The sequence below is a fragment of the Carassius auratus genome, chromosome 44 (genome assembly GCF_003368295.1).
Source record: "Carassius auratus strain Wakin chromosome 44, ASM336829v1, whole genome shotgun sequence".
NCBI classification, from domain to species: domain Eukaryota; kingdom Metazoa; phylum Chordata; class Actinopteri; order Cypriniformes; family Cyprinidae; genus Carassius; species Carassius auratus.
In genome coordinates, this window is record NC_039286.1 from 11551194 (window position 1) to 11620725 (window position 69532).

Here is a 69532-nt window from a genome sequence, read left to right on the forward strand (position 1 = left end):
CATATTCTGTAAAAAACAAAGTTTAAAAAACATAGAATTGCTAATTAAGTTATGCATAGATAAAAGATAAAAAAAATACATGTAGTTAAAACTGCTGTTGACACACAAAGTGATCATAAATCAATACTTGAACCTGCTGGGTACCATCGTACAAGACTCCCAGCATGCATCACAGCTTGAATAAATTCTGCAGTTGAATTGTCCTAATATTGTTCTTTAATTTTAACTTTGGTTTGTGTATTTATTTATTTTTTGTGTGTAGCTTTTGTGATGTCCAGAATTGATCAGATTAGATGAATATTGTGTCACCATTGTTGAGAATCATAATCTGATTGTTTATATCCCGACCCTTAGATTGCTCAGTGTAGGTAGGTTTAACCGTGTGGTTTTGGTAAAAACTGTAAAAAGGGTTTAATAATCACACTGCTGGTGTAAGATGTGTTTAATCTAGGACAAGTGTGTCATGAATAAGTGGTAGTGAACTGAGATGTAGTTAACCCACAAGAGAAACACACATTGCAAAAAACACATGCATTTAGTTGTGGGTTTTCTTTTGCACAACATTACCACATGACTACGCTTTTAAAACGTTAAAGACAGCACATGGGGTGATGAACACACTGCCTTTCTTTTTTGTGCGGTTGACTCAAATCATTATTCTTAACAGGAAATCTGAGAAAACACACAAACTTTAACCACTAAGAGCCATTTACATAAAATGACTTCACACATTAAGAGATACTCCGCCCAGAAAAGACTCTATGTCTGAATAAAGATACACAAATCATCAAGTCCAGCAAGAGAGCTCGAGTCAAGAGCAGATTCTCTGTACATCCAGACAGTCTGTAACAACAGAGAAACCAGCTCTAACTTCACAGTTTTCTCTTCAGTGGAGCTTCTGTGTGAAGAGCAGCTCAGTGAAGGTAAGACGAGGAGGAACATCAATTAACATGAAATACAAGACAATTATTATTATTTATTTATATATATATATATATATATATATATATATATATATATATATATATATATATATATATATAAACTAATGTAAAACATAAAAAACAAGGGACAGTCTAGTTGTTTAACAGCTGTTTTAACAAAAACTTGTTTGTGTATTCTTTAATCTAGTATTGTGTATTGTACTACAAATATATTCTTCTTCTTTTCAGACCGTCCTGTGCTGATCAGAAAGTGTCTGAATTGATCATGAGAAGCCAGCAGTGTCCCAAAGAAGCCCTTCTGTGAGTGAAACAACAATATATCTGTGTTTCTGTGAATGTGAGAGAAATATTACAGTATTATCTTTAGCATTTTAAACGGCATATATTTTATTTAGTTTAAACATTTTTATATGCATTGTTTTTATATATTTTTAACTTTTTAATAATATTTATTTGTAATAATAATGATAACTATTATTATAGTGACGTGAAGTGTGGCCAAGTATGGTGCATTTAACACAGTAGTGAACACACACACACACACACACACACACACACATATATAAAATATAATGTCCTCATATGAGAATGCAGGGTCTCAGGAGGTGAAGTGTGTGCATGCAAATATGTTTTATATTTGTCTTGTTCTTTTTTAATTGTATTTGACTCTGATTGGAGTAAAAGCATGTCATTGTGTTTCTATGATGGGAGAAACAAAGATAAAAAGATGATAGTTTTCTGTTTCTCATTGGATATTTGTTAAGATGAAGTGAAAGTGAATGTTTAGAGTTTGCTGTAACTCTTTCTAGAGTCTGTTTGTCTCGTTCCATCATCTCTTGTGTTTCTGATCAGGGTGAATCTGCTGCTGATGCTGGGTTTGATCACTTACAGCGCTCAGTTTAGTGAGTATTTGTGACTGATGATGGACATCTACAATCATATTACAGAAATAACACACACTGCATCACTGCTGTATCTGTGCAGTTCATTCATCATTAATTCACTACAACTGCACTGATATATCTGCTTCAGATTTATACTGTTCTCATCATACTATTGATATTTACTGTCTTTATTTACAGAAACCTCCTCTATATCTGTGTCAGGAGAAAAGAGAGGAAACATCACAGTCAGATGTGAACATGAGGACGATAATATTGATCTGATTGATTTATTCACTCGGTCAAGAGTCATATCTGTGTGTGAGACTGAAGAATGTAGTGGACGAGTGTTTAAAGAAGGAAACTGTGACGTCGTCATCAAGAATCTGATCTTCAGTGACGCTGGGAAATACACTTTGAGAATCTATTACAATAATGATCAGACAGAGCTGAAGTACCATCTTCATATTCATGGTGAAGACTAAACTGATCAAACATCAGCATCTGCTTCTTTAAATGATTACATCTGGTCACCAATCATAAATCTGTGTTTATGGTCTTGATTGATTGACAGCATTATAATAATGATTAATATCTTTCTGTTTCTTCTCAGATGAGATTTCTGTGAAAACAGGCGAGGAGCTAAAGATGTCTGTTCTGGTGTCTGATGCTGATAAAGTGAAGACAAACTCTAGTGGAGAGTGGAAGGAGGTTTGGACGAGAGATCACGGGGTTCAGAGCGACCGAATGAATAATGATGATAATGATGGAAACCTGATCATTAAATCATTTCTGGACAGTGATGCAGGAACATACAGAGTTCTGGACACTGAAGGAGAAATCTTGATCACAGTCACAGTCACAGGTGAGAGAAGCTCAGTGATGTGTAGAAATATTATCTTTAAACAGCAAATTCAGACTAAACTGTGAGACTTACCTTTCAATATTCTGTACAGAATCAAAGGAAACACTGGAGCACACTGATGACAGTAAATCTGACGGTGAGTGAAACAGGAGGCATCGAGAGCTTCACAAATCTGTTAAAGAGTGAATGTCAAACTAAAAGAAGTGCTCTGTCTCTACTTCTCTCTTCAGCTGTCGTCTCTTGGATTGCACTGACTGTGGTTGTGCTTCTGCTGGCTCTGATTCTGACTGCTGTCACGTTACACAAGCGTCTGCTCAGAGGTTATACCTGCGCTGTCTCTCCAGAAGCACTGAGGGCCCATAATGATGTCTGCTGAGGGCCCCACAGACTCTGATTAAACTGGAGAGATGTGCAGGACATTAGTGACCTCACTGCTGGACACTGAACTCACCAACACTTCAACAGAAACAGCACACACTTCACAACTGCAGAAACGGTTAGAAACAATATGTGTTCAAGAACTGGCTCCAAATATCAGACGTGTGTGAAACTCTCGGACTGGATGAAATCAAAGTCTGTATCTGTATATCTGACTTCATTTTTTAATAGGGATGCCACAAATAGATGGTAAATCACACTTAAGAGACATTAATTCATGCTTATTAATATTCATATGAAGGCCTTAAGCTTTAGAGAAGATATGGATAATATTAATAGCTTTGGGTATTTCCCATGAAACTTTAAAAAAATTTGTGGCATGCTATTGGTCAAACAAGCTTTCAATCATTATTAAAATAACAGGTAAACAACACAAAACCCAGATATTTTAGGCTATTTAGAAATACTGGCTGAAAAAAACATGAAATGTACTCATTATTAAGGCAAGGCAAGTTTATTTATATAGCACATTTCGTACACAATGGTAATTCAAAGTGCTTTACATAAAATAAAGTAAAATAATCATTAAGAAAAATAATAAATTAAAACAAGCAATTTTAAAACTTTTAAAATGATTAAAACATTTACTTTAAAATTAATTTAAAAACAGTTAGAAAATGATTTTAAAATAAAAGAAAAAAATAAACAGTGGAAATATAGTGCAATCAGTTCAGACATTGCACAGTGCTCATTCAATAAATGCAGAGCTAAACAGATGAGTTTTAAGTCTAGATTTAAATGTGACTAGTGTTTTAGCACATCTGATCTCTTCTGGAAGCTGATTCCAACTGCGAGCGGCATAGAAACTAAAAGCAGATTTCCCTTGTTTTGTGTGAACCCTTGGTATTTCTAACTGACTCGATCCTAGTGATCTGAGTGCTCTGTTAGGTTTATATTCAGTGAGCATATCTGAAATATATTTAGGACATTTAGTGACTTATATACGCTTCCAGTACAAAGAGACAACAACACACAGACAAAAAAAAAATAATAAAAAAATAATAAAAAAATAAATAAAAAAAGATAAAAAATAAAAATAAAAAATAATAAAAAAGGGGATTTACAAATTGGCAAATAAATAAGTGTCTAAACAATTGTGCTATAAATGATAATGGAATAGGATTGAGTGAGATGCAGGAATGTTCTAGGATGGAGGGTTAACAAATAAATATAAGGATATTGCACGTTTATAAGCATAAGTAGCGGACATTTTACTGTTCATGAGGTAGATTGCCTGTTTGCGGCTCTGAGGCGCCGGCCAGATGGCAAAAGTTCAAAGATGGGGTGACTTGGATGTGAGGGATCTAGAGTGATTTTCTGAGCCCTTTTCCTCACTCTGGATGTATACAGTTCTTGAAGGGTGGGCCCCAATAATCCTTTCAGCAGTCCGAACAGTTCTCTGTAGTATTCTGATGTCTGATTTTGTTGCTGAACCAAACCAGACAGTTATTGAAGAACAGAGGACAGACTCAATGACGGCTGAGTAGAACTGTTTCAGCAGCTCCTGTGGCAGGTTAAACTTCCTCAGCTGGCGAAGGAAATACAACCTTTGTTGGGCCTTTTTAACAATGGAGTCAATGTGATTGTCCCACTTCAGGTCCTGAGAGATGGTGGTTCCCAGGAACCTGAATGACTCCACTGCAGTCACAGTGCTGTTCATGATGGTGAGTGGGGAAAGTGCAGGGGGGTTTCTCCTAAAGTCCACGATCATCTCCACTGTTTTGAGCGTGTTCAGCTCCAGGTTGTTAAGACTGCACCAGACAGCCAGCTGCTCAACCTCTTGTCTGTAAGCAGACTCATCACCGTCCTGGATGAGGCCGATGACTGTAGTGTCGTCTGCAAACTTTAGGAGCTTGACAGAGGGGTCTTTAGAGGTGCAGTTGTTGGTGTACAGGGAGAAGAGCAGAGGGGAGAGAACAGAGCCCTGAGGGGCACCAGTGTTGGTGGAGCAGCTGTTTGATGTGAATTTCCCCAGTCTCACTAATTGTTGCCTAGCTTTTCCAGGCTAAATATAATAGGAAAATGTGTTGAAATGTCATTTTGTACACAAATACATATGCATTCCTGATATTTTGATATTTGAAAGTCTATAGGTTGACATAAATTCAGATATAAATGTAATAAAAAAAAATAATATTAATAATTATTGATTTTCAAATATTGCACCTGTCAAACATAATCTATTTCGCCGTCAATACTTTTGACGGTGTCCTTTATCAGTAGGTGTAGGTGTGTAGAAAAAAGTATATATTGTTGTAATGAAGACATGAGCCTGGTCTGTCAACGGTCTCCCTCTACAGCAGCAGCGCGCCAGCGCCGCGACAGACACGCTTCTGGTGTGTAAAGACACAGAATCCGCCACGCTTCTGGGACGCTTCAGACACGCGGCGCTCACGCCACGCAGCCAGTGTGTCACCGGCCTAAGTCCCTGTTTTGTCCAGATGTTGCAGGATGAAGTGCAATCCCATGTTGATTGCATCATCCACAGACCTGTTTGCTCGGTAAATACTAACTGCATACTAGATTTCTCCTGTATTCTCTCATACTGGAACCTGTGTGTGATCTCTGTGCTGCCGTCTCCATTTGATGACAGAAATCACGATCACAAACACAGCCGAAATCACCAAACACACGACAACTGACACAATCCAGTTCTCTACAGATGGAAGAGGGGAAGATGGTAAAAGTACAGTTGTTTAAAATATTTTTTTCATTAAACTCATTGCTTGAAGATGCAGTAAAGCTCTTAATGTCTGTGTGACTTACTGTGATGTTCAGTGTCTTCAGTTTTGTCTTCATCAGTGTCATCCAGTTTTTCCGTTGATTTTCTACCTGATTCAGTAGAAGATATTGAGAGATCGGTCTCACACAGTTCAGCATCAATGTGATGTTCAGATCATGATGAATAAACCTCAGCTGTCCAAATGCTTTATAAATAATATTTCCTCATACCTGAGTTTCTCTCACCTCTGACTGTGACTGTGATCAAGATTTCTCCTTCAGTGTCCAGAACTCTGTATGTTCCTGCATCACTGTCCAGAAATGATTTAATGATCAGGTTTCCATCATTATCATCATTCATCCGGTCGCTCTGAACCCCGTGATCTCTCGTCCAAACCTCCTTCCACTCTCCACTAGAGTTTGTCTTCACTTTATCAGCATCAGACACCAGAACAGACATCTTTAGCTCCTCGCCTGCTTTCACAGAAATCTCATCTGAGGAGAAACAGAAAGATATTAATCATTATTATAATGCTGTCAATCAATCAAGACCATAAACACAGATTTATGATTGGTGACCAGATGTAATCATTTAAAGAAGCAGATGCTGATGTTTGATCAGTTTAGTCTTCACCATGAATATGAAGTTGGTACTTCAGCTCTGTCTGATCATTATTGTAATAGATTCTCAAAGTGTATTTCCCAGCGTCACTGAAGATCAGATTCTTGATGACGACGTCACAGTTTCCTTCTTTAAACACTCGTCCACTACATTCTTCAGTCTCACACACTTCTATTTCTTTTGACGGAGTGAATAAATCAATCAGATCAATATTATTGTCCTCATGTTCACATCTGACTGTGATGTTTCCTCTCTTTTCTCCTGACACAGATATAGAGGAGGTTTCTGCAAATAAAGACAGTAAATATCAATAGTATGATGAGAACAGTATAAATCTGAAGCAGATATATCAGTGCAGTTGTAGTGAATTAATGATGAATGAACTGCACAGATACAGCAGTGATGCAGTGCGTGTTATTTCTGTAATATGATTGTAGATGTCCATCATCAGTCACAAATACTCACTAAACTGAGCGCTGTAAGTGATCAAACCCAGCATCAGCAGCAGATTCACCCTGATCAGAAACACAAGAGATGATGGAACGAGACAAACAGACTCTAGAAAGAGTTACAGCAAACTCTAAACATTCACTTTCACTTCATCTTAACAAATATCCAATGAGAAACAGAAAACTATCATCTTTTTATCTAGGTTTCTCCCATCATAGAAACACAATGACATGCTTTTCCTCCAATCAGTCAAATACAATGAAAAAGAACAAGACAAATATAAAACATATTTGAGTCAAAATATCTGGAAATGACTAATAAGAACAACAACAAAACTATAAAGTGCCCATATTTGAAAAATAATTACAAATAAAAAAAAACTACAGAAAATAAAAAGTACTAAAGAATAATTTGGCAGTTACATAGATGTTAATTTATTAATTGATAACATTATAAATGTATATTTTAGGAATTTCTATTGTTTTTTTAAAGTTTATTGTTTTGTGTTTTCAAGTTGAAAATAGTTTTTAAGTACACTGTGCAATCAAAAGGACAAATTGTAAAGATGTGCTACTTTTATTTTATAGATGATAACAGTGTATTCAACTATTAATAATTACATTCATAATATTATATTTCGTCTTACGTCCAGACGCTAACCGTGCGTCGCCGTTTACATCGGGATATTGGCGACTGATTACACATTCCATGTATACAGGAGTAACTCTCTCTGCTCACGCATGTAAACGGGTTATCCCGAATGTTTCAGAGACCCGAATAGTGACCTTAACCCGACCATAACCCGAATTTGAACAGCTTGTGAACGTAGTCATGATACATCAAGAGCTCAAACGAGAAGCACCCGGCTGCAGTCTGCAGATCCGACGCGGGGCTGCACCTGGGGCGGGGTTGCACTTGCAGCCCCGCCCCACACCTACTCTGATTGGTTCAATCGTCTTTCATAGACTTACATGATAGGAAATGTGTGCGTAGTTGGTGTAGGACGCAGAATACTGTTTAAAAAGCTCAGTAAACAAGCAGCATATTTTCCTGAAATAAATGGGAGAAAAAGTCTATGTTTTGCAATGTAGTGAAGAAAATTTAAAGTTTCATTAAAATTTAATTGGCAGACACATTAGAATATTGCAGTCATTTAACAACTGCATGACGGATAATTATATGTAACAATAATTGTCTTGTCATGCTATATAAATTAAAACAGTAATGATACACCCCTTTCATTTTCTTTTCTCATTCTCTGATATGAAATAATCACATTTTCTAAAATTATTTAATTCATTCTTATATCTGAAGACGTGATCGTCTTACTGTGGATAATCAACCCAATTAATTTACTATATTCGTATGTTAGCCTAAAGATCAGCTTAATTAACAAAACAATCATTTCAGGGACATGGCGAGTTACAGGCTTATGTTTTTTTTTTCTTTTGTGAATTATGAAGGCTTTATAAAACTGTACAGAGTTTTTAACTTTTTTAAACAGCATTCTCCGTCCTACCTCAACTACGCACACATTTCCTATCATGTAAGTCTATGAAAGACGATTGAACCAATCAGAGTAGGTGTGGGGCGGGGCTACATGTGCAACAAAAAACCAGGTGCAGCCCCGCCTCGATCTGCACACTGCAGCCGTGTGTACTTGTTCCTGTTTGGAGATCTCCAGGCTGCAGTTATACTCTTCTCTCACAAGGGGCATTCCGCTGAAATCTAACTGAAAACTACTAGCCTACTGAACAAGCATGAATGAGTTCTTCATGTCCCTCTCATCATTCAGTCTATGCAGTTTTACTGATGTTAATATTACATATTCTCTGACATATAATAGAGAACATTTATAGCTTAGAGGCGATTCTGTTGTATCTCATCTCGTCGAGTGAAGACACGGTGTCAACATTCATCTTTATCATGAAAACTTTTAAAATAATTTTTAAATATTAGATTTTTCTACATTACTAAAGTGTATTCCTCAGATTGAGGATGGTCCAGATTTAGTCAAATACACAAGCAAGAGCTTTTAGAAGTTATTTTTCCTTCACCGATCCGAGTAATCATGGTAGAACAATTTAACATTTATATTAATAATCCCACTGTAATCTGTATAATCATAATCATCATCGTATCCACAGTAATGTTCATACAGCAGAGACACACAATCCTTCACTAGGTTTAATTTTACACAAACGAACAGAAACATTGGTATAACTACACAACACACAAACGTTATCTCTGTATTTAAAAATGAAAACTTACATGATAAATGTTCTGCATGTATCTTAGGTTCAGACATCAAAAATCTAAATCACAACGACACCACCGACGAGATTGATGTAGAAACCAAGAAATACAAATGATTTGAAAGTACATCGTGTAGTTAAATAAGTTATGCGGGAAAAACTCCAAAGCACTGCAACTTTAGGGTTAGATCCAACTCCGTCCCCAGAGACGACTTCTCACACGCCCCGGCCCCAGTTGCGTTCTCCGTCCCCAGTGACGATTTCTCACACGCCCCGCCCCCAGTTGCGTTCTCCGTCCCCAGAGACGACTTCTCACACGCCCCGGCCCCCAGTTGCGTTCTCCGTCCCCAGTGACGATTTCTCACACGCCCCGCCCCCAGTTGCGTTCTCCGTCCCCAGAGACGACTTCTCACACGCCCCGGCCCCAGGGGCGTGTGCGTTCTCCGTCCCCAGTGACGATTTCTCACACGCCCCGCCCCCCAGTTGCGTTCTCCGTCCCCAGTGACGACTTCTCACACGCCCCGGCCCCCAGTTGCGTTCTCCGTCCCCAGTGACGATTTCTCACACGCCCCGCCCCCAGTTGCGTTCTCAGTCCCCAGTGACGATTTCTCACACGCCCCGGCCCCAGGGGCGTGTGCGTTCTCCGTCCCCAGTGACGATTTCTCACGCGCCCCGCCCCCCAGTTGCGTTCTCCGTCCCCAGAGACGACTTCTCACACGCCCCGGCCCCAGGGGCGTGTGCGTTCTCCGTCCCCAGTGACGATTTCTCACGCGCCCCGCCCCCCAGTTGCGTTCTCCGTCCCCAGAGACGACTTCTCACACGCCCCGGCCCCCAGTTGCGTTCTCCGTCCCCAGAGACGACTTCTCACACGCCCCGGCCCCCAGTTGCGTTCTCCGTCCCCAGTGACGATTTCTCACACGCCCCGCCCCCAGTTGCGTTCTCAGTCCCCAGTGACGATTTCTCACACGCCCCGCCCCCCAGTTGCGTTCTCAGTCCCCAGTGACGATTTCTCTCTCTCTCTCGCCATACACACACATGCTGTAAGCGTTATTACTCTCATCTGTGGTTTATTTGTGATTTCGATTTTTTTGATGCCTGAACCTAGGATACATGCAGAACATTTATCATGTAAGTTTTCCTTTTTAAATATAGAGCTAATTTTTGTGTTTGGTGTTGTTATAACAGTGTTATAGTTTGTTTGTGTAAAACTTAACCTAGTGAAGGATTGTCTGTCTCTGCTGTATGAACATTACTGTAAATACGATGAAGGAAAATAACTTCTAAAAGCTCTTGCTCGTGTATTGGGACTTTTTATAAAAATGTATTATAAAGACATTATCTAAAATGTTTTTAATGATAAAGATGAATGTTGACACCTTTGCTTCTCGACGAGACAGAATACAACAGAATCACCTCTGATCTATAAACGTTCTCCATTATATGTCAGTGAATAGAGCACATTAACATCAGTAAAGCTGTCTGCACTTGAGACATGGTATTCCTCCTCCCATTTCGTGACGTCACTGGCTCTGGTACTGCACGATGGCGGCGCTCTTGCTGCAAAAGTTATAACAAAACAACTTTCTTTCTTTAAAATGGTTACATTAATCATGTTTGTTATATATATTTTAATCAAAGTGGAAATCACTTTACTAAATAGTGTTAACTTGACTGATTAATTTCCACTTCCACAAAAACACTTATTTTATGAATGTGTACTTAGTTGTTTTGGATCAATATTAATATTTAAATGTACAAAATTAAAGATTGATTTAAATCCCTGGTAAAGATATATTTTTGGAGCAATATTTTGTGATCAGTGTGATAATTATCAAGGTGAAACCATATAGACGAACAAAAATGAACTAATAATAAATCTAACATTACATTAGGCTTTAAAAGATGTAAGAAATAAACAAGTAATCAAGTCTGACTCCTTTTCTTTTGTAAATCTCTTGTAATGTATCTCCTGTATAGTGTTTCTCTGTCGGTTTCTTTGATGCTATTATGAATGTAATTTACATATTTACAATTTACTGATCACACAGTGTACTTTAAAACCCTTTTACACTTGAGGACACAAAAAAGACACTTTTAAAAACATTAGAAATATCTAAAATATAAATTAACATTTATGTATCTGCCCAATTATTATTTAGCACTTTTTATTTTCTTTAGGCTTTTATTTTATATTTATTTTTCAAATATGTGGACTTTATAGTTTTGTTGTTGTTCTTATTCTTCATTTCCAGATATTTTGACTCAAATATGTTTTATATTTGTCTTGTTCTTTATCATTGTATTTGACTCTGATTGGAGGAAAAGCGTGTCATTGTGTTTCTATGATGGGAGAAACAAAGATAGAAAGATGATAGTTTTCTGTTTCTTATTGGATGTTTGTTAAGATGAAGTGAAAGTGAATGTTTAGAGTTTGCTGTAACTCTTTCTAGAGTCTGTTTGTCTCGTTCCATCATCTCTTGTGTTTCTGATCAGGGTGAATCTGCTGCTGATGCTGGGTTTGATCACTTACAGCGCTCAGTTTAGTGAGTATTTGTGACTGATGATGGACATCTACAATCATATTACAGAAATAACACACACTGCATCACTGCTGTATCTGTGCAGTTCATTCATCATTAATTCACTACAACTGCATGATATATCTGCTTCAGATTTATACTGTTCTCATCATACTGATATTTACTGTCTTTATTTACAGAAACCTCCTCTATATCTGTGTCAGGAGAAAAGAGAGGAAACATCACACTCAGATGTGAACATGAGGACAATAATATTGATCAGATTGATTTATTCAGTCGGTCAGAATACATATCTGTGTGTGAGACTGAAGAATGTAGAGGACCAGTGTTTAAAGAAGGAAACTGTGACGTCGTCATCAAGAATCTGATCTTCAGTGACGCTGGGAAATACACTTTGAGAATCTATTACAATAATGATCAGACAGAGCTGAAGTACCATCTTCATATTCATGGTGAAGACTAAACTGATCAAACATCAGCATCTGCTTCTTTAAATGATTACATCTGGTCACCAATCATAAATCTGTGTTTATGGTCTTGATTGATTGACAGCATTATAATAATGATTAATGTCTTTCTGTTTCTCCTCAGATGAGATTTCTGTGAAAACAGGCGAGGAGCTAAAGATGTCTGTTCTGGTGTCTGATGCTGATAAAGTGAAGACAAACTCTAGTGGAGAGTGGAAGGAGGTTTGGACGAGAGATCACGGGGTTCAGAGCGACCGAATGAATGATGATAATGATGGAAACCTGATCATTAAATCATTTCTGGACAGTGATGCAGGAACATACAGAGTTCTGGACACTGAAGGAGAAACCTTGATCACAGTCACAGTCAGAGGTGAGAGAAGCTCAGTGATGTGTAGAAATATTATCTTTAAACAGCAAATTCAGACTAAACTGTGAGACTAAGCTTTCAATATTCTGTACAGAATCAAAGGAAACACTGGAGCACACTGATGACACTAAATGTGACGGTGAGTGAAACAGGAGGCATCGAGAGCTTCACAAATCTGTTAAAGAGTGAATGTCAAACTAAAAGAAGTGCTCTGTCTCTACTTCTCTCTTCAGCTGTCGTCTCTTGGATTGCACTGACTGTGGTTGTGCTTCTGCTGGCTCTGATTCTGACTGCTGTCACGTTACACAAGCGTCTGCTCAGAGGTTATACCTGCGCTGTCTCTCCAGAAGCACTGAGGGCCAATAATGATGTCTGCTGAGGGCCCCACAGACTCTGATTAAACTGGAGAGGTGTGCAGGACATTAGTGACCTCACTGCTGGACACTGAACTCACCAACACTTCAACAGAAACAGCACACACTTCACATCTGCAGAAACGGTTAGAAACAATATGTGTTCAAGAACTGACTCCAAATATCAGACGTGTGTGAAACTCTCAGACTGGATGAAATCAAAGTCTGAAACTAAAGAAATCATGTGTTCATCACACAGTTCAGGATTTTCTGGTGAATCTGTCAGATCTGAGCAAAGTCTAGCAGCTCACACTGTTTTCAGTGTTTATGAACATTTGAGCTGGAGCCTGTCTCTGTTTGTTAACTGTATCTGCATTCAGCATTAGACTGTGTGCGTGTAAATATGTATATTTGTACAGTTTTCTATTTACATGTTGTTTTAAAAATGTTTATATGTTGCATTTGTTTATTTAATAGTGCATTATGCATTGTTCTTGGTAAATCTGCTTTGAAACAGTATTTATTGTGAAATTAAGATGACATGTCAAGTTAAATAAATTGTAAAATGTATATTGAGACTCCTGCGGTGTGTTTTGTGGCACTTTGTCTTTTTTAGGAACATGTTTTATTTACCCACGTTAGATCACAAGTATCCTTGTAAGATCCACTCTCATTGGATCCATGCAAATCTCATAGGTGACGCATTTCAACCTCAAAAAAGTGAGTTGTCACTGAAAGGTGAGGAGTTTGCATCTATTGCACTACATGCACACAACACTCAAAGAAGGTCAGCACAGATTTGGCAGAACTCGCTGCAGAAGCCTGGGTGGGTGTCGAGTCCCCCTCTTCTTCATCGACCTACATATCCTACAGATTTAGCAAAGAAAGAAAAAAATTATATTCCAATGTTCATTATTTTTGTAATCTTTTAATTCATCATTGAAAGGAAAACACCACATGGCAACAACTACCACTGCATACCTGGAATACAGTTTTTTAATATGTCTCCACACTGCACATAAGTTTCCAGTCTGTACATTTTGTAGAACTCTTCCTTTTAGTATGAAAACAAAGCACTCCAATTTGTGACATATGTAGACATGTAAAAGTACACACATTCAAAAACCCACAAGGCTGGAATTCATTAACCAGCTGTTCAAGCAAATAACATTAGAATTTTTTTTTAAATACGTAAAAAGTTATTTTTGGCAACATTTTTTAGCATTTTTATTTTATATTATTTCTTAACATATCAGACAATATCTGTTGCTCTTTTTGTTGTGTTGTTTTTTATCCTCATCTGTAAGTCGCTTTGGATAAAAGCATCTGCTAAATGAATACATGTAAATGTAAACTTATCAAATTATGGCTTCGTTTCCTTACATGAATATAGAAATATTCAACTCAAATAAACACTTGTATGATGCAGAATTATAATTTAAATTGGGGTCCTGAAATACCCTGAACACTGCACAGAGGTTAAGATGACCATTGCTACAAAAATAAAATAAAAATTGAAACTCATCCTATTTTGTTTTAATTTTCCCTTACTTAATTATACAGTTACTGATGCTATGGACTGTGGGATTACTAACTGACTATTAACAAAAATCTGTCTCTAAACCTCTTTTCTCTTTATTAAAAGTTAATCTAGAAAAGTACATGATAGAATCAAATGTTTTGCAAATCCGCTCCGAAGCCCCGATCAAATGATTCGCGAAACGCGATTCGGAGTCTCGATCTGAACCAAATGATTCTCGAAACGCGATTCGGAGTCCCGATCTGAACCAAATGATTCGCGAAACGCGCTTCGGAGTCCCGATCTGAACCAAATGATTCGCGAAACGCGATTCGGAGTCCCGATCTGAACCAAATGATTCGCGAAACGCGATTCGGAGTCCCGATCTGAACCAAATGATTCGCGAAACGCGCTTCGGAGTCCCGATCTGAACCAAATGATTCGCGAAACGCGCTTCGGAGTCCCGATCTGAACCAAATGATTCGCGAAACGCGATTCGGAGTCCCGATCTGAACCAAATGATTCTCGAAACGCGCTTCGGAGTCCCGATCTGAACCAAATGATTCGCGAAACGCGCTTCGGAGTCCCGATCTGAACCAAATGATTCGCGAAACGCGCTTCGGAGTCCCGATCTGAACCAAATGATTCGCGAAACGCGATTCGGAGTCCCGATCTGAACCAAATGATTCTCGAAACGCGATTCGGAGTCCCGATCTGAACCAAATGATTCGCGAAACGCGCTTCATGAACAAACATGAAACAAATGAACAAAAACATTTGTGTTGTTGTTTTATTGGTATGTATTTTTGTATGAATTTTGGCCAGGACTCCTTGATAGAAAAGATTTATATATCATTGGGATAATTCCTGATAAAATAAATACTAATCAAAGCTGATAGAGCACACATCTTCAGCTCAATCTGCTTTGACAGAATAACCAGCAGAGGACAATAAACACCTCGAGACTCAACCATTTTCTCTCTGAAAGACTAGAATATAAATATAATATAGAATATAAAACTCATGCAGAACTTTTACAATGTAAGTTTTTATCCTTTTGCATATAAATCTTGTGTGTTTGAAATTAAGCTCACATCTTCTCTCTTCATTCTTTACAATCCTTATACGTAAATACATTACTTCGTTTTTTTATAGGGATGCCACAAATAGATGGTAAATCACACAGCTTGAGACATTAATTCTTCATATTCAAATGAAGGCCTGAAGCTTTAGAGAAGATATGGATAATATTAATATCTTTGGGTATTTCCCATGAATCTTTAAAAAAAATATTTGCATGCTATTGGTCAAACAAGTTTTCAATCATTATGAAAACAACAGGTAAACAACACAAAACCCGCACATTTCAGGATATTTAAAAATCCTGGCTGAAAAAAAAACAAACATTAAATGTACTAATTATTAAATGAATATCTAGTTTTTTTAATTATAGCCTGCTTGTTTTGTTAATAAACATGAGACTGATGAAGCTGAGCGGAGTTTGCTGCCTCCTTCTGGAGCTCGAAGATGAAGCACTCTTTCAGATTTAGTTCATAATTAAGGAATACATCAAACCTTCATCAAATCAAATCGAGTCAAATTTCGCACTTTTTTGTGTTGGGCAAAATTTGTGTTGGAAATGTTTAAAAAGTAGTCATCCACACACAATAATAATGACATCATGAGTTCTGTGTCGAAAACCAACAGACGACAAACAGAATTAATAGCACTATGCACTTTTTGTTTGCATAAACATTACAGAATATTAACTTACAACATCTACTATCATGTATGAAATGATAAACCTCACATTTAAGTGTTTAACTCATTTTAAGAAAGCTTGAGTCCACATCAGAGTTCATTGAGATCAGAGTTTGCGCGTCCTCCAGTCCGGTGCGCGTCACTGTCGAGCCGCTCGCGCTCGTGCTCGCTGACACCGGAAGTGAGGTTCCTCCGCGTTCATTGTGTTGTGGTATTCAGTGTTTTCGTTTATAAACTCGATTTCGTTGATAATTCGATGTTATTTCTCCGAATCTAAGAGCGCAGGTGTTTAGCTCGCACTTTTATTCCCGCGGAGGAGAAACATAATCACGTGTCTCCCCTCAGCCGCGGCGCGAGACCAACACAGGAGACAAATAGAGTTATATTATCGAATTAACGGACTAATTATTGTCGAAATGAGTTTAGCCAACAGCAGAGAGCAGCGCAGCACCGCGGGAAACCGCATGTCCAAACTACTGGACGCAGAAGAAGAAGACGAGTTTTACAAGACCACTTACGGAGGATTCAACGACGTGAGGATTCTATCTATCTATCTATCTATCTATCTATCTATCTATCTATCTGTCTATCTATCTATCTATCTATCTATCTATCTATCTATCTATCTATCTATCTATCTATCTATCTATCTATCTATCTGTCTATCTATCTATCTATCTATCTATCTAGAATTAATATTTATTTAAAATGAATGTTAGTCTTCATATTTAAGTATTTTTTTAAATATACATTTTAGAAATACATTTCATTTAAATATTCATATATATATATATATATATATATATATATATATATATATATATATATTCAAATATATACATTTAATTTAAATGTATATATTTAAATTAATTTAATTTAAATTAAACATTTAATTTAAATATTTAAAGTATGTAAACATGCAGGATTATCATATATATACATTACTTACATGAAACGTGTAGTATATTTGTAATCTCTGTCCATCTACACCTGTCTCTGTGTTCACATGTATGTGTCTCTCTCTCTCTCTCTCTCTCTGTGTGTGTGTGTGTGTGTGTGTGTGTGTGTGTGTGTCTCTCTGTTTGTGTGTGTGTTGAGCAGGAGTCTGGAGATGACGAGTACAGAGGTGATCACTCAGACACTGAAGACGAGGTGGACAGTGATTTTGACATCGATGAAGGAGACGAACCCGACAGTGATCAGGAGGACGATGCTCCGCGCAGAAAGAGCCGAGTGGTCACTAAAGCATACAAGGTCAGGCATCTCACACACACACACACACACACACTCAACACATCTGTTCCTGCGTGACTCTGTGTGTGTGTGTGTGTGTGTGTGTTTCAGGAGCCGCTGAAGGTCTCCAAGCCCAAAGTCAAGCGAGTTCCTGAAGAATTAAAGACTGAACGGCCCAAAGTGGACAGACGCACCTTTCTAGAGCTGCAGGAGTTTGGAGAAAGTGAGACACACTCACACACACTTTATCCATATTTTGAATTAGTTTTTATTTTTATACTTTCTGTTTTCATATTAATTTGAGTTAAAGTTTTTATAACTTGTGTGTTTTGTCCAATAAAAATTGTATTTATTTTAATTTCAGTTATTTTATTACATCAAGTTTAATTAAATGAAAATGAGAAATGTTGGCTTGGGAACTAGCTGCAATAAAACTTTATTATTTTAGTTCAGGACAGGTAACAGAAATTATTTGTTTTTTTCTTTTCAGCTTTTTTATTGTTTATTTATATTTTTTAAATGATCTATTTTTTGGATCAAGTTAAAATTATTGTATTCTCTTTTTCATGAAGTTCAACTTGATCTGCTAAAATAGCTAAAACCAGAAAAAAAAATATATAGATGGTTTTATAGTTTAATACTAAAGCAAAAAATTATAATTTGCATCAGATGCTGATATTTCTGTGATGATATTCTGCTGCTTGTGCTGTAAATCAGTAGATCTTCCTGACAGACACTGACATAAACTGATCTAAATATCTGTATCTCCAGTAATGTGCAGATACAGAAATGTGTTTTGTGTGTTGAAGTAGCTGTATAAGGTTCTGGTTGTGTTTCAGTGCGTAAGTCTGTGCGTAAGTCCACGAGTGAACACACACGACAGACGAACGAGCGTCTGCAGGAGCGTCAGCTGGAGGCACCTCGCAAGAGGAGAGGAGCTCTGAGCGAACGAGTGCTGACACAAGAAGAGCTGCTCGCAGAGGCCAAACTCACCGCAGAGAGCAACCTGAGATCACTGGGTAACACAATCACACTCTCTCTCTCTCTCTCTCTCTCTCTCTCACTCACTCTCTCGCTCACTCTCTTTCACACTTTCTCTCTCGCGCACTCACACTCGCTATCTCACGCTCACACTCTCTAGCAGTCACGCTCTCTCTCGCACTCACGCTCTTTCGTACACTCAATCTCTCGCACACACACTCTTGCGCACACACTCACTCACTCTTGCAACCACACTCACTCAATCTCACGCACACTCACTCACTTTTGCACACACACTCACTCAATCTCTCGCACACTCACTCACTCACTCTCTTGCACACACACTCACTTAATCTCTCGCACACTCACTCACACTCTCTCGCACACTCACAATGGGTCTCATTCACTAAATATGCGTAGGCACAGATTTTTGCGTGAAATGTGCGTACGGACGTTTTCACGAATAAATCATGATTCATCAAAAACTTTCGTACTAAAATTTATCCTAAATATACGAAAAGATTCAAGAACAACTTATGCCACACGTACGCAATAATCATGTACAACCGGGGCCTTATAAGCATGTGTTAAGAACCCTATATAATTAGATTTTATTGATAAATTATAATTACAGTTCCAATTTTTATATATATATATATATATATATATATATATATATATATATTAGAGGTCCAAACAATAATCACCTGATCTATCCTTATAAACGGTGATTAATGTGTCTCATCTTGTGTTTAAAGGCATGGCACACTTGGTACTGCTTGAAGACATCGCGGCGCGTGCTCTAAGGAGAGAGCGCGTCTTTAGAGAGCGCACAGATATGTTCGCGGAGAGTGACGAATGGCTGTTCAGTCGCTTTAGGTTGCCCAGAGAAGTCCTCATTGATTTATTCAACTCACTGGAACCACACCTAAGCCACGTTATTCCAGTGGATACACTTATAAATAACAATTTTTTCCTGGCTTCCACCTCCGACAGCAAAACCTCACGTTCATTATCGTTAAAGTTATTTTTCTTTGTCTTTTGTTTCGGTGCCATAATTGTCTTTCTCTGTACAAGTGCCTCGTTGTGGAAAGCCCTTATATGGAGCTGGTTTGGGCGTGAATTATGCTAATTACTGACCTCGTGCACGCGGGCGCTCATTTAGAAGACTCCAAATTCGCTAACAGAAGAACGAGTTTAAGAACAAGCTCATGTGCGTACGCACGTGTTGTGAATTAGGCGGAAAGTTATCGTGAGAAGTTCAAATGTGCGTATAAATAAGAAAATTGTACGCAAAAATTAAGAGACCCAATCTCTCTCTCTCGCACTGGCACTCTCTCGCACTCTCTAGCACACACTCAGACTCTCTCGCACTCTCCCTTACTATCTCTTTCGCACTCACACTGGCACTCTAACTCTCACTCTCTCGCACACTCACTCTCTTTCGCACTCACTCTCTAACTTTCACTCTGTCGCACTCTCACTCAATCTCTCTCGCACACTCACTCAATCTCTCTTGCAATCTCACTCAATCACACTCTCACTCAATCTCTCTCGCACACTCACTCAATCTCTCTTGCAATCTCACTCTGTCGCACTCTCACTCAATCTCTCTCGCACACTCACTCAATCTCTCTTGCAATCTCACTCAATCGCACTCTCACTCAATCTCTCTCGCACACTCACTCAGTCTCTCTTGCAATCTCACTCAATCGCACTCTCACTCAATCTCTCTCGCGCACACACTCAATCTCTCTCGCACTCTCACTCAATCTCTCTCGCACTCTCACTCAATCTCTCTCGCACACTCACTCAATCTCTCTCGCACACTCACTCAATCTCTCTCGCACACTCACTCAATCTCTCTCGCACACTCACTCAATCTCTCTCGCACTCTCACTCAATCTCTCTCGCACTCTCACTCAATCTCTCTCGCACACTCACTCAATCTCTCTCGCACTCTCACTCAATCTCTCTCGCACACTCACTCAATCTCTCTCGCACACTCACTCAATCTCTCTCGCACACTCACTCAATCTCTCTCGTACACTGACTCACTCTCTCGCACTCTCTCTCTCTCTCTCGCACTCTCTCTCTCTCTCGCACTCTCTCTCTCTCTCGCACACTCACTCACTCTCTCTCTCTCGCACACTCACTCACTCTCTCTCTCTCGCACACTCACTCACTCAATCTCTCTCACACACTCACTCAATCTCTCTATCCATCACTCACACACACACACACACACACACACACACACACACACACACTCACACACAGACTCTCACACTGCGACGAGTGTGTGCTCCGATGACACTGTGTGTGTGTGTGTTTCAGAAAACTATGAGCGTTTAGAGGCTGATAAGAAGAAGCATGTTCATAAGAAGAGACGGTTTGAAGGGCCGAGCATCCGCTATCACTCAGTGCTGATGCCGCTCATCCCAGACGCTCACATGAAGGAGGAGAACGTGGATGTGGAGGGGTACACAGAATTATTATTATTATCCTGAATTACTGTAAAACAGGAGCTTGTTCTGCTGATAGGAGAATAGTTACGGTCCATTATTATCATCATGCTGTTGTGTCACTGAAAGATGCAAATGTGCTCCTAGATATAGTTTGGTATATTATCACATTCACAGTTCTCTGATGTCAGTTAATGACATGCAGCTAAACAGACAAAATATTTAATCTTTTAATAGTATTTAATTTTAACTTACAAAAACTTACATTTTTAATTGCTTCATTGCTATTATATATTTGTTATTTTAAATTAGCTTAGGTCTGTTTTTATAACCCAAAAATGACCAATTACTCAATTAATTGTCAAAATAATTGACCAATTTCTTGGTGACCAGAGTAATCGTTAATGACAGACACTGCTTCATATGAGCAAGATGCATGATGGACTTTCTCATTTCTTCTGTTAAAGGCTGGATCAAGACACGCCCCAAGCCACACCCACTTCTTCATCCTCCTCTCAGGGGGCGGGGTCTCTTTGCTCCCGCACATACATCACCTTCAGCGACGATGAGGCGTTTAGCTCCGCCTTCCCACCGTCGGCTCGCTCTAGCCCCGCCCAGCCTGTTCAGGAGGTGTGTCCTGTTACCCATAAACCCGCTCTGTATCGTGACCCTGTGACGGACATCCCCTACGCTAACGCTCGAGCCTTCCGCATCATCCGCGAGGCTTACCAGAAATACATCGCGGCGCACGGTTTCCCCAACGCTTCTGGAAGCTTCACCGGAAACACTGACGTCAGCGATTCACCGGCAGCGACCGCCAAGAGCACGCGACCCAAAGCCGTCGTCAAACAGACCGTAGTCGCCACCTAGATGCATCTTAACGACTGCTTTACTGTGTTTAACTCCACACGACTCGGGAGTGACTGTGTTTGTGGATATTTTTTGATAAATTCAGTCAAAACTGTCAGAATGAACACTTGTAAGATTTAATTTGTCAATGTGACGTAGCGATAAACAATACTGCTTTTGGATTTCTGTATCTTAATGTTAATTTCAATATTTAGTTACGTTAAATAATACATAGATTAATAAATGCTGAAAATGTCTCATTCTTGGTTTAGGTCAAGTAATGTCGACAATTACAGACTGTTTTGTAAAGTGTTACCATACAGGTGTCAACTGAATCAGATTCAGTGATTCAAAGCTTTGTGACTCTGAGTCACTCTGAACGACTCAGATCCGTTGATTTAGGATCACATCACCAGCACTGGCTCTCAACTGTTCATTTTCTGAGCTCTCCTTTTGTATAAAATTACAATAAAAATGCAATAAAGAACTCAAGAGTGATAACATTTTTTTTTCTATTTTGATCCTCTGGATCCTCTAATGGATGCTTTGCAGTGAATGGGTGCCGTCAGAATGAGATAAAACAGCTGATAAAAACATCACAATAATCCACAGCACTCCAGTCCATCAGTTAACATCTGGAGAAGACAAAAACTGAAACAAATCCAGCATTAAGATGATTTTAACTCAAATAATCCATAATAACACTTCCTCCAGTGAAAAAGTGTTCTGGTCTGAATCAGGAGAGAAATCTGCACATATCAAGCAGCGTTTAAACAGCTCTAAACAAATATGTGTCTTCTCCAGATGTTCACTGATGGACTGGAGTGCTGTGGATTATTGTGATGTTTTTATCAGACTCTCATTCTGACGGCACCCATTCACTGCAGAGCATCCATTGATGAGACACTGATGCAGTGCTGCATGAGGTGCAAAAAAAGATAAACCAGATCATATCAAAAGATCGCAGTGATGAAGAAGAGGCTTCTAAAGCTGTAAGAAACAACAAAAGTGCACTTATTATTAAAACTTTATTCAGGTCACGAATAAACATGAAAACAGCAATTAATTAATTTACTGTTAAACACGGTGGAACCGTACATTAAATCCAGTGTTGTATAAGTTCTGTGTGTTAATATTTATGGGTGAAATGAATGTTAAAATGCAAAAACAAATCTAAATCTTTTTATGCAAAACATGATTTTTTTAAAAGTGATAGTACGCCCAAAAATTAAAATTCTGTCATTTATATGTTCCAAAACTGAATGACTGTGGAACATCAAATGAATTTTATCAGACCACATTTACTTCCTTGAGTTGCACAGAAGAACGTTTTGCAAATATTTCCATTAAGTTAATGTTTTCTGAACAATCAAAACATCCACTGTTATTACAGACCATAACTTTGAATTAAGTCTACTGAAAGAATGTGAGCTCATAACTCTCTAGAACGTTCTGAGAATGAGGAGAGTAAACAATGACAGAATTCAGATTTTTGAGTGGACTGTCCCTTTAAATCTTTCTTTTTATGTTGTGTGCAGTTTTAGCTGCATGTGTTCTGGTCGTGTTTAGTGCTAATCTCTCAGTCAGACATGAGAGATGTGTCCAGGCCAGTGTCTCACTGCTTCCCTGAGCTCAGTGTCTCTGTCTTCAGAAGCTCTGAAGGCCAGTCTTTCAGTCCAGCGCGTCTCTCTGTGTGTTCAGAGCTTGCCCTCTTCGATCATGCGGTTCAGACCGATGCAGATCTTGCTGAGATTCGGCCACAGTGTGCCATGAGGGTCGTACAGGTGTGTGAGGAGCTCGGGGTCCGAGTAATGGTTGAACACGTGTCTGATGCGGTCCAGAGATTTGGGTGTCAGGTGCTTCTCCACCAGCTTCAGCAGTAGATCACGACAATCGGACAGCAGCTCCATCATCACGTTCTTATCAAAGGTGAACTCCACCTGACGCAGAGACACGCACGCTCGTTATTATATGTTTACATTCATGCATTCAACACACTTTTATACAGAGAGAATCGAAAAGGAGGAACACATTTTTTTTTTTTACATTTGTTCATTTCTGCACATATTCCTACCCTGGTAACACGTGACATCACAGATACGTCTATTAGACGTCTGCTAGTCGTATTTTTAGAGTGTTGGCTCATCTACAACACGTCTATAGGATGTTTCCTATCAGATTTCAAATTGAAGTTTAGAAGATGAATTTAAGATGTATTTTAAATTTACATCTGAAAGGCGTTTTTCTGACACAGATGCTTTCCAGATGAAGCGATCTTTAACAGACATCCTGCAGAAATGTGTGTGCTATCTGGCCTTATTCTTAAGTCTTGAGATTAGAGCATCAGCAGAAAAGCAGAGCTGAAGTTGCAAAAATTAATAAATAAGTACAAGATGAGGGACATGAGAGAGATAGACATTTATCAGAGTTGCATGCATGCGGTTATTTATTTTGAAATCAAGATGTTGTCTTCTGAGTGGTTTTAGCATGCTCTGAATGTTCTAAAACTTTTTAAGAACATTGTTATTTGGTATTGCTAACATTTTTCGGAAGTAAATTAGTGTTTCTGTCCGAGCCTAAAGTCACTAGTGTATTTTGGTTGGTTGCTAGGGCTAAATAGTTGCAGTGCAGTTGCTAAGGTATCCTTAGTAGTTTCTAAGTGATTGCTAGGGTCTTCTAAGAGGTTGCTCTATGGTTGCTAGGGTGTTCGGAGTAGTTGATATGAGGTTGCTGAGGTGTTCTAAGCAGTTGCTATGCGGTTGCTAGGTGTTCTAAGTAGTTGCTATGAGGTTGCTAGGGTGTACTAAGTAGTTGCTATCTAGTTGCTATGTGTTGTAAGTAGTTGCTATGAGCTTCCTAGGGTGTACTTAGTAGTTGCTATGAAGTTGCTAGGTGTTCGAAGTAGTTGCTATGCAGTTTCCGTGGTATTCTGAATATTAGATAATTTGGTTGCTAACATGTCCTAAGTAGTTGCTTTGCGGTTGCTAGGGTGGTCTAAGATGTTGCTATGTACTTGCTAGGGTGTTCTGTGGAGTTGCTATACCATCTCTAGGGTGCCCTACGTAGTTGCTATGCAGTTGCTAGGGTGTCCTGCGTGGTTTCTATGTAATTGCTAGAGTTTTCCAGGCAGCTGCTATATGGTTTCTAGGGTGGTTTAAATTGTTGCAGTGTGGTTGCTAGGGTGTTCTAAGTAGTTGCTATGCCATTTTTGTGGTGTTCTGAGTAATTGCTAGTAGTTGCTAAGTTTCCTAAGTAGTTGCTATGCAGTTGCTAGGGTACTCTGAGTGGTTGTTGGGGTGTTCTTTGTAGTTTCTATGCAGTTTCTGGGGTGTTCTGAGTAATTGTTATACGATTGCTACTAAGAACACACAGTTGCTAGGGTGTTCCGGGTGGTAACTATGTGGTTGTTAGGTAGTTGCTAAGTAGTTGCTATATGTTTGCTAGTGTGCTCTGAGTGGTTGCTATGGTGTTCTAAGTAGTTGCTATGGTGTTTAGGGTGTTCTGAGTAGCTGCTATCTAGCCACTAGGTTACTCTGGATGGTTTCTAAGTGGTTTCTTCCTGGCTGGTGTGAAATGGCACACAAACGCTGCAGGAAGACGCACACACGTACGTAAAGACTTTCAGCTGTAGTACTGCTGATGATTAATCATAACACAACATTAGCATGTAAATATGACTGATGAATGTGAGTGTTTGTACCTCCTGGAAGCTGATGGCCGTCATGGCTCCATTATGGAGTTTTTTCCTGAAGTCTTGTGCCACACTCAGCTCCTCCGCGCTGAACTTGTCATGCTTGAACAGAACCCCCACCTTCACGGCGATCTTGATCATGTTCTTCACCACCTTCTGGGCCTCGGCGCGGTTCCCCGAGTGCTCTTTGGAGACGCGGTACAGCTCGTCCAGAACCTCGCCGCTGTTGTCATCGATGAACATATGAGCCACGGACTTACTGGCCATGTGACTGAGGATCTTCTTCTGGGCCTTCATGGCCATGTCCTTCGAGCTGAACGCCTCCATCCTGATGACAGGAGAGCACGGACGGACACCGATGTACAGCCGTGTGCGAGTGTGTTTACCTGCGTCGTGCAGTTGGAGGTGTTTGCGACTAGTCTGTTATGTCTTTTTGAGGAAGTGGCTTCTTCCGCTGTGTAACTGTGAGAGGAAACTGTGTGATCGGAGGAGATATGTCACTTCTGCTTTCTGTGTCTCTCACACACTTCAACTTTGAGTTTCAGACTCGAACCTCCCTCTCAAGAGATGTTTCATGTCATTCAGGGTGTTGAACGTGTGAGAACAGAAGCACAAAGTAACCTGAAAATAGTACGTCTAAAGCTTCACGTCATCTTCAAACATAAGGTGTGAAAAATCAACAATGAGATTAAATGGAAAGCTCCCAAAGTTTGCAATCGAAAGTAAGAACTCAAACCTCGTTTCTCGAAATCGGTTTCTCTCTGGATCACATGACCTGATCAGTCTGTACCTCTATCATTGTTCCTGATTCACATTTAAGAAATAAACGGAACTGAATTCAGTTTGAAATGATCTGGAATGTGGTTTGTTCAGTTCAATGAAAGGTGGCTAGGATGTTTTAATTAGTGGCTCTATGGTTGCTTGGGTGTTCTGAGTAGTTGCTATGCGGTTGCTGGGGTGTTCTTAGTAGTTGCTATGCGGTTGCTGAGGTGTTCTAATTAGTTGCTATGCAGTTGCTGGGGTGTTCTAATTAATTGCTATGCGGTTGCTGGGGTGTTCTGAGTAGTTGCTATGCAGTTGCTAGGGTCTTCTGAGTAGTTGCTATGCAGTTGCTAGGGTGTTCTGAGTAGTTGCTATGCGGTTGCTAGGGTGTTCTGAGTAGTTGCTATGCGGTTGCTGGGGTGTTCTGAGTAGTTGCTATGCAGTTGCTAGGGTGTTCTGAGTAGTTGCTATGCAGTTGCTAGGGTGTTCTGAGTAGTTGTTATTCGGTTGCTGGGCCAATGTTAGTAGTTGCCATGCTGTTGCTGCGGTGTTCTAATTATTTGCTATGCGGTTGCTGGGGTGTTCTACGTAGTTTCTATGTGGTCGCTGGGGTGTTCTTAGTAGTTTCTATGCGGTTGCTGAGGTGTTCTAATTAGTTGCTATGCAGTTGCTAGGGTGTTCTAATTATTTGATATGTGGTTGCTGGGGTGTTCTGAGTAGTTGCTATGCAGTTGCTAGGGTGTTCTGAGTAGTTGCTATGCGGTTGCTGGGGTGTTCTGAGTAGTTGCTATGCAGTTGCTAGGGTGTTCTGAGTAGTTGCTATGCAGTTGCTAGGGTGTTCTGAGTAGTTGTTATGCGGTTGCTGGGCTAATGTTAGTAGTTGCCATGCTGTTGCTGCGGTGTTCTAATTATTTGTTATGCGGTTGCTGGGGTGTTCTAAGTAGTTTCTATGTGGTCGCTGGGGTGTTCTAATTAGTTGCTATGCAGTTGCTAGGGTGTTCTAATTAGTTGCTATGCGGCTGCTGGGGTGTTCTAATTAGTTGCTATGCGGTTGCTGGGCTAATCTTAGTAGTTGCTATGCGGTTGCTGAGGTGTTTTAATTAGTTGCTATGCGGTTGCTGAGGTGTTCTAATTAGTTGCTATGCAGTCGCTGGGGTGTTCTAATTAGTTGCTATGCGGTCGCTGGGGTGTTCTACGTAGTTTCTATGTGGTCGCTTGGGTGTTCTTAGTTGCTGTGCGGTTGCTAGGTGTTCTAAGTAGTTGCTATGCGGTTGCTGAGGTGTTCTAATTAGTTGCTATGCGGTTGCTGAGGTGTTCTAATTAGTTGCTAGGTGGTTTCTAGGTGTTCTAATTAGTTGCTATGCGGTTGCTGAGGTGTTCTAATTAGTTGCTAGGTGGTTTCTAGGTGTTCTAATTAGTTGCTATGCGGTTGCTGAGGTGTTCTAATTAGTTGCTAGGTGGTTTCTAGGTGTTCTAAGAGTATATCAGTAGAAACACACACACCTGCTGTATCTGCTCACCTTTTGCTGAGTGAGTGTTCAGCTGTGATGTGAGTGTGTCTTCGAGTGCGTCTGTCAGTACTTAATCTGCAGAGTTTACATCCGTTTCAACAAAGAACTCACACACACAAAATCTCTCACTCTCTCTCTCTCGCACACACACACACACACACACACACACAGGAACAAGACGGCACAATCAGTCAATGTATTTTTGCCTCATATTGCATCGTGAGTCTTGCACTAGTCACAGTCATCAGTCATCATTCATGCTCACTTTGGATGTTGTTTGTGTTTACAATCTGTGTTTATCAGGATTGTGTGTCACTCAAGTAGGCTTTAAAGGTCAAATACAGAAAACAGGATGAAATGTAATATTTCAGATGGGACCTGAAGAAGTACTACTTCAGACGCATCTGTTGTAAGAGTATCAGAAGCACATGTAAGTGTGAATTACATGTTCTAACATCATATGTGCTACTTCCAGAAACATCCAATATAATCATTGATGTCTGCTATAGGTGTCATTTATGTATATATTTATATCTAAATTAACTTTATTTTTATGGTCCTGGGTAGAAGAACGCTTCAGAATGAAATGAGTCTGTTGTCTGAATGTCTTTGAATTGCAAGTCAGTGATTTTTTTTCTTCCTGTTGGTTCAACTTCCTGTGTGTTGTGACGATTCACACTCGCACCATTTCATCTATTGATACAGATGAACTGAAAAGCACTCACTTGTTAAACTCTCAGTATTTGTTTTGTATTGTTCTGTATTTCTGGTTGTATTGTTCTAAAAGTGTTTCTGACTGTTGCACATTTCAACATTTAGTGTTTCTCTCTGCACCACAAAGAAGACTGACAGCGAAACAAACTACCTAAACCCATGTGTGAAACACAGATTACAACACTGACGGCCACAGTCCCAGCAGGAAGTGCAGGTGTAAAGAGCTGTCGGAAGACTTCCTGTCTGACATGAGATCAGACTAAGGGAATAGTAATAATGTTTCGTTTATATACCACCTTTCCTTTCACTTTTTTCTCCTGGCTCGTTTCGCTTATGTGTTTTTAATAACAAAAAAGTTAGTTTTTTAGCACCCTTTCAAACCAAAAGTGAAAGGAATAGACCTCAGACTGAAGGAAGTGCCTCTGTCTCTATTCTCTCTCTTGAGAGCTGTCAGGCAATAAAAGAAGTATTCTGATTACATAACTCGTGTTGACTGTAACTCTCATAGAAAAGTTATAACAGCGTTTTAGACTATTATATACCTGTTTACATTTATGCATTTGTCAGTTGATTTTATCCAAAGATTCTTGCATTATATTTATTCTATATTATATATTCATATATTAGTGTTTCATGCATTTTCATGGGATTTTAATCCATTAATTGATCTTTTAGTGCCATGATTCACTGTTTGAGCGAAAGGAATATATTGTTTATGAAAATGTCCTGCACTCAAATGAAGGTTATAAATTTCTTCTTTCTTTTTATTTTTATTTATTACCTTTCAAAGCACTTTGTTTGACCGCTGTGTGTGAAATGGATAACATTAATGAAATAGACTTGCTGTGTGTCCTGTAGAGGGCAGCACACACACTCTCTCTCTCTCTCTCTCACACACACACACACACACACACAAGAGGGAGAAACTCAGAATAACTGAGAACTGTTTCTTTATAAATACATAAACATGCGTGGTCTTTTGAGAGAAGAGTTTATCTTAGAACACACTGTAACTTTCTGAACTCCGTGTGTTTCTGGTCATTTGCTCAGTAGAAGAGAGAGTGACATCAGTAGCATTGGTCTCTGATCCTCCAAAGATGTCTGTGTCTGTGACTGTTTGTGCATATTTTCAGAATAACAGTACATTTTCCAGAAAAAACACGCTCGGCGTCCAACACACACACATGCTCGGCATGTCTTTTTAAGGGGACTGAGAGAACTCCGCAGGTCAAAGGTCAGGACAGGCCTGAAGCAGGACGTGGGAATGAGGCGACAGGAAGAGGAGGCAGTTCCCCTCAGTGTTGATCTGCCCTGAAAACAACAGAAACAAAGAGAAGAACAGATGGAGACATGTTGTCTTTGCCCTCAGATGAGGATTATTGTTATAATGTGACACGCTTGAACGCTGTTAAGTGCTGTGAGTGAGACCGGCAAACAAAGTGAATTTTGTGATTTTCTGTGCTCTGTAAGCTGCTTTGCCATCTGCATGACTGTAAATACAGATCCAGATGCATTAGCCTCTGTTTTATTCCTGCATTAACCCTCGGTGTGTGTGTGTGTGTGTGTGTGAGCGTGTGAGCGTGTGATTGTGTTGATTTTCTGAAGAGGAACCTTTGCCTTCTGCTGTCACATCTCCATCTGCTCTACAGCAAACATCAGAGACACGTGTGTGTGTGTGTGAGTGTGTGTGTGTGTGTGTGTGTGTGTGTGAGAGAGAGAGAGAGAGTGTGTGTGTGTGTGAGTGAGAGAGAGAGAGAGAGAGAGTGTGTGTGTGTGTGTGTGTGTGTGTGAATATGTGTGTGTGTTAGGACAACAATGCATCATTTCAGAATTTCATTTAAATGAATTAATAAATTAATTTATGAAAACAATAGTCCTGAAAATTATTTGAACAAGCATTTCATTTAATACATAAATAAGTTTTATTTATGTATATAAGGTATATATATATATATATATATATGTATATATATATATATATATATATATGTATATATATATATATATATATATATGTATATATATATATATATATATATATATATATATATATATTTAACATATTTGGAACATATATGGAACATATTTAATTATAAATTTTTGATTATATAATAAATGGTCAAACATTTTGCAAATAATTAAATATAAAACATTTTATGAGCATAATTTGGACATTATACATAAACCCATTTTACAAATAAGCAAAGACATATATACATAATTTTTAATATATATTTATTTATTTTATTAGGGAAAATATCCACAGGGTGAATAACAATAGACTGTAAATAACCCGCCACATCTGTTTTGATTGGATGGGCGGAGTAAAGAGTCCACCCTGCTGTCTCTAATTGGTCCAAACGCGCACATGCACACGAGGAAGGCGTGTCAGTCGAGTTTGAAACTCCGCCCCGTTTACGCCCTCAGATTAAACTGAATTAACAGCTCTGGGTTCTCTGCCGCTCGGATTCGAGGCAAACACAGAAAACATGGAATAAGATGGTTTTTGAAGCGAAACGGGTAAGTTTCAGCATTCTTTTGTAAGTTTGTGGTGAATCCATTAGATGTAGTTGTTTTAAAAAGGTACTTGAACTGAACGCGAGCGCAGGATGCACAGGAACGCGCAGAGGTTATTAATCGCGCCACAGGAGTTTTAAAAGATTTTAAACTGCGTCCGTTAAACGCCAACGGTCAGTTTCGTGAACTCTCCTTCAGTAACGTTAATTAATGACCGCACGCCGTTAAAGTTAAACATTTCACAGAATTGCCTCGGAGATGTTTGGAAATCTGTTTCAGGAGGAAACGTTTAAGATGTTGGAGAGTAACGTTAAATGTGGTAATCCTTTGCTCTCTGAGGAGATTTGGGGTTTAAAACTCATGTCTAACCATCTGTCCTCAGAAAACGCACAACATAAAGCGCCAGTCAGGAGAAAACCACCCAAAGAGTGAGTAATAACATAAACAGAGGTCAACTGAACCATGACGTCCTTCAGTCTTATACAATTATGATTTTTAATATGACCTAAACAGTTTTCAGTTCCTCCAGGTCTTTTGAGAAGGTCAGTTTAATTTGGTTTGGAGAGAAACTTTTCTTTTTTTTCTGAATGAAAAACAAAATTTACATCTAAATCTCTAATATAATGGTAAATTTAAGTCTTAAGCCACACATTTATTAGATTTTAGTGTGAATGTTATCAAATGTACATCTTAATTTAAAAGTAAATGTAAATCTAAGTCTTGATCCAAATGTTTGTTAGTTATTAGTGTAAAATACATTAAACAAATCTAAATATTTAATATAAATTGTACATTTACACCTTAAGAAACACATTTATTGGATATTAGTGTAAATAAAAGAAAAATATGTATATATAAATTACAAAAATAATTGTAAGTCTTACAATATTTATCCAAATATTTATTAGTTATTAGTGTGAATTACACTAAACGTACATCTAAATATTTAATATAAATGGTAAATTTACATTGTAAAAAAAAATGATTTATTGGATATTAGTGTACATAACATTTAATGTAAATTAGGGCCGGGACTCGATTAAAAAAATTAATCTAATTAATTAGAGGCTTTGTAATTAATTAATCGAAATTAATTGCATTTTAATCGCAGATAAATGTTTGACCTGAGAACAGTGAGAAGTATTTTTTTTCACATGGATTTATAGTATACCATTGAATAATGACTGAATACATAAGCTTAAGCAACAAAATATTGTTTATTTTTGTTCAACCAAGTCTAGCAGACCAGTGCAATTTTTGCCATGAAGTGTAGCAATAGCATATTTAGAAACAATTTAGAAATAGTACATTTCAGAAATTCAGGTAGCTTATAGGTGCTGGAACCTTCTGTAAAGTGATTTTTAAGTAATACACAATACTGTCAATTACATTCAGAACATTGGAAACACTGACTATTAGAAAACATCTCTCTGTTGCTTCAGAGGCCATAACATACTAAGTCCAACTCTCAATAACCTTGGCCAAAACAATAAAGAGTTCAACATAAACTGCCAGTTTTACCAACAAAATAATACATAGTTCAACATAAAGTGTTAAGTCCACGCTAGCTGCTATATGTTTTGCGTTTAGGTGATACTTGAGGTTCGATCATGTGCTGCGGTGATATGCGAACGCTAGTTGGTGCTCCAGTATTATCGGTCCGCCGAAACTCATCCAGTGAGAAATGTTCTGCAGTGCAAAAATAAGTTATTAAAAATGCGGCAAATTTGTTTCTGTAACTAATTAATCTTAATGAACGCGTTATTTTTTGTGTAATTAATTAATCTGAATTAACGCGTTAAAGTCCCGGCCCTAATGTAAATCTAAATTAGTGTTGTGTATCGGAATGAATCTGGCGATACGATAAATGACAGCGGCTCCCTGATACGCAAAAATTATAGGCAATATTAGCATGTTTAGATATAAAATAAGAATGTAACAACTGCCACGAATCTCATATAATTTTATATATATTTTTTAAATATCGATATTGCATTTTTGAGAATTGATACAGTATCACCAAACAAAATATCATGATACTCACGTGTATCAATATTTTCTTACACCCCAATCAAAATATAACGATAAATATAAATCGTAGTCTTGATCAAAATATTTCTGTAAATTCCATTAAACATATGTTTAATGGTAAACCTAAGTCGCGCAGTTATTAGTGTAAATTACATAAACTGTACATTTAAAACATTAAATATAAATGTTAAACGTACATCTAAAGCTTTGCTATAAATGTTACCTGAGCTACATGTTTATTAGTTATTAGATTAAATTAAATAAATCTAAAATATATGTTAGTCTTGAGCTACAAATGTATTAGTTGTTATTGTAAATTACATGAAACGAACTAAATCTTTAATATAAATTGTAAATCTACGTCTTGAACTACAAATGTATTAGTTATTAATGTAATGTATTAGTGTTGGCCTTCATCTGTAGTGTGTGTATTCTGCATGTTTGCCCTGTTTTCTTCCTGTTCATCGTATGTCTCTCTCTCTCTCTCTCTCTCTCTCTCTCTCTCTCTCTCTCTCTCTCTCTCTCTCTATCTCTCGGCCCACTCCAGCATTCCTGGAACAGTTGTAGAGTTTCTGTTGGTTCTCTGATCTCGACACAGAGAGAGAGAAAGACCGAATTGACTCCCCCTGAATTCCACATCATGAAGGTCATTAGGGAGAAAGCTGGGGTTCGAGTCATAGTTTATCCCTCACCCTAACTAACCCTAACATGGGGTCAAAGGGAAAGTTTTCCCAGAAATGACAAATCTTTTGTGACTTGTTTTTTTTCTGCTGAATACAAAAGATATTTTGAAGAATATTAGTATATATTAACCAAATTAGTTTTGTTTTCTACTGAACAAAAAAAGGAGAAAATATAAAAGAGTGATTAAAAAAAATATATTTATCTTTTAGTTCAAATGAAAAGGGATCTGAACTCAACAGCATCTTAACAATACAGCGCTTGGGAGCCATTCATATACAAACACATTTAAAAACATGACTTGTTTTAAAAGTTGAACTACTTTTAGTTAGATATCACAAAAGATGCAGGATGCGCACCAAACACATCCATCTAGCGCACAGTTACATAAGAATATAATAAAAAAGCAGAACGGTGGAAACCAAAAACACATTCTGCACAAAAGATGCTTTTGCTTTTGAAAACGGAAGATGCAGGGCAGTGGAATGGGAAATTTATTTCAAATTTTAATAAATTATGACTTAAGCAGTGCATTTTTATGATGCATTGTTATGTGCGAGACATTGCAATAGTTGTGTAGCCCAAGCTCAACAGTCAAAGCCGTCCATCTAGTGCATGTTTAGAAAGAAAAAACAATGAAAAAGCTGTGCGGTGGAATGCAAAAACACACTGTGTGTGAACGGCCGCTAACTCTGCAGCTAGCATGTTTACACAGACCCACCGTTAAAACTACCACTGGACGCTCACTGGATATTTTTGGGTCCAAGAGTGCCAGTGCAAGTTAAAAGAGAAGGAAACATCAGAGACATGTCTGGGCTCTGGAAGGAAGCAAACGGCTGCTTTATGTCAAAGGTGCCGAGTATTTTTACTAAGAGCGTGAGAGCCGCTACTTCTTCACGTCTTAAAGGAGAAGTCCACCCAAAAATTAAAGAGTCCACCTTCAGGCCATCCGAGATGTAGATGAGTTTGTTTCTTCATCAGATTTGGAGAAAAGTAGCATTGCATCACATGAAACCACCTTGAGTCTCCTGTATACTCTGTTCAATCATCGGCTGACTACACACCAGTCCAAAACTACAGACCAGAGAACCACTCCGACTGAAGAGTTCCTGGAAAAGAGCAGGACGGAGGAACATTCCCGAAGTGTTTACTATATCTCCGAGTCCTGTAAATCTATCTCAGCACAGTCTGGACGCAGCACAGTGAAAATACATCATGACAACATCTGAGTGTTTATTATATGACTTCTGTCTCCGAATTATTAAATGATGCTTAAAGTGAAATTTCAATCTGAGAATCTGGTGGGGAAAAATGACCCTATGATGCAACATCTCATAAAAATGAATCTGAAACCCTAATTAAACAACAATTGAATGTTGTTTTAGTGTCATTGAGGTTTATTTGAGAGTGGACTTCTCTGTAACGCTGCGTATGATGACTTCAGTGCGTCACGGTCTGCTAAACTAATACACAAATACCGGAGGAATGCATGCTGTAAATCGCAGGAGCTCTGGGACGTTTGTCTTCCAGCAGGACAGTGACCTGAAACATTAGCCAAAGCTAGACTGGAATAGATTTAAGCCAGAGAGGTTGATGTCCCGGAGCTCAAAGTGCCAGAGCTCAGAAACACTCGTTTGTCAAATGTTCCCATCCAACGTGACAGAGATTTCACCAGATGAGCCCAAAGAACATAATAAAACGTGTCAAATATAGCACTAAACGTGAACTCTTTCTCTGTTGTTATTGCAGTCATTGCTTTAGGAAGAATGTTTTCTTATCTGAGCGTTCATCAGCCCTGTATTTCCTCTTTGACTTAGTCTTGGAGCTCTTAAATGTGCTGTTTTTGGTTGTTTTGATCTGGTTTTGACTGTATTTAGTGGCTGGAAACTCAAGCTAATTTCACAAATTAGAAATGGCAAGTAACACACTCTCAATATTTCTTAAACATACTCTTCAATCGCAAAAATGCCAAAAATATACATGTATATTTGTTGCATTCTGTAGAATAAATATTGAGGTGTTTCCTCTCTAATTTCATGCCAACTGTCAGATGCTTTGTGTTTATCTCTTTTACAGTAAATGACACTTAAACGTTTTGTATAGTAATCTGTGTAATTGGCTCTCTGTGGTTTATTAATTGCCTGAATGTTAGTTAATTACAGGCCTGTAATGCAGTTTAGTGAATGGAGAATTCAGGATGTCAAGCGTTCTAGCTTCTAGTATATAAATGTTTTAATTCAATAATCCTGTACAGAAGAAAATCCAGATTATACCCCCGACTCCTGTGTCCCGCTTCATCTGTCTAATGGAAGATTAGCTCTGATTAGCCATTAATTAGCTAAAGTGTCTCCCACCGACACACACTCAAAGCCTCTTGTCAGATTAGCTTCAGGTCCAATCAGTTTTTAAATCTCAGGTTGTTATAGGATCATTTATTATCCATGTGCGTTGATTTACCAGTCCGTCCACATGACTCCAAGATTTTGTCTTTGATTTATGCAGCATCCATCTTTGTGGAGACTAATCTCACAACAGCTCTTCTGTCTGTGTCTGGTTTCCTTTGCAGATGATTGACAGGTCATGGCGTTACTCTGTTGTCGTGACGATGGTCTCTTTAGCCTGGCTCCTCCCAGTCATAGCTTCTGCCACGCCCTTCCCCAGGGACCTGCAGCCAATCAGTGTGGTGCGTGTGGAAGGTGAGTCACATGACTGACAGGAGTGATTGTGTTTATTGCACTCATGTCTGTGAGATATTGTGATGTCTGATTGTGGACGATCTGCTTTTGAAGAAACGGTACAGCGCACATTGATTCAGTCATGGTTCTGGCGTCTCGTCTCAATACAACACACACACTCATATCAGATGTTGTTATATTATTTTCATGTGCTTTAAAGCCTTTTTTGTGTTTGTCTCTTAACTATAATAACCCTGATTCCAGACTTTACCTAGAAACGCAGAACAGCAGTTGATCAGTGAACACTGTTTGTGTTTTATAAAGAAGAGTTGAGTTTGTTTGTGAATGTGTTGTCTCTCGTGCTCCACAGACTCGCACCTGTATCCCAGTTTCCAGGGTCTGGTGTTTAATAACGGCTCGGAGCGTCTGGGTCTGGACTATCAGCTCATGATCCGGATCCAGCACATGCTGTACATCGCTGCCAGGTATTCAGTCCAAGATCAGGCTGTTCACCAAAACACATGCCTGGATTGGATGAGTTTTCAAGAAACGTGCTGCTAGTAGACGGTGATATATTTTAAATGAATACAGCTGGAGAAACACAATGTGATTTTTCTCCTGTTTAGAGACCATGTGTTTGTTGTGAATCTCACTACTGCAGTCGATAAAATCATCCCACAGCAGGTAACACACTTTTTTTATCTGCATTTTAAAATATTAATTCAATTGTTAATGTTTTATGCTTTCATTTTATTAATACTGTTTATTACTAGTTTTCAAATTAAAACAGACGACACAGAATTCCTGGGTAGAAATCCCTCTAATTGTAAAAAAATTAAAATAATAAATTGATAATTTGTCGTAAGTTTTACGAATTAAATGTCTTTTTAAAATGTTCTGAATCCAGAAAAAATAAATAAATACTGAATTCTGGAAATCGATTTCATAGTTCCCGAAAAGTGTACTTTTTTTTATTTATTAAATTATTTTTAGTACGTTGTTGTTAAATTGTGTACGTTTCATGGTTTCAATTAATTAGACATGATTTTTGCTTATTAAAATTTACTGTAACCAATGACACAGAGTCCAAATAAATTACATAATAAAATTGTTTTTCTTTTTTTAAAAATAATAACAAAATGGCCCTACATAATTTTTTTTTTTTTTTTTTACAAAATTCCGCTTTCATATCACGTGTGTTTTCAGATCCTGACGTGGAGATCTACAGACGTGTCCAAGTGCGCGGTGCGAGGGAGAAACAGCGTGAGTATCTCCATCAGAGCAGATCTGAGATCAGACGAAGAGCATCTGATACGACACACAGCTGGACGAAACATGTGTCTCTCTGATGAACCCACAGACAGAAGAGCGGCTGAACACATGATGTTCTGTCATGAACCTTCAGAGATGTTAACTCCTTATACTGACATCTGACATCCTTCTCTGATTAATGACAGGCTTCTCATGTATGGGTTACCTGTCCCTTTAAAACACGTATCCTCTGTTTTCAGGATGAATGCTATAATTACATCAAGGTTCTTGTGCCTCGTAACGACGAGACTCTGTTTGCGTGTGGAACGAACGCACTGAACCCGGCCTGCAGAAACTACAGAGTGAGTGCCTGATTTCAGCATCTGTCCCGCAGTCACACACCAGTTCCTCACGCTGCTGCTGTCTGTGTTTAGTTGAGTTCGCTGGAGCAGGTCGGTCAGGAGCTGCTGGGTCAGGCCCGCTGTCCCTTCGAGTCTCGCCAGTCCAACATAGGACTGTTTGCAGGTGAGAGGCTGAAACACACCTCCATTATCAACCAAAACCATCAAAACATTTAACATTTTTAAGTCTAGCTGCAATATTTCTCATCTTAATTTAACTTAATCTACTAAAATAAAAAATACATTTATTAATAAAAACTAATATAACCAAAATAACTAAAAATGTAATTATTAAAAACTAATATAGTTCTTTATAAAAAACGACAAAAACAAAATGACTGCAACTTTATTAAAAATTTTTTATTATTATAAATAGTAGTAGTGTTGTTGTTATCATTACAGCATCATAATAAAATGATGTGCATTTAACAAAATATTTTAAACGTTACAGTAAATGGTAAAATTTAGAATTACATTTTTACAATAAAAAAATAATAAAACTGTATTTTTATGATTTTTTTTGTATAGTCATATTAAATAGTAGTTATTTTGTTAAACAATAAAAGTAATAGTCACTAATAATAATAATGATAGTTATTATTATTAATTTATTGATTTAATTTGTACAATTTAAATTATACAATTATAGTATTTTCGTTTTGTATAGTCACATTGAATATCAGTTGTTCTGTAAAATAACAACTATAATAATAAAAATAATAATAATAAATATTAGTAGTAGTGCTATTATTGTTGTTGTGTTATTGTTAATAATAATAAAACAATGCAACACATTTTAATAAAACATTTTAGTTTACAGTAAAAAAAAAAAAAATATATATATATATATATATATATATATATATATATATATATATATAATTTTAAATAATAAAACAGTGTTCTGATTGTTTTTGATCAATGTTATTGTTTTGGTAGTCCTCCTTTTTTTGTGTGAAGCCAAATGCAGGCTGTTGAATGATGGTATTATTGATTGATTAAATAGCGTTTGATCGTCAGCTGTCACCAGACTTCATCAGTGTCTCTGTGTCTGTGTGTCAGGGGGTCATTTCTATTCGGCCACAGTGACGGACTTCCAGGCCAGTGATGCAGTGATCTACAGGAGTTTGGGAGGAGAGGGGCGTCCCGTCCTGAGGACCGTCAAATACGACTCCAAATGGCTCAGAGGTGCCTCGTTTATCTTCAGGAACCGTTCCTCAGATCACGAGCGTTACACTTTATTTTAAAGTGTCCTTGTTACAGTGTAATTATAGATATAAGTACTGAGTAATATTATTGTTTTGTTTCTACAGAGCCTCACTTCCTGCATGCTGTCGAATACGGCAACTACGTGTACTTCTTCTTCAGTGAGATCGCAGTGGAGCACACCGGCGCTGGGAAGGTGAGTGTGTGTGTGTGTGTGTGTGTGTGTGTGAGAGAGAGTGTGTGCGTGTGTGAAGATTTAGACATTCAGTTCTGTTCTAAAGTCGTTAGGTGTGTTTGCAGTAAAAGTAAAGTTGTGTATGTACCCCATGTCTCCTGCTGCTGTAGGTGGTGTATTCGCGTGTGGCACGTGTGTGTAAGAACGACAGCGGCGGCTCCACGCGTGTGTTAGATCGTCACTGGACGTCGTTTCTGAAGGCACGTCTGAACTGCTCTGTTCCTGGAGACACCTTCTTCTACTTCGACGTGCTGCAGTCCATCACCAGTGTCCTGCAGATCAACCAGCGGCCCGCGGTGGTGGGGGTCTTCACCACACAGACCAACAGGTGCACCATCACCACACACACACACCGCACTGCACACACACACACACACACACACACACACACACACACACCACACACCCTGCACCATCACCACACACACCCCACACACACCGCACTGCACCACACACACACACCACACCACACACACACACACCACGCACACACACCTCACACACCGCGCACACACACCGCACCACACACACACCGCACTGCACCACACACACCACACACACACACACCTCACACACCGCGCACACACACACCGCACACACACCGCACCACACACACACCGCACTGCACCACACACACCACACCACACACACACACCTCACACACCGCGCACACACACACCGCACCACACACACACACACCGCACCACACACACACACACACACTGCACCACACACACACACACACACACACCGCACCACACACACACACACACACACACACACCGCACCACACACACACACACACACCGCACCACACACACACACACACCGCACCACACACACACACACACACACACCGCACCACACACACACACACACACCGCACCACCTGTTTGATCAGTCTGTGTCTGTGTGTCCCAGCATTCCCGGCTCAGCAGTGTGTGGGTTTTATTTGGATGACATTGAGCAAGTGTTTAATGGGAAGTTTAAGGAGCAGAAGAACAGTGATTCAGTGTGGATGCCTGTACCTGAGGAGCTGGTGCCCAAACCACGGTAACACACACACACACACACACACACACACACAGAAATAAAGTGCTGCTCGCTTCACAGTAGGGCTGTCAACGAATATTATAAATTAGAATATATATTCGAATTTCGAAGGTAAAAATTAATATTCGAAAAAAAAGCTAAAGCTCCAGCTAAACAGTCATGTCTTGACACTTAACGTTACTTTGCATCGCCCGCCGCAAGCTCTGTCTGCCACACGACATGAGGCCATAACGGATCAAATAATTTCGTTCATTTGTAAGGACATGAGACTGATCAGTATCGCGGATGGGGCAGGCTTCTGTTCTGTCAAGCAATGGATCCGAGGTTTGATTATTTATCGTTTCATGTCAAGGAAAAGGTCCATGTTTACCACAGCACAGCTCGCTCGGAGCATTCAATGTCAGCTCTATATGCTGTAAAACTTCAATTTATATTAATAATATTAGTTTCAATCACTGAATGAAGCCTGCTATATTTGGGACAACAGTCGCGACCTTAAATTGCTTGCACAAAAATGTGTTTGTTCATTTAAACCGTTATGCTCAGAGCACGTGAGGGTGAGAGAGCGAGGTCTGCAGTCTTGGACGTTAGTTGATTTCCTTGTTTTTGTTTAGGTAATACATTGTCATATATGTTTAAACTTAAATAGACTCTATACAAGTAGTTATGTCTCTTTGTATTATTTTGTACTGGTATTGATTTAATGCGTGTCATTGACAACCTGCGCCACCAGATGTTCGAATAGTTCCAATATTCGTGTTTTTTTTAGGGAATATTCGAACGTCATTTTTGAGCAATTTTGACAGCCCTACTTCACAGACATCTGAGTTGCAAAAAAAAATTGCATAAAGAAAAAGACCATTAACCTAACCCACTTAACACCAAACGATTTTACCCCAGTTTTCATTATTGTATTATGACTATATAATATATATATGTATATAGAGAGAGAGAGAGAGAGAGAAATGCAGCATCACGTGTCTAAATGAACAACAGTGTTTCTGCTGTCAGTGATTTCCTCCACTAGAGGCTGCTCTCACACTGTATTGTTAAAAGCACTATATAAATGAAGGTGACACTGGTGTGTGTGTGTGTGTGTGTGTGTGTTCAGTCCAGGTTCATGTGCAGGTGAAGGTTCAGCGTCCTCCTACTCATCCTCTGTTCAGTTTCCAGACTCTGTGCTTTCATTTATTAAGACACATCCACTGATGGACGAGACTGTGTCATCAATCAACAGCCAACCGCTGATCACCAGCACCGCCAGCAGGTACACACACACACACACACACACACACACACACACTCACACTCACTCACACACACTGTCACACACACACACTCACTGATGTGTTTGCTCTCTGCAGGTATAGGCTGACTCAGATTGTGGTGGATACAGCGGCTGGTCCTCATCAGAACCGCAGTGTTGTGTTTCTGGGCTCTGAAGACGGCCGTGTGCTGAAGATCCTGATCAGCTCGAGAGAGAACGGCTCCAGACTGCTGGAGGACATCAGCGTGTTCAGTCCCACACGGTGAGCGTCACAGCAGCAGGACACACATCAGCTGCTCTCATCAAGCGTTTCTTTACCGAGCTCACCGTGTTGTTTCAGGTGTAGCGGAGAGCGGAGGGTGTTGGGTCTGGAGCTGGATCAGGAGCATCACGCTCTGTTTGTGGCGTTCTCCAGCTGCATCATCAGAGTTCCTCTGAGCCGCTGCGCTCAACACGGCACATGCAAGAGGTGACACACACACACACACACGCCAATCCACGCTGCAAACACACACCGTTCAAACATACGTCAGGTTCAGTGTCTAACACCAGTAACAGCGCCACAGTAAACACAACACAGGGATCCCTGAAAAACAAAGGCTCCCTTACAGTACCTTAATACAGCAAAATGCATTATATAGGGCCTTATGAAAATAACGTTTTTCCCCAAAAATTGTTTTCTTTTTTTCTCATATTCCATTAAAAATTTTATTTTTGGGGTCCCATGAATTTTTCTGGATTACATTTTAATAGTTTAATTACATTTTTGAGGCCCTGTGAAATGTAACATTTTTCCCAAATTCTGTTTTCCATTAAATTTTTTCTGTATTCCGTTTAAAAAAATTTATTCAATTTTTACATTCAGTCCAACAAATTCATAGCACTTTAACAAATTAATAATTTACATAAGAGAAAAATAAATAATAATTAAATAACTTATAATTAAATTGGTCTGGATCTATTTTTTTTTTTCATTTTTTCCGGATTGTATTTTAATTATTAAATTAAAATGTATTCTCAAAAAACGGTGGTAAATCAAATAAAGGCATACAACATAAATGTTCTGCTAAACAAAGAAGTTCTGTTTACAATGTAATGTTTAAACAAAAACATTGAAGAAAACTAGTGAGGTTCCTTAAAATAAAGTTTAAATAAATGTATTGTTAATATTATTATAAGTATTATGAGTTTGAGACAGATTTGACTGTACAAGAGCAACTGTGATGCAGCCTTGTGTTATCTCAGTCACTTCAGACAGCGATCTCATTACTCAGCCAGAAGTGTATGTGTTCAGAAGCTCATCCTGGTCTCGTAATCCTGCACAGACGCTGTCTCCACACACACGACCCATACTGCATCTGGCTGCGGACCGGACGCTGTGCAGACGTGGCTCCAGGGTTCAAGTAAGAGTGACCTGCAGCAGTCAACCTGATGCCAGACGAGCGTAAACTAAACCACCTGTGTGTGTGTGTGTGTGTGTGTGTGTGTGTGTGTGTGTGTGTGTGTGTGTGAACAGGGCGGGCTTTGAGCAGGACGTTGACGGTGACCAGTCACATTCATTTGACGCGTGCATCAGTGAGTCACATTACAGCAGCGATGCTTCACTTCTGAGATAAATACTGTCTGTCTGTCATGTTTAATCTCAGAGCTGATCTCTTCTGTGTCTGTGTGTCAGCAGCAGGAAGTGATGTGAGCTCAGCGGTGGATTCAGCCTCCGGTCAGTCTCACACACATCTACTTTATTTAAATCCTTAACGTAAAATATTTAGGAACAAAAGAAAAGAGCGTAGAGAATGACATGAGTGTGTGTGTGTGTGTGTGTGTGTGTAGGTGTGAAGCAGCTTCCTGACGCAGCGGGTCTCGGCGACGGCTTCCACTTCTCTCTCCTGGGGGCGTGTGTGCTGGTGGCGTTCGTGTTGGGTGCCGTCGTCTCCGGCGTGCTGGTGTCCTGTTACTGCGTTCAGAGATCCCACCAATCACAGGAGCCGGAGGCGTCGCTCTCGCTCACCAGCCTCGCCAAACTCAACCGCCTCTTAGACCCCAAACCAGACAAGAACGACCTCACATCCTCTCAGATCTACAGCTCCGGGACGCCCGGAAAACCACACACCACTGAAGACGAGGAGCTGGTTTCTGACCTGCCCACCCCGGATCTGACGCCCGAGCTGCCAATCAAGAACTTAAACAGCCAATGGGAGAGAAGCCACACCTACAACTCCACCAATCAGACGCTTCCCAGCAAGCACACGCCCTCGGAGGGCCACGATGATGATGTATTCAAACACACACACAATCCAGTTATCACCATTATGACTTCATCTTTATTCCCGGGCGACTCCGGCTCGTTGCACACCCCAACATCATATTACAGCTGCCTGAAAGAGACGGGCGAAACCTCCGCGCTTCAGCAGATTCAGCCGGGCTCCTCGCAGCGCCACGTCCTCATAAAGATGGGCAACGGCGTCACGACCGCCCGCCAGCACCGATTCAACCAGAAGTCAGCGCCGGCGGGAAACATCTACGAGACACAGCGTCCGTTAATCACAGGCGGCTCGTGTCTGACGCGACAGCACAGCTACAGCGAGCCGCCACACCTGCAGCGCACGGCTATCATCAGACGCACAGAGTCACTCAAACCACAGATCCCCCCCAAACCCACATACATACCCCCCAAAACACTACACCTGCCCTCGCACGCCAAACACAGCTACTGACCTCTGACCCCAGGACACCACCCACACCGAACCAACACTAGCACACTTCATATCACTGGCCTACACTTAACCTCTAAATAAAAACTTATTTTTGCATTTTTTAATGCATTTTTGGTTCCCTTCTCTCACACACTCACACAAATTCTACTTTATTCCACTGGCTTTTTAATTATTTTTGTAAATACCCAGCAAAAGATGAGCATGCACAGTATATACTGCATAAATCTCATTATGTTGCATCCAGGTATCTTTCAAATAATTAACTATTTTTCCATTTATTTTTGTTCCCTCAAAAAAAAAAATTGGATTATAGTATATTAGATAATCTTAAGAAAAAAAGATAAGGGCGTTCTTAAGAAATGTTTAGAGAATACAAAATCGTATATTTTTTTTGCATATTCCTTAATCGCAATTTTTATGTTTACATTTCACAAACATTTTGGGGATCTAAGACAAGTTGGAGGTTATCCGAACTTAAAATTGGTACTTTATGCAAAAGAGTACTTCACATTCTCTAAGTGTGTTTGTGTTTCATTGAAAGGAGTGTGTTCTCACAGCATCACAACAGACTGATATTATTGAGCTGCATTAATGAGATATAACCTGTTTGTATTGATCTGTGCCTTACATGACAGACCTGAGGTCAGAGGTCAGAGGTGATGATGCTGACCCGTCAGGATTCTTTGACTTGTGAATGTCACGTGACTGATCAGTGTCTGTTAGGAATCGATGATGAAGACAGAAGAGGTCAGGACCCTATCAAAAGTGCTGGTGACTGCTGAAGCTTTAATATAGTCAAATATTCACAGTTTGCATTTCACATGCAAAAAAAAAAAAAAAGTAAATATATTTTTATTCTTGTAAACTTTTGATGCAAAGCAACCTTAATGAAACTCCATGACTGATTTTTAGCTCACTTACTATGGAAGTCTGTCTCCATCACGTCTTAAAAGAATAGTAATTGTGAAATATTGTTATATAACAATTTGGACTTTATATTGCACAATTCTGACTTTTTCTCTCTATATTATGAGACAAAAATAAGTTCTTTTATTTTGCATTTGGTGGCAGAAACGGACTTCCTTGTTTACAAACATATTTTCACTGCTTAAAATCACAGGTCAGAGGTCAGTTCCACATTGGCATTTTTGTTTGTGTGACAAACCCCTCCTCCTCTGACAGTAGCTCCGCCCACATGATCTTCAGAGGCTGTGATTGGTGCAGCCTGAGGGTTTGTATCACAGAACATTTGGCATTGGTTTAATAACAGCACTATATTCAGTGAGTTTGTGTAATCTGAATGAAATCACTGACCATTAATAAACACTGGCACAGTTAAAACTCCTGTTTTGCGTTCATTATATGATGCTAACTGTACAAAATGCCATGTCAATGTGTTTTCCACTAGAGCACATGATCTCTTCAGATTCAACGGGTGATTAAATGTGAGCTGCAGTCATTAGTGAGTATCTGACTTTATTCTCTTTAATAACACCATGATTTACAGCTTTATTCTGTCGATCCGTTCTGCGTCTCACACACACACACCTTTAAAACTCAACCTGAATATAAACAGCTTCCACTTACATCATGAAATCCATAAACTAGATATATAATGAAAAAAAAAAGCATTCTGTTCAATAACCATAGACTTTAACTGCAGCTGGAAGTCGTTAATAAGCGTTTGCTTTGTGTTTGGGCAGAAAACTGAAGTTTTTAGGTACGGGACCCAACAGCATCTCACTGCAAAAAATACAAAGACATGTTTTAATACATTTAACAATATTAGACTAACTGGATCTGTTTGATCCATGTTTTAAGCAGCACATCCAGGATCTTTTAATTGCATGCCTTCTGGTCAGAAAGACTAACTCACCTGATGTGGATCCAGTCGTCCACGTGTTGGCTGGCCATCAGAGACTCCATGTAATCTCGGCCCAGGTAGAACGGCGGACGCTCGTTGATCTTCTGCGGGACGCGCTCCAACAGACCCACAGGAATATACCTGAACACCACACAAACACAAACACTTTCTCTTATTATTGATGTCTTCTGGGTTCTGACGTCATAGTTAAATTTGAACGTCATGAGGGCGAGTAAATGACCACAGAATATCAATTTCAGTGTGGAATAACCCCTATTAAACCCATCACCTGCACAGGAAGGAGAGCCACTCCAACAGGAAGTTGCGTGTCTTCTCGACGCCCTGCGTGTCGGAGCCCCAGTGCTCGAGGCCGTAGTTGGTGAAGTCTCGCAGGATGTCCAGACGCTCTCCGGAGGAAATGTCCCAGTGTCTGTTCTCCTTGATCTCAGTGAAGAGCCATGGCTTGATCAGCGCACCCCTGCAAACAGGAAGTAGTTCATTCAGAGCCGCCACAGATGATGATGATGGTGATGATGATGCAGACTGACCTGGCCACCATGATCCCAGACACTCCAGTCTCTCTGGCCTTCATGGCGTCTTCATACGACAGGATATCTCCGTTACCTGCAGGAAACAGCTGCACTGTCAAGCGTTTGCACTGGAACCTGCATCTTCAGTCTGCGTCAGTGTATTTACCGAACAATGGTACGGGAGCGGCCAGTTTTGAGCAGGTGTCGATGTATTCCCAGTCAGCCGACTTCGTGTAACGCTGTTCGCGTGATCTGCCGTGTAACTGTGGAGAAACAGACTCAATGAAGCATCCTGATCACGGCGAGTAAACAATGACTGAATCGTTAAAAGGTCTTAAATCAGAATAAAGTTTTAAATTCATTAAGTAAAAAAAATCAATAGCTTCCTAAATGTTTTTGCCCTGTTTTCCAGTACAATTCTAATTGTGAGACAAACTCGCAAGAAAAAAGTCAGAACTGCGAGATGTATACTTAGAATTGAGAAAGTAAGAATTACGAGAGAAAATAAGAATTGCAAGTAAAAAAAATTAATTGTGAGATGAAAATGAATTGCAAGGAGAAATGGCCAACAAACTCCATTGCGAGATGTAAATCAGAATTGCGAGAAAAAATGGGAAATGCGCAACAAACTCCATTGCGAGATGTAAATCAGAATTGTGAGATTAAGTGAGAATTGCGAAAACAAATGGGAAATGCGCAACAAACTCCATTGCGAGATGTAAATCAGAATTGTGAGAAAAAATGGGAAAAGCGCAACAAACTCCATTGCGAGATGTAAATCAGAATTGCGAGAAAAAAAATGGGAAATGCGCAACAAACTCCATTGCGAGATGTAAATCAGAATTGAGAGATTAAGTCAGAATTGCGAGAAAAAAATGGGAAATGCGCAACAAACTCCATTGCGAGATGTAAATCAGAATTGTGAGGAAAAAATGGGAAATGCGCAACAAACTCCATTGCGAGATGTAAATCAGAATTATGAGAATTGCGAGAAAAAATTGGAAATGCGCAACAAACTAAATTGCGAGATGTAAATCAGAATTGCAAGAAACAATGGGAAATGCGCAACAAACTCCATTGCGATTTGTAAATCAGAATTGCGAGAAAAAATGGGAAATGCGCAACAAACTCCATTGCGAGATGTAAATCAGAATTGTGAGATTAAGTGAGAATTGCGAGAAAAAATTGGAAATGCACAACAAACTCAATTGTGAGATGTAAATCAAAATTGTGAGGAAAAAAATCAAATTGTGAGTCAGATTTTGCAAGAAAAATTGGTTGTTGTGCAACAAAATCAGAATTGTGAGATGTAAATCAGAATTAGGGAAAAAATGGGAATTGAACAAAATCAGAATTGCGAGAAAAAGGGAATTGTGAGACGTAAATCAGTATTGAGAGAAAAAAATTGAATTGGGCAACAAAACAGAATTGTGAGAAAGTCAGAATTGCGAGAAAAATATTGGATCAGAAATGTTGAGAAGCAAATCAGAAATTGTGAGGAAAAAAAGGGAATTGCGAGATATAAACTCAGAATTGCTTTAAAAAAAGGACTGCTTAAGATAAATGTATTTAGATTTAAATTTCTAGACATTTGCACTGAAAAACAAGACAGAAATACTGAGTAAAGCATCAGTTTTTGTAGTTCAGTAAGTTATTTCAGTATTTTTTTAGTAAAATGAATTAAAAGGTTCGTACCGTGACGAGCGACACGCCCCACTTCTTCATCTCAGGGATCAGCTTGTGTGCGATGTTACAGTTCTGCTGGACTCCGGTGCGGATCTTAACCGTGAGAGGAACGTCCAGCACCTGTGAATACGACAGTGAGTGACACGTCCCCCCGAAACACGCTTCAACACCGAGAAAACACTTACAGAGGTCATGCCCCTCACGATCTGCTCAAACTTGCTGGTTCGTGTCATGAGGCCACATCCTCCGCCCTGAAGACACAGAAATCAATTGCCAAAAATCACAAAACACAACCCTTTATAGACTTTAAAGCCCTAAAGGAATCTCAGATAGCAGCTAAATGGCGTGGTGTCAGCAAATCACCTTCTTGTAAACGAGGTCGATGGGGCAGCCCGAGTTTATATCCACAAAATCCACATCGACGTACTGATTGAGCAGCTCGGCACATCGGGTCATCGTGTCCGGAAAACAGCCTTCCAGCTGTGTGAGAATTAACAGATATAATAACTGAGCATGAGCACAAACCTTTTCAGTCTTAAATTACCCTCTGGACACGTCTTCATGTCTTTATGTAGTTGTATGTGTGGTTTTATTATTTCACAGGAACATGAGGTTCATTAATAGTGATAACGTATCAACACATGGACACAGTTTGGCATTATTTACGAGTCTTGAACGAAAACTGAATATCAGTGTGATTATTAAACTACAAAGGCTGCCATTTAATTAATTAAATTATTAATTAATTGGATTGTAAACCTTCCTGTAATGAGGATAAATAAAATAAATCACATCTGGTTGATTCGCTCTGTGGGATGGAAGGCAAAAATGCATCAAACAATAAAATATAAATAAATAAAATAATATGGAATTAATTTGTGATGTCACATCCATGCAAATCAATAATGCATTGAAGAAATAAATGAATAAATAATAAAAATTTGAGATGTCACATCTGGTTTATTTGTATGAACGATGCAAATTAATAAATGCATTGAGTAAATAATAAACTAAAATAATAATATACTAAAAAAGTAATAAAAAAAACATTCATAATAAAATTATAAAATAATTAATTAAAAAATATATTTTTTTGCTTTATTTTTAAGTGTAATACTATAATAGCAATATTTATTTTGCGTTTATTAATTTTTTTAAGTAATAATTAGAATAATAATAGCAAATATTATTTTATATCCATATTGATACAGTATATAAATCACAAAACGTTGGCTAAATTATTCAGCCGTACAAACTGGAACAACTTCTTCAAATCCCATGTTTATAAGACACACCCAGCATTAACTCTTGCACTGTGATGTGTTCCTGCAGTGATGTGAGTCACGACCGGTGTTCTGTCGATTTGTCCTACGCTGTCAGATTTTCCTACCTCCCACTAAAACAGTGGGTACAACGAAAAATGCTACTGTAAAGTTATGATTTATTAATGTCTACACCTACCACAACCCTAATCATACCCTTACAGTACTACAAATACAGTAATTATGTGTTATATTCGCGGTTGTAGCTAGAAGGGATACAGTTACAGGAAACCAACAATAAATATTAGTTCCTACCAATTAGATTGCGTTTTTTATTAAAGTCTACACCTACCCCAACCCTAAACCTACCCTTACAGTAATGCAGATACATTAAATATCGTTGTTTAGCATGAGACTAAGGACGCGATATTGATGTGCGCGTGCGCAGTAAACCCGGGTAGGAAAATCTGACAGGGTAGGATAAAATGTCAGGACACCGGGTCTCGTACCTGAACGCCGAACACATCTTCAGAAGCGTGTCTCTTGAGCAGAGCCCATTCAGACGTCTGACCCTGCAGCAGGTTCGTGCACATGGCCATCTCTCCACACGTGATGTCTGCTCCGAAGCGCTTGCACACGCGCCTGAACGGCAGGTTCCCACACTGCACCACACACACACACACACACACGGGATGAGCCGGGTTCTTACAGACCGTGCATGAAGAGTAACACTGAGAGTTTACCGTAGTGAGAGGAGCCAGATACAGCTTGTCTCTGAAGTCCACCTGAGATACACGAGACGCGTCATGTGACAAATACATGTGACATCACAAATCAACATTGCATCGCTTCAATAAAGTAGTATGTTCTTCCAGACGAACCTGTTTCTTTTCAGACGGGCGCAGCTTGATGATGTCAGCGTCTGTGATCGGCCCCAGCGTCTTCACCGGAGGAACAGCAGCGTCCTGCAATCCAGGAGAATAAACCTTAGCTTTCACCGAATGTCTGATAAATCGGAGGTGTGTGTTGTGTTTAGCAGCGAACCGCTGTGTCCGCTCCGGGAGCAGCAGGTTTCTCTCCGCGGCCCACGCTCTTCAGGAACGCCTCGGCTCCGGGGAAGCGCTCCTGCTTCTTCCGCAGGCGTCTCTGCAGGTCTTTGTCCAGGAGGTTGGTGACGGTGTCTGTGGAGCGTCCGCACACATCCTGGTTCCTCAGGTTCTTCAGCTCGGGGCTGGTGTGAGCTTTAGAGAACCTGCAGGTGAGTCCGTACTGACACCAGCCGAAGCTGTTGAACAGGGGACACTGATCGCCCAGATCCTGCGCTTTACTGGACAGGTACTCGCTCACGTCGTGCAGGAAGCGGCATTTATCTCCGTAGAAGCACTTCGTGTCTCGCTCCTGGAGGAGACACACACACATCTGCTTCAGTCGCGCTTCAAACAACAGAAGAACAGCTCACACACACTCAAGCGTATCTATAAACATGTGTGACCTGGACGATGGAGGGACACAGACGTCTCTCTTCATAGCTCTGAGGTTTGATGTGAGGTCTGGATTTATTCTGTCCTCTCATCTTCTTCTTCTTCTGCTTCTCGTCGTCTTCTCTGTCCAGCTTGACCTTCTTCTTCTCTGGTTCTCCCGAGGGTTCCTCCGAGTCTCCGTCTGCTTCATCTCGGCTGGGACGCGGCCGGCCCGACGCCAGAAACTCATGGAACTTGTCTTTAGTGGTGAGGAACCTGGAGAGACGCAGAAACACTCAGAGAAGCTGGACTTGATTATCAAATCAAGAGCTGATGTGTGTGACCTACTGCTCTTTGATGAGCGCTGTGCCTCTCTGCTGCTCCACAGCCGACTCCATCCTCAACACACACCTGCACACACACACACACACACACACAAATGCACTGGTCAAGAGAACAGGGTTCTGTGCAGAAACATCCATCTTCACATATGAACAGTGACCAGTCCATTTACATGTGATGGAGATAACACTGGGGCTTTTAAACTGAGGGACAGTCGAGAGAACAGCTTCAAATATTACATATTTGACTGAAATAAAAATAGGAAAAAAATAACTATTAAAATATATTTAAAATAAAAGGATAAAATATCTTAAGAAATTAAAAAAAATAAAGATAAATGATTAAAATGTGACTGAAATAATTTTTTTTAAATCTATTGAAATACATTAAAAAAAATATATATATATATAAAGAAATAATTTACAAAATATATAAAGATAATCAAATGATTAAAATGTGACTAAAATAAAAACAGATTAGAAAATCGACTAAAATATATTTAATATAAAAAGTTAAATTACTAAAAAATAAATAAATAAAGATATAGCTAAATAATTAAAATGCTACTGAAATAAAAATAGAAAACTACTATAATATATTTAAAATAAAAGGTTGAAGATAATTTTCTAAAGAAAATTGTTAAAAATGTATAAATTATTAAAATAATTTTTTAACATATACTTTAATTTTAATAAAATGAATTAAAAGAAACTGGTAAAAAAAATAAAGATATAAAAGTAAATAAATTATTAAATACAATTATAAAATGAGAAAAATCTATAATAAATCCAATAGTACAACACTAAGAAAAAATACTAAGATTAACTAAATATTTCCCAGTTAATATAATATGATCTTTATATTATGAGGATCATATTATTTCAGGGTCGGTGGTGTCTCTAAAAGATCAAAACAACCGTTATTACATACATAAAGTTTCATTTCAGGCTCGGATAAGACACTGGTTATGAAATAAAGTTAACTTTATATGTCACTATGATTATAATTGACCTAAAACTGAAAAATCTCAAATTGAAACCTTTAAAGTCTAGAGCCTCGAGACTGGTTTTACTGAGATCGACGGGATTAAAGGGGTTACAAGTGTCGGAGAGTCGAAAACAAAGCGCGTATGTGAGGCGCGTGCACGTGTCTGGTATAACAGCGATCATACAGCAGCTCTACGATAGATTCAGACTCATATCTGATCATGTTTATTGATCTTTACCCACCTGCCAGTGAAGACTCGGGCCGCACATGCGATCTGCGGCTGCGCGACGCTCAAACGTGTCCGACCGGAAACACGAACACACCGCGGCGCAGTTCCGCTTCAGCACGACCCGGATCAAACATTGCAGGATTATAAATGAACCAGAAGCACGAAACAGTAAAGCCCAGTACTTTCTAAAAGGAGCCTAGTGTCAGTGTTACATATTGTCCCGAACAATAATTTCGATCAAACAATGAAATATATAACAAGTTTATCAGAATTTGCGCGCGCACCGAGAAAGACGCGCATTTGTTATGGGCAGAAGCGCGTGAATTCATTAACATCTCTTCTTCTTTGATTCATTTAGATTTTCAGACTTTATTTCCGCAGTTTTTAGCATTTCACAAACAAGTATCAATTAATAGACCCAGTGCTAATCATTAATGTGTGCACATTTTAAATTAATAACTCAAAACATCGTTTTTACACATTTATGTATGTTGACACATGGTTCAAACCATCAAACAAACACAGCAAAAAGCTACAAATACAGGGGTTTTAATGTTCTTGAACAATATACAGAGTCTTCTAGTGCATTTATCCTGATTCAGCTCATTTATCGTATTTGTTTATTAAGAACTCATTTCTCACAACTATTTGGACGAAAAATAAACATTTAAAGAAAATAAATCATTTTAAATGTACACTGGAATCAGAATTATATTTAATGTTTTTACAGAAGCGTCTTCTGTTCATCAACTCTGCATTTATTTGATCAGAAACACAGAAAAATCAGTAATATTGTGAAATATTACTATGATGTGAAATAACATTTTTTTATTTTAATATACATTAAAGTGTAATTTATTTCAGTGATGCTCCGCTGTATTTTCAGCATCATTCTTCCAGTCTTCAGTGCCACATGATCTTCAGAAATCATGAAAATATGATGATTTATTATCAGTACTGAAAATGACATTTTTGTGGAAACTGTGATACTTATCTTCAGGATTCTTTGATGAACAAAAAGTTAAATAGAAGAGCGTTTATTTAGAACACAAATCTTTTCAAACAATATACACAACAGTTCAAATGTTTGGGGTCAGCACATTTATATTCTTTCTTGTTTTTTGAAAGAAATTAAAACTTTGATTCAGTGAGGATGTGTTAAAATGATAAGAAGTGATAGCAAACATTTATATTATTAATAAATATTTATATTTTGATTAAATGCTGTTCTATTTAACTTTTTATTCACCAAAGAATCCTAAAAAAAAAAATACAGCAGTTTCCAAAAAAAAAGTGAAATATAAAATAATAAATCAGTATATTATCATGATTTCTAAAAGATCATGTGACACTTTATACTGGAGCAATGGTGATGGAAATTAATCATTGCATCTCAGAAATAAATTATATTTTAAAAGATATTGAAATAGAAACCATTATTTTATATTCTAATAACATTATGCAAGATAACTGTTATTTTTCCGTATTTTTGAACAAATTTTGAAGACACTTTGAAGACACTTCTTTAGGAACATAAATTAATAAATTAAACCCCACCCGTGATGTCACGAGGGCGAGCGCGCGTCTTCGTTCTCGGCCGAGCTCAGTCTCTCCAGTTTAGCGAGGAAGCGCTTCCTGCTGGAGTCGAGCACAGCGATGCCGCTCTTCTGGAAGTCGTATCCGAGTCCGTGCAGGTCGTGCAGACGCTGTCTGATGCAGTCGATGCTGAAGTCCAGGACCTTGGGTTTCTGCACGACCTGCTGCACGTGGATCCCTCCGTCCATCAGACAGTCCAGCTTCTGGTTCAGACGCTCGGACGAGACGAACAGCACCAGGGAATAGTTGAGGATCATCCTCTTGAGCTCGTCCTCGCCGCAGCCCAGCGAGTGCAGCTTGGTCCGCAGGCTCTCCAGGTTCCTCTTCAGGCTCTCGTGCGAGACGTCCAGGATCTGCGCGCCGTGCGACTGGAACAACGCCAGCGCTTCGGCGTGGCTCAGCCTCAGGGATCCGGAGAGCAGCTCCACGTTGGCTCGGATGCGGCCGGTGCTGCGGATGAAGACGTACAGGTTCCTGGAGATGACGGTTCGGGCGAAGCGCTCGGGGTCCTTCCCGCCGAAGCTCACGCAGACGCTCTTCAGGAACTCCACCATGCTCCGGTTGAGCTCCACGCTGTTGGAGAAGGTCCTCGGCGCGGTGGTCACCAGCCGGTGCAGGTCTCTAGCCGTGATCCCCAGCGTCATCAGGAAGCAGATGTTCTCCTCCAGGTTCTTGTTGTCGCTGGAGCGGAAGAAGGACTCGGGCGAGCGCGAGAGGACGCCCAGCACCTCGGCGTCGCTCCTGAACACGTTCCTCCACAGCCTCCAGCGCTCCTCCAGGTGCTCGCAGGAGCGTGTGATGGAGCGCGGGAAGCGGGAGATGATGCTGGCCACCGTCTCCTGATCCGCTCCTTTGCTCTGCAGGAAGTGCGCCAGGCCTTGTTCGTTGGTCAGGTGTCTCCTCAGGACGCCGGGCTGCCGTCTGCGAGCCGAGGCCAGGTCCACTCCCAGGATGGACAGGTTCTCCAGCAGAGACTCGTTCTCCGGAGGAGGAGCGTGTTTGGAGCTGCAGGCGCGGGGGGGACAGGAAGTGACACACATCTTGTGACGGGCCGCAGGAAGTGCAGGATCTGTCGCTGTAGCATCACTCAGCTCATCTGTCTGATACGAGAAGAAGTTCAGCTCTAATAGTGTCTGGTAAATTGAGTTTAAAATCTGTTCTTGAGATGCTTCTTTGGTTTTTCTTAATGTTTTGAAAATGTTATTTGTATATTTACTTTTTAATATAAACATTAAAATATTTATATGTACTTTTTTATTTAAATATAAACACACACACACACACATATATTATATTTTGAAAATGTTATTTTTGTATTTACATTTTTTCTATCTTAATATAAACTTATATATTATAGTTTTTGTACATTTCATTTTAGTTTCAGTTATTTTAGTACATTAAGTTACACTAAATGAAAAAGAAACATTTTAGTATATTTGATAAACTATTTAGGGGTTTCTTAATATTTTGAATTAAATTTTTATGTTGTTTTTTGTTTTCATTTTAATTTAAGTTCAAGTAATGTTTATTTTTTGGTAATTTTTATTAGTTTTTTATTAATTTTTGTTCCTGCACTTCACATGTATTCAATTACAGAACACATCATACAATTAAAGTGCTTTACTTAAAAACTAATATTTTATTTTTATTTCCATAAGTTTAATAACAAATCCAATAAAAAAGTAAAACATAAGTTACAATAAAATAAGCATAAATTAGTAACACAAAGTTTAGTGCATCAAGTTTAACTATATATACAGATATTAAATTATTTATTGATTTAAAAAGGGTTTTATTTCACAACTTTAATGTAATTGTGAATCAATCAATTCATAATTTATTCTTTCCTATATTCATGATCAAGGCTTTTTTTAACACAAACTGTTTTGTATAAAGTGTTATAAATGAAGTACTAAATGAAGCTTATTTTATTAACACAAAGCACTTTTTATTTGATTTAGAGGTGAAATATAACTCGTGTTTTATTCTCACATATTAAGAGGCTTATCTGAATAATTACATACAAATATCAACCTTTATATGTTTAATGTGTAATCTGTGCATTAAACACACCGCTGACAGAACACTGACGTATCAATAATAATAATAAACTTCTGTATGAACATCTGAGGCTGTTTACACAGAGAGGAAAGAGAAAGACTTGAAGTGAAACTGCGAAACAGAACATCACTAACACACAGATCTGTTACGTGTTTATACACACAGGCTTTTCGTTTTAACCCTAATTCGTGCACACTGTTCTCTGTCAGTGTGTGTTTATATCAGCGGAGTTATTTTGACCTACCGATGTGAGCACGTGTGCGCCGCTGCTCGGTGTTTCCTGCAGAGACTCGTGTGTGTTCAGTGCGCGTCACAGCGCCGCCTGCCGCTCCGGAGGACACGCTACAACAACACGCCTTTAATACTGCCATCATCAAGGGGCCGTGTGGGGAAATACACTGTCAAATATGAGAATAATTAGGAGATTGATTTATTTAAGAATGTCTATGGATGTGATGTTTACAATTGAAGTTCATCTACAGAAATCAGGACTCTAGGATCTTGCAATCATAACTTTTTCTCATAATCTTTTTGGTTTATATCTCAAATTATGATTTTTTTTCTCTGAATTCGGAGTTTATTTCTCAAAATCATGACTTTTTTTCTCTGATTTTTGAGTCTATATCTTGAAATTATGACTTTTTTCTATAAATTCTGACAAATTCAAAAAGTTTTATTTCGTTTCTGACATGGCATAAAAAAATTTAACATATCTCATAATTCTGACCTTTTTTCCAGATTTGTGAGGAAAACAACTGAATTATGAGATAAAATGTTGCTTTTGTTATTTTTTATCCTGTGGCAGAAACCAGCTCCAGAGTTCACACAGCCGTCTCAAACTTATTCAGTTCATTTATATGCGAGTGCATGGAGGCCGAATGCACAAGTGCACTGATCTGTGATTTTAATACAATGAGTCCTTCTGCTTATTCATAGGTTTGCAGGCTGAGAATGCCAGATGTCTGAAACACTTGAGATGGGTCTTGATGAGCCCCTGTCTCATGCATATTTAATACGGCTCCAGATCCCTTCCATTATTGAAACCAGCCTCAGTGAGACGGACACTACAGTAGCTCCTTTCTGATACCACAACTGAAACCTTTAATTAGGACGGACGCTTTCATTCACACAGACTCAGCTCATGCTATAAGAAATCATAAAATGAGATCACACTTAAAATGCAAAATGTTATGAATCAAGAAAACATCCTTCTTGTGAAATCATTCAGAAGCTGTAATCTGATCTTTCATGCAGCAGCACCCATCCATAATCAATAACCAATGCATTCATGGGTTCACACTGAAAGCTGTAAATAAAACATGATTTACAAGAAGATACTATTTCAGTTTTTTTAAATATCATATTTAATTCAGTGTGCTGCCAACTTGCAATTTCTTTGTGATTTTTTATAAGCAATTTCTGAGTGACAATTAATGAATATTTTAGTATATTTCTCCATGTTTAAAGCTGCGGTAGGTAACTTTTGACGCTCTAGCGGTTAATAAACAGAACTGCTTGCGTCTTGCGGAAGAACATCGTAGCCGGAACTACTTCTCTCTGTTTATGTCTATGAAGAATCACAAAGGTACTGGGTTACTCCGCCGCGGTACCCCCGAAGCAATCTAAAATAGTCCGAATATAAACACTTATTATAGGTGCACCCTAGTGATTCAGGACAAGCTAAAAACACGGTTTGGAAAATGGATTCATGGTGTACTCGCTTATTATATACATTTTTCTACATTTTGAACACAAACAAAGTTACGGACCGCAGCTCTGATTGGTTATTTTTTACCGGGAGTGATGGAGTTTCTGCAAATGGCAATAGGACACTGGGAGGAGCCAGAGGAGCTTGATTTTTTCCACAAATTATCTGTCTCATATTCTACTGTCAGGACATAATAACAGGTTTAACAAATATGTAAAAAATCTTTATTTTTACAAAAGTTCCCTACAGCACCTTTAACAGCTGTTGTTTCAAAATAAACATTTCTGTTTTTACATATTTGTTTCATTTTTACAGGGATTTACCCACATTTTAAATTATGCATGTTTCAGGAAAGAAGGGAAAGTCTGTAAACTTTTTTTGCCAGGACATTATCAGTTTTTATACAGAATCTTTTCTTCCACTGTAAAGTTTAGTTCCATGATCAACTGTATGACATGGAGAAGTTTGCTTCTAATATTTCTTCAGACCTGATAAGATCTCATGAGATTCTCTTCTGTCGAGTACATGAGTTAGTTTGGCAGCAGGTGTTTGAGTTTCTGAACCTGATCTCACATGAATAATTCACAGGACAAGCGTTCAGGCCTCCTGGATCTCTGAAAGTGAAAGATGTGTAGAACTCAAGAACTGTCAAACCATCAGCTGTTCAGCTCCGGCCGGCTGCAGGAATAGACCATTATCTCCAGCTGCTAAAGGTACGGACAATATTTCACATGAATTCACGTTTCAGATGAAGCTGATGTAGGTCAGACAGCTGAGGGAGTGTTTTCAGAACACTTTGGGAAATGTTCTTTCAGTAACGTTAATAGAATGTTCATTTAAAGTTATATGATCCGAATAAGTTGTTTCCGAATGTTTAGGGAACATTTAAAAGTAACGTTCCTTCCCATTATGTACCCTTATATATATCAAAACATCATGCAGATGTAATGAAGACGTCATATAGATGTCTACATAAACACAGGACGACGAGAGCATACACACATGTTGATTTAACTAATAAATGTAAATATTAATGATTTATATTAATGTTTGGTTTGGAATTGTTTGCACAGCGATGTTTGCAGTGTAGGGCTTTAATGCAGGCGCGTGCGCGCGAGCTCCGTGACGTCACCGCGCCGCGGGTCTCGTGTGTTTACGTGGAGAAACATGGCGGCGACGGTGACAGCAAATCCCGAATAAAACACTGAGGAAACCCCACAGATTTACCGTCCGAGTCGAGGCGGGTGCATATGTCAGCGCTCCGCGTTTAGCGCTAGGCGTGTATGCGTGCGCGTGGCGCTTGTATGACGCGCGTGTGTCCGTGTTTAAACTGCAGGGACCGCGGAGATGATGGAAGACGAGGAGCGACAGAAGAAACTACAGGCCGGCAAAGCCAAGGTGAGATTTACCTCATCTTTACATGTCTGCTGACGTTTAGCCCAGAATATCATACTCACCTGAGATTTACCTCATTGCTGTAGTTTACCCAGAATTTAACGCCTGACTGAGATTTAAACAACTGCTGACATCTGTGACTCACATTTGTCTCGTTTACCTTCATTTGACATCAGGTCTGTCATTTATCTTGGAAAACTACTGACACGTGTGAATTTACTCTCATTTCCCTTCGTATTACCTGAATTGTACCCACTTTGACCTCAGAGAGTTACTGACATCTGTGATTTCACTCAAGTTTTACCTCCTTTTTACCTTAGGGAGAAACGGACAACTGTGATTTCACTCATGTTTTACATCCTTTTTACATGTTTTTTTACCTCACATTTACCTCAGAGACCAACTGACATCTAATTTCACTGTTTTACCACATCTTTACCTCACTTTTACCTCAGAGAGCAGCTGACATCTGTGATTTCACTCGTTTTACCTCCTTTTTGCCTCACTTTTACCTCAGAGAGCAACTGACATCTGTGATTTCACTCACGTTTTACATCCTTTTAACCGTTTTACCTCACTTTTACCTCAGAGAGTAACTAATTTCTGTGATTTCACTCACGTTTGACCTCCTTTTCACATTTTTACCTCACTTTTACCTAAGAGAGTAACTGACATCTGTGATTTCACTCACATTTTACCTCTTTTTTTACCTCACATTTACGTCAGAGTAACTGAGATCTGTGATTTCACTCACGTTTGACCTCCTTTTTACCTTTTAACCTCGGAGAGTAAATGACATCTGTGATTTCACTCCCTTTTGTCTGTGATTTGCCTCATATTTGTCAAATCTTTACCTCAATTTTACACAATCGGTGTCATGTACCTGAGAGAACCACTTAAATTTTTTATGTAACAGACATTTATCCCACATTTACCTCATAAAATAACTGACATCTGTGATTTCACTCAAGTTTGACCTCCTTTTTACCTTTTTTACCTCACATTTACATCCATCAGAAAATAACTGAGATATGAGGGAAAAGTGAGTTAAATCACGTATATTAGTTTTCTTCTGATGTAAAAAGTAGGTAAATATGAGGCAAATGTGAGTTAAATCCACAGATCTGTAATAGAAATTATATAGATCTGTGGTGTTAAGTGTCACATATTGACCTATATTTTACCTCAAAAAATAACTGACATCTGTGATTTAAGTCACATTTACCTCATGTTTACCTCATTGCCGTCATTTACCGCTTTGTAAATAAAATTGGAGAATTACTTCACATTTACCGTAGAGTAAAACTCTCTCTTTATGAGTTTTAGTGTGGCATTTGTTTTGAGTGTTAAAGTTTTTTATGAGGTTTCTGTCATGCAGTGCCTCTCTTGCATATTGATATATGAATAGTCTGACTGCTGTTGCAGCTTTTTTAGTCCTGATGAATGTAAGGACAGTCTGAGGTCATGTGGATGGGCTTGTGAGACTGGATCTTCTAGCCATTGCTTCACCGGATCTCTCCCTTGCCTCACATTTCTGCACTTGAACAGACCTCTCAAGTTCCTAGGCCCGATTTCCAATGCATGAACTGATCAAATGCATTTCTTAAATGCAATGCAAGTTGGTTTGGCTAAAAGCATCTGCAGTGTAGTATGCGAGTTCATCACTGGAGTGTTGCACAGCACTGTGATGTATGTTTGCACAACACATAAAGAGATTTTTGCCCTTTATGGTGTGGAGGCTTTCAAAAGATCTTGATTTCTAAACCATTTCAGTGTGGTGAAAGACTCAGCGGATGACCCATGACCCCTTCCTCGTGTGTTCCACACCTCCGCATGTCCTGACAGCGACGCTGCGAGTCATGTGCTGGCTCAGATCTACTGTTTGTTTTGCTGCACCGAACGCTTGGTGTTCAGAGCAGCTGTCAGTGCACGCTGTTTTCATGCCAGTGTCATTAGCAAGCGCTTCAGACGCTCTCAGGAACACGACTGGAGAACAGTCCGTGTCTTCTGGCATTGCCAAACGGAAACGCTGCATTAGTGAAGAGGATGCATGATAAGAATCGGTGCATCACGCATCATTGCATGCTAAAAAAAAATGGTATTTCATAGATGGTTGATACAGTGCTTCAGGATGTTATTTCAGTGTTCATCCGTGCATTTTTTTATTTATATAATTTTTTGGTTAACAAGAAATGCAAGGCTGAGGTTGTTGCAGCAGTTTTTGCTTGAACCTAAAGGTGAATTAATAATAAGTTTAAGGTTGTGAGTTTATCTAGATAGGGCATTCCAATGCAAATTAACGGGTAAAAGTTTTGAAATACATAAATGAAGAAGAACGCTAAAATATTTCATTCCATGGATTAAAATGTACAGAGTAATCCACTATTTGGGGTTGAAATGACCGTTTTCGCCAGAGATTTGGAGCCAAGTTACAGAGAGGAACAATTACTTAAGAAAATGGTAGGTCCATTAGTAAAATGTGTTGATTATCAGTGTTTGTAGAGTTACAGGCATGGAAAATTAGCAAAAATAACATTTTGGCCACTTTGACAGATATGTTCAATGCAGTTGCTTTGAAAGAGGCAAGCAATACAACGCTGTTGTTCTACAGAATAGAGTATTTAAATGCAAAGTGACTCAATATAGGGCCTTTAAAATAAAGCTACTGAAAGAAAAGTTTGTTAAGAACCAACATCTAAAAGGATATTAATACATCTTTAATGCTTCTTGAGTTACAATCATGCAAACTTTGTGGAAAAAAGCTTTTAATCCATTTTTGATGCATCACAGTTGTCATGTAATGTAACAAAGATTGCTAAAGCTAGCAGATATTACTAAAAGAGCTAGCAATATCATAATGATTCTGTCATCTTTCTGAAGTCGTCTTGGCTCTGAGTTTCTGATAATAAATGTCACTAAACTACAACACAATGCATTACTCACTAAATAGTCATACATGACATTTCATATTTAGGCTTTTATCACTATTCATGTCTGTCTTTCTTCAAATAAATTGCTTTAATAAAAATTGTATCCAAGTGGAATTTGGTTGGTTTGACACCGAATGACCCAGATGCATTCATGCAAACGCGTACTAACTCTAAGCAATTAATGATTTTGAATCGGATATGTGTTAAACTATCAGACCTGTTCATTAGATTAGAACTGAGGCCTCAGACACACTGATACACACCTGAATCCTTGAGCCGTGTGTCCAGTCGCCTGTTTAACTCGAGGTCCGTTTCATTATGTAAAATCAATTGTTCCAACTCAGCGTGCAATGAAAGCGTTTTGTGTCTTCACCAGATCTGAGGATGTTAATTTATGTGTGTGTGTGTGTGTGTTGTGATTGTAGACTAAAAGCTCTTGTTAACAAGAGGTCAGGCCTTCAGTATTCAGACGCGCACACAAACCTTTTGTTAATCCCGATCAGTCGTCTGCTGGGATAATTGGCTTGGCCAATAAACACCGTCAGTGTCACTCAAGAGATATTACAATAAAGCTAAAGTGGGCTGCCTAATTAAATACCTCCTACACGCTCAGCCATGGTGATCTTAATTAAAGCGGTGCACGCTCACCGAATGTTTGCGTGACCTGTTCAGTGATTGTTCGGCTTGTGCAGGATGCGCTGGTCATTTGTGTCTTGGGGTTTTATAATAATGTTTATTCTAGAATGATATATTGCCATTTCATTTAGTACAGGATGAACTATTACAATTCAAAATTTGCTTGAAAATCATGAAAATATGATTTACTGCTCAAGAAACATTTCTGATTATTGAACAGAGTTGTGCTGCACGATATTTCTGTGGAAACTGTGATGCATTTTGTTTTTCAGGATTCACAGACGAATAGAAAGTTTAAAGAACATCATTTATTTGAAGCAAATGGTAAAATGGTTTTTACAGTCACTTTTAAACTATTTGATGTGTCCTTGATGAATACAAGCATTGTTTATTTTCCATTATTCTTCTTTTCTTCTTTTGTTCTGGTGCTGTTCAGCTGGAGTGAGGACGGTAAAGCAGAAGTGGGGCGTTCGGCTCTAAAGTAACAGCAGACCTAGATTTGACCGAGTGCAATCGCAGTCTTTTCCAAATAGGCCAAACGGGTGTCAGCAGGGGACGCTCACCTCAGGGAGCTGATTAGATAACCCAGAGATTAATGCCAGGCTTTGTGGGGAAAAACAAATTAAAGTTAATTTCAAGCTGTGCGATTGCTTCTGTTCATGCTCCTGCTATTGCTTTCTCAGATTTTACTTCAGGACTCATAGAGATGGCCGATACAGTGGTGACTTGCTTTGAACATTTTCTAAAATTGCAGTTGGTCTGAAAAATGGAAGCAGGTCTTCGTTTTTATCTCTGTGTGTTAATGCAATTTTTGTTTTAAATCATGCAAAACTATAGATGTATATATGGCAGCCTGTTTCTGATATAAACTCGTAGTTGCGAGGAAATTAGTATGATTTGTGAGATATTAACTCGTATTTGCGAGAAAATAAGTCTGATTTGTGAGATATAAACTCGTAATTGCGAGGAAATTAGTCTGATTTGTGAGATATAAACTCGTAATTGCGAGGAAATTAGTCTGATTTGTGAGATAAACTCGTAATTGCGAGAAAATAAGTCTTATTTGTGAGATAAACTCGTAATTGCGAGAAAATAAGTCTGATTTGTGAGAGAAACTCGTAATTGCGAGGAAATTAGTCTGATTTGTGAGATATAAACTCGCAATTGCGAGGAAATTAGTCTGATTTGTGAGATATAAACTCGTAATTGCGAGGAAATTAGTCTGATTTGTGAGATATAAACTCGTAATTGCGAGGAAATTAGTCTGATTTGTGAGAGAAACTCGTAATTGCGAGGAAATTAGTCTGATTTGTGAGATATAAACTCGCAATTGCGAGAAAATAAGTCTGATTTGTGAGAAACTCGTAATTGCCAGGAAATTAGTCTGATTTGTGAGAAACTCGTAATTGCAAGGAAATTAGTCTGATTTGTGAGAAACTCGTAATTGCGATAAAAATAAGTCTGATTTGTGAGATAAACTCGTAATTGCGAGGAAATTAGTCTGATTTGTGAGATATAAACTCGTAATTGCGATAAAAATAAGTCTGATTTGTGAGAAACTCGTAATTGCGAGAAAATTAGTCTGATTTGTGAGAAACTCATAATTGCGAGAAAATAAGTCTTATTTGTGAGATAAACTCGTAATTGCGAGAAAAAAAGTCTGATTTGTGAGATATAAACTCGTAATTAAGAGGAAATAAGTCTGATTTGTGAGATAAACTCGTAATTGCGAGGAAATTAGTCTGATTTGTGAGATATAAACAAAAAAATTAAATAAATAATAGATTTGTGAGGAAAGAGTCAGAATTGTAAGAAAAAAAAGTCCAAATTAGTTTGTTTTGAATTTGTGCTATAAACTCAGCTGTGGGAACAGAGTAATAATGAGTTCTGATGTGTAGTGGAGTAGTGTAAGCGTGTTGGAGCATCATGGAGGATCGTGTTTGTCTGAGGCTGGATGTGATTGTTCTTCTCTGGATGTTTTCACAGCTGCTGATCTTGTGAAGGTGTTTTGTTTCTCCGCTGGATCTTTCCCAGGAGTCTCTCTCCTCTCTCCTCATTAGTGTTCATTTAGTGTAATGGACGTATATTAGTGTGAACGCTCTTTTTCTGCTTCTTTACATAAATAATTTAAAAGCGCATGCGGGAGTCCTGCTCCGTCGCCATGGTAACAGCAAAAGAGGCTTTTTTCCCGAATCCGCTGTATTTGGGCTCCGGTGTTAAGAGGTTTTCTGGGAAATGTGAAATGAGTTTCTCACTGGTGTTCTTGAGCGTTTGAGAGGGAGTTTCTGGGTGAGATGTCACCGTGATGCTGATGTTCAGCGGTTATAGAGAGGAAAATGGATTTAACTTTTACAATATATATAGAAACTAATTTATGAGTGTGTTGTACGTGCATTGATGCAAGTTCACACGTATGAGACTTATCTGCCAGACACATTATTATATATTCTCTTTATTCTGTCGAGGGATTTAACAGACTGAAATAAATATAATGAAATGATTAAATATTTTAGATTTAATTTAGCTGCAATAAATAATAAAATAAAAGTACAGTGTCATTTATATTTATTAATGTTGCAATGAATGTTGAATAAAAGTACAATAAATAAAGTATAATCAAGACAATGAAAAGTATTTCAGGTCAATTTTCATGTTTCGTTTTATTTATTTGTAGTCAATTTCATTATGCTTCTGTTTTTTTTCGCTTGCAACATTGTGACGTATTTTCATGATTGATATTTTAATTTGAATATTGATGTGCTTTATGCAAATTAGTTTTTTGTCTGGTGCAGTTTATTTCATTTAGCAATTCATTCTTAGGCAGATTCATGTGGTATTTCACATCCTTTTCTCTTTTTAAAAAACAGGCCGTAAACTTTAGTTTGGAGTCTGATGGAAATATTGCAGCGTTAGGGTTAAAGTGCTTCTCTTATTCAACAGCTGTGTGTGTGTGTGTGTGTGTGTGTGTGTGTGTGTGTGTGAGAGACAGTGTGTGTGTGTGTGTGTGAGAGAGAGTGTGTGTGTGTGGACAGACAGGTGGCCATTTCTTTCTCTCTCAGCTGCTGGTTCTGTGACGTACGTGTGTGTGTGTGTGTGTGTGTGTGTGTGTGTGTGTGTTGTTGAATTAGAGACGCTGTTATTCTGTCAGTTGTTCTGTTCAGCTGTGTGTGGGATGTAACTCTGATTACTCCTGTAATGTGCAGTATTAAAAAAGAAAAGTTTAAATAGAAAAAATATAGGGCGGCACTTGATTTTGAATTGAAGTTGGAGTTTTGAAAAATAAGAAAAGAGGGACTATCAGATGTAGCTCAAACTGTACAGGATGACGCTAGCAACACCAAGGTCATGGGTTTGATTCTCTGTCTAATTGAAATGCAATGTAAGTTGCTTCAGATAAAACCAGATCAGGTTTTTAAGTTTTGAATCCTTAACCTATTTGGGTTTTCCTGGTTAAAAGGTTTTTATTTTTTATTTGAATAGCTTGCATTCAGTCTTTTTTGCAAACTTGTATTTTTTTTTTCAAATTGCACAAGTTTAGTATTTCTTTTTGTATCTGATTGATCATATGCATCGCTGATATCCATCACTCCTCAGTTCATGAGCCAAAATTATCCTCAAATAATGCTTTTTCACTCAAAGACTGAGGTGCATGAGCTCAAAACACCAAGCCCTATCTCTAGTGAATAATAAATATACTAAAATGTATTTGACATCCATTTATTTCATGCAAAGCATACCTTTATATATCTTGCGTTTAAAGTCTGTAAGTTTTAGTCCGATGCAAATAACATTAACTAACATTGACAAGAAAAAGAAATCCTCTCCGGGTCAAAAATAAAAGGGTTAACCCTGGGGTTTAACGCACACTTCCAGGTCAGTAAGTCTAATCCAGAGCTGCTCTGGTTCTTAACACACTTTAGTGTTGGACGGCAAACCCTGCTCAAGATCTCTAGAGCTCGTGTTGCTTCCTGAAGATGATTTATGGTTCAGATGAAGGCTAAACTGATAGATGTGAGCGTGTGCGGGTGCATATTGATGAAGCAGATGTCTGTGTTGATGGGCGTCTGTGCTGTAATCCTGTGAAGCGCAGGAAGGTGACTGTAGATCAACAATCAGACATGATTCGGCTCAGCTTCACCAGGCTCTGCCACTTCACCGTGGGTTTGAACGCATTTTTCATCACATTCCCAGACTATGGTTTGTCTCTGTGCTGGTGTTATCACTCATGTGTGTGTGTGTTTGTGTCTGGTGTCTTCAGCTGGCCGAGTACCGGCAGAGGAAAGCTCAGTCCGATGGCCAGAAGAAGCAGAAGAAGAAGAAGAAGAAGACGCTGGAATCAGACGCGGAGGAGCTGAGAGCAGACAGCGTTTCACACGAGCAGACCGACACCATAGAGGTTTGTGTGTCACTTCCTGTTCATCCTTCTCTTATACAGACCACACTTCATAACTCTCAACGAGTGGCAGGAAAAATTTATATTTTTATTTGTAAGTTAAATGTAGCTTAAAAACAGAAGCGTATTTAATAATCAGGCACTTGATCGTATGTGATTAATAATTAACACCCCAGTGATAGTACACAAACACGCTTTATACGGGAGGTATTTATTCTAATTCAAATGGTTGGAAATAAAAACAATTAAAGATTTGTAACACGTTAATCATGCTAGCAACATGCTAGTAGCATGCTAATCAGGTAAACAACATGTTAATCCTACTAGAAACATGTTAGTAACATTTTAATCATGTTAATAAAAAGCTTCTGACATGCTAGTGACTTGCTAATCATGGTGGCAACATGCTAGTTTCTTGTTAGCGACATGCTAGTGATTTGCGATTCATGCTAGCAGCGTGCTAGTTAATTTGCTAATCATGGTAGAAACATGCTAGTCACTTGTTAGTCATGCTAGCAAAACAGGCTAGTTATTTGCTAATCATGCTAGCAACATGCTAGTTTCTTGCTAATCGTGCTAACAACATGCCAGCAATATGCTAGTAACAATTTAACCATGCTAGAAAAATCCTAGCGACATGTTAGTAACTTGTTAATCATGGTAGAAACATGTTAGCAACATGCTAGTTGTTTGCGAATCATGGTAGCAACATGCTAGTTTCTTAACAACATTTTAGTGACATGCTAGTTAATTTGTTAATCATGCTAGTGACAAGCTAGTAATCATGATAGAAACATGTTAGTCATGCTAGCAAAAGGCTAGTTATTTGTTAATCATGCTAACAACATGCTAATCATGCCAGCAATGTGGTAGTAACATTTTAATCATGCTATAAAAATGCTAGCGACATGCTAGTAACTTGCTAATCATGGTAGAAACCTGCTAGTCATACTAGCAACGTGATAGGAACATGCTAGTTTCTTGCTAATCAGACATAGCAACGTTGCTAGCAACATGCTAATCATGCCAGCAATATGCTAGTAACAGGCCAATCATGTTAAAAACAAGCTAATCATGTAAGAAACATGTTATCAACATCTATCTAATCTATCAAATTTTTGAAACCTTCAGGTTTTGGTCTTAAATTCACCTTCATAAAACCTCCAGAAACCACGTTTTCCTAACTATCCAGATATTTCTGTTTCTTCTAGAGTTCTCAGACTCCCTCATTTTGTTGAAAACATGCTTAAAATGTCCCTTTTCTGGAATTTAGGACCATATGTAAAACTGAGCTGTGGTGTTTCTGTCTGATACGCCTGATTTAAGATCGCAGCACTGTTCATGATTATGTTTTCTGTTTATGAGTATAACAGCATTAATCTGGTCCCGGTGCTCTGTTGACATGAGCTGAGCTCTGTAAGGTATTTATAAAGGTGTGTGTGTAAAGCAGTGTCTGATCTGAGCGAGCGCTGTGTTGTTTCTGAATGCGTGTCTTGGGTTGGTTGTGTAGATGTTTCTGCAGCTGTTGTTGTGGATTAACTGCTATAACTAGTTTTTAAAGGTGAAGTGTGTAATTTCTGCAGCATTAGCAGCTCTGAAGGGAATTGCAGAATAATGACTCTAATAATGCATGGCCTCTGTGTTTGTTTGAAGATAGTGATGTATCTTTCAATACGTCTCTCAGCTCAGTGATATTTTAGTATCAATTAGATATTATTTTAGTTTTATTAATATGTTGAGTTAGGGTTAGGTAAAATGTTTTATTTGGATCTAGCCTAGCTGAAATAAGATGTTACCATTTATTTTATTTCAAATAACCCTTTTTTTTGTTTCAGTTAACTATAATAGTTTTGATTAGTGATTTATTAGATTGAGTAATAAATCATGCCTTTGACATTTGTTCAGTTGTGAGTCTTGTTGAAAATATACTCAGTGTAGATGAGTTTGTGTTTTCATCAGATTTGGAGAATGTAGCATTGCATTAGCCTCTCAGCAATGATGTTTTTATCAGCTGTTTGGACCCATTCTGA

The 69532-nt window shown here is 38.8% G+C and overlaps 8 protein-coding genes and 1 pseudogene across 11 annotated transcripts; 5 read left to right on the forward strand and 4 right to left on the reverse strand.

Moving 5' to 3' along the window:
* Positions 1–1679: 1679 nt before the first annotated feature.
* Positions 1680–3226, forward strand: LOC113062529 (uncharacterized). The gene is made up of 4 exons (XM_026232441.1): positions 1680–1846; positions 2027–2299; positions 2439–2690; positions 2782–3226. Exons 1-4 carry the CDS (start codon positions 1813–1815, stop codon positions 2832–2834), a joined length of 612 nt encoding a protein of 203 aa, XP_026088226.1. The 5' UTR covers positions 1680–1812; the 3' UTR covers positions 2835–3226.
* A 2283-nt stretch (positions 3227–5509) lies between these two features.
* LOC113062518 (uncharacterized) lies at positions 5510–9464 on the reverse strand. 2 transcript variants are annotated; one of them, XM_026232427.1, is made up of 6 exons: positions 9193–9464; positions 6937–6986; positions 6484–6756; positions 6081–6344; positions 5895–5960; positions 5510–5784 (listed from the first exon to the last, which is right to left on the reverse strand). In XM_026232427.1, coding segments are annotated over exons 1-6 (771 nt in total). In that variant the 5' UTR covers positions 9195–9464; the 3' UTR covers positions 5510–5668. The 2 variants fall into 2 exon arrangements, with proteins under 2 accessions (XP_026088212.1, XP_026088213.1); XM_026232428.1 differs by having other exon boundaries at positions 6096–6344; positions 9193–9460.
* A 707-nt stretch (positions 9465–10171) lies between these two features.
* On the forward strand, positions 10172–13476 carry LOC113062520 (uncharacterized). The gene is made up of 6 exons (XM_026232429.1): positions 10172–10304; positions 11670–11719; positions 11896–12168; positions 12308–12556; positions 12648–12692; positions 12787–13476. Coding segments are annotated over exons 1-6 (765 nt in total). The 5' UTR covers positions 10172–10302; the 3' UTR covers positions 12933–13476.
* A 2848-nt stretch (positions 13477–16324) lies between these two features.
* On the forward strand, positions 16325–22201 carry LOC113062502 (vacuolar protein sorting-associated protein 72 homolog). Its single transcript, XM_026232403.1, has 6 exons — positions 16325–16719; positions 17288–17440; positions 17531–17642; positions 18259–18438; positions 20738–20882; positions 21333–22201. Exons 1-6 carry the CDS (start codon positions 16603–16605, stop codon positions 21733–21735), a joined length of 1110 nt encoding a protein of 369 aa, XP_026088188.1. The 5' UTR covers positions 16325–16602; the 3' UTR covers positions 21736–22201.
* Positions 22202–22726: 525 nt separating this feature from the next.
* LOC113062531 (tumor necrosis factor, alpha-induced protein 8-like protein 2 A) lies at positions 22727–25870 on the reverse strand. Its single transcript, XM_026232443.1, has 2 exons — positions 25415–25870; positions 22727–23654 (listed from the first exon to the last, which is right to left on the reverse strand). The coding sequence occupies exons 1-2, from the start codon at positions 25730–25732 to the stop codon at positions 23412–23414; spliced, it is 561 nt and encodes a 186-aa protein (XP_026088228.1). The 5' UTR covers positions 25733–25870; the 3' UTR covers positions 22727–23411.
* Positions 25871–30800: 4930 nt separating this feature from the next.
* On the forward strand, positions 30801–44521 carry LOC113062494 (semaphorin-6D-like). Of its 3 annotated transcripts, none has more exons than XM_026232389.1 (18): positions 30801–30912; positions 36188–36317; positions 36667–36781; positions 36923–36980; positions 37503–37559; positions 37808–37909; positions 37982–38072; positions 39011–39136; positions 39262–39350; positions 39500–39717; positions 40311–40442; positions 41554–41709; positions 41807–41971; positions 42050–42178; positions 43035–43112; positions 43226–43284; positions 43385–43426; positions 43540–44521. In XM_026232389.1, the coding sequence occupies exons 1-18, from the start codon at positions 30892–30894 to the stop codon at positions 44421–44423; spliced, it is 2652 nt and encodes an 883-aa protein (XP_026088174.1). In that variant the 5' UTR covers positions 30801–30891; the 3' UTR covers positions 44424–44521. The 3 variants fall into 3 exon arrangements, with proteins under 3 accessions (XP_026088174.1, XP_026088175.1, XP_026088176.1); XM_026232390.1 differs by having other exon boundaries at positions 43388–43426; XM_026232391.1 differs by having other exon boundaries at positions 41554–41696; positions 41803–41971.
* A 1361-nt stretch (positions 44522–45882) lies between these two features.
* Positions 45883–52863, reverse strand: LOC113062496 (tRNA-dihydrouridine(47) synthase [NAD(P)(+)]-like). Its single transcript, XM_026232396.1, has 15 exons — positions 52797–52863; positions 51574–51636; positions 51258–51501; positions 50810–51163; positions 50647–50730; positions 50509–50550; positions 50275–50427; positions 48867–48983; positions 48689–48754; positions 48513–48623; positions 46984–47080; positions 46836–46911; positions 46577–46765; positions 46300–46428; positions 45883–46166 (listed from the first exon to the last, which is right to left on the reverse strand). The coding sequence occupies exons 2-15, from the start codon at positions 51621–51623 to the stop codon at positions 46097–46099; spliced, it is 1782 nt and encodes a 593-aa protein (XP_026088181.1). The 5' UTR covers positions 51624–51636; positions 52797–52863; the 3' UTR covers positions 45883–46096.
* An 821-nt stretch (positions 52864–53684) lies between these two features.
* Positions 53685–56789, reverse strand: LOC113062506 (transcription termination factor 1, mitochondrial-like). The gene is made up of 2 exons (XM_026232409.1): positions 56685–56789; positions 53685–55479 (listed from the first exon to the last, which is right to left on the reverse strand). The coding sequence occupies exon 2, from the start codon at positions 55417–55419 to the stop codon at positions 54349–54351; it is 1071 nt and encodes a 356-aa protein (XP_026088194.1). The 5' UTR covers positions 55420–55479; positions 56685–56789; the 3' UTR covers positions 53685–54348.
* A 2502-nt stretch (positions 56790–59291) lies between these two features.
* LOC113062492 (A-kinase anchor protein 9-like) overlaps positions 59292–69532 on the forward strand; it is a 49589-nt pseudogene continuing 39348 nt past the window's right edge.

What these genes read in the sequence shown, in the direction of transcription:
- LOC113062506 (XM_026232409.1), bottom strand. Translation starts at nt 55,419, where the DNA reads ATGTGTGTCACTTCCTGTCCCCCCCGCGCCTGCAGCTCCAAACACGCT.
- LOC113062518 (XM_026232427.1), bottom strand. An exon ending in CACTTACAGCGCTCAGTTTA is followed by an intron (nt 6,757 to 6,936) that starts GTGAGTATTTGT and finishes CTTTATTTGCAG; the next exon opens with AAACCTCCTCTATATCTGTG. An exon ending in CAGAGGTGAGAGAAACTCAG is followed by an intron (nt 5,961 to 6,080) that starts GTATGAGGAAAT and finishes CTACTGAATCAG; the next exon opens with GTAGAAAATCAACGGAAAAA.
- LOC113062529 (XM_026232441.1), top strand. Translation starts at nt 1,813, where the DNA reads ATGCTGGGTTTGATCACTTACAGCGCTCAGTTTA. An exon ending in GTACCATCTTCATATTCATG is followed by an intron (nt 2,300 to 2,438) that starts GTGAAGACTAAA and finishes GTTTCTTCTCAG; the next exon opens with ATGAGATTTCTGTGAAAACA. An exon ending in GATCACAGTCACAGTCACAG is followed by an intron (nt 2,691 to 2,781) that starts GTGAGAGAAGCT and finishes TATTCTGTACAG; the next exon opens with AATCAAAGGAAACACTGGAG.
- LOC113062531 (XM_026232443.1), bottom strand. Translation starts at nt 25,732, where the DNA reads ATGGAGGCGTTCAGCTCGAAGGACATGGCCATGAAGGCCCAGAAGAAG. An exon ending in CGGCCATCAGCTTCCAGGAG is followed by an intron (nt 23,655 to 25,414) that starts GTACAAACACTC and finishes TCTCTGCGTCAG; the next exon opens with GTGGAGTTCACCTTTGATAA.
- LOC113062502 (XM_026232403.1), top strand. Translation starts at nt 16,603, where the DNA reads ATGAGTTTAGCCAACAGCAGAGAGCAGCGCAGCACCGCGGGAAACCGC. An exon ending in CTTACGGAGGATTCAACGAC is followed by an intron (nt 16,720 to 17,287) that starts GTGAGGATTCTA and finishes TGTGTTGAGCAG; the next exon opens with GAGTCTGGAGATGACGAGTA. An exon ending in GCTGCAGGAGTTTGGAGAAA is followed by an intron (nt 17,643 to 18,258) that starts GTGAGACACACT and finishes GTTGTGTTTCAG; the next exon opens with TGCGTAAGTCTGTGCGTAAG.
- LOC113062520 (XM_026232429.1), top strand. An exon ending in GTACCATCTTCATATTCATG is followed by an intron (nt 12,169 to 12,307) that starts GTGAAGACTAAA and finishes GTTTCTCCTCAG; the next exon opens with ATGAGATTTCTGTGAAAACA. An exon ending in GATCACAGTCACAGTCAGAG is followed by an intron (nt 12,557 to 12,647) that starts GTGAGAGAAGCT and finishes TATTCTGTACAG; the next exon opens with AATCAAAGGAAACACTGGAG.
- LOC113062496 (XM_026232396.1), bottom strand. Translation starts at nt 51,623, where the DNA reads ATGGAGTCGGCTGTGGAGCAGCAGAGAGGCACAGCGCTCATCAAAGAG. An exon ending in ACAGCGCTCATCAAAGAGCA is followed by an intron (nt 51,502 to 51,573) that starts GTAGGTCACACA and finishes GCGTCTCTCCAG; the next exon opens with GTTCCTCACCACTAAAGACA. An exon ending in ATCTGGCTCCTCTCACTACG is followed by an intron (nt 50,428 to 50,508) that starts GTAAACTCTCAG and finishes TGTGTGGTGCAG; the next exon opens with TGTGGGAACCTGCCGTTCAG.
- LOC113062494 (XM_026232389.1), top strand. Translation starts at nt 30,892, where the DNA reads ATGGTTTTTGAAGCGAAACGG. An exon ending in CAACACGGCACATGCAAGAG is followed by an intron (nt 42,179 to 43,034) that starts GTGACACACACA and finishes AATCCTGCACAG; the next exon opens with ACGCTGTCTCCACACACACG. An exon ending in GACGTGGCTCCAGGGTTCAA is followed by an intron (nt 43,113 to 43,225) that starts GTAAGAGTGACC and finishes GTGTGTGAACAG; the next exon opens with GGCGGGCTTTGAGCAGGACG.